The sequence below is a fragment of the Carex rostrata genome, chromosome 4 (genome assembly GCF_964058835.1).
Source record: "Carex rostrata chromosome 4, lpCarRost1.2, whole genome shotgun sequence".
Classification (NCBI taxonomy): Eukaryota; Viridiplantae; Streptophyta; class Magnoliopsida; order Poales; family Cyperaceae; genus Carex; species Carex rostrata.
The window spans coordinates 8,598,982-8,671,070 of record NC_135921.1 but is presented as its reverse complement, the minus strand read 5'-3'; the positions used below and the strand labels follow the sequence as shown (position 1 = coordinate 8,671,070).

At 34.2% G+C, this 72,089-nt stretch overlaps 3 protein-coding genes across 4 annotated transcripts; 2 read left to right on the top strand and 1 right to left on the bottom strand.

Moving 5' to 3' along the window:
* Positions 1 to 1,342: 1,342 nt before the first annotated feature.
* Positions 1,343 to 7,917, bottom strand: LOC144553076 (uncharacterized). The gene is made up of 5 exons (XM_078301150.1): positions 7,736 to 7,917; positions 5,604 to 5,860; positions 2,434 to 2,645; positions 2,082 to 2,352; positions 1,343 to 1,848 (listed from the first exon to the last, which is right to left on the bottom strand). The coding sequence occupies exons 1-5, from the start codon at positions 7,788 to 7,790 to the stop codon at positions 1,555 to 1,557; spliced, it is 1,089 nt and encodes a 362-aa protein (XP_078157276.1). The 5' UTR covers positions 7,791 to 7,917; the 3' UTR covers positions 1,343 to 1,554.
* A 22,050-nt stretch (positions 7,918 to 29,967) lies between these two features.
* Positions 29,968 to 36,524, top strand: LOC144552397 (DNA (cytosine-5)-methyltransferase CMT3-like). The gene is made up of 21 exons (XM_078300403.1): positions 29,968 to 30,641; positions 31,294 to 31,325; positions 31,413 to 31,509; positions 31,627 to 31,734; positions 31,887 to 32,006; positions 32,113 to 32,212; positions 32,335 to 32,528; positions 32,611 to 32,676; positions 33,110 to 33,346; positions 34,015 to 34,073; positions 34,148 to 34,214; positions 34,293 to 34,622; positions 34,705 to 34,773; positions 34,852 to 34,941; positions 35,021 to 35,108; positions 35,214 to 35,329; positions 35,467 to 35,571; positions 35,670 to 35,713; positions 36,006 to 36,075; positions 36,156 to 36,259; positions 36,346 to 36,524. Exons 1-21 carry the CDS (start codon positions 30,114 to 30,116, stop codon positions 36,518 to 36,520), a joined length of 2,799 nt encoding a protein of 932 aa, XP_078156529.1. The 5' UTR covers positions 29,968 to 30,113; the 3' UTR covers positions 36,521 to 36,524.
* Positions 36,525 to 51,721: 15,197 nt separating this feature from the next.
* Positions 51,722 to 67,328, top strand: LOC144553064 (protein SABRE-like). 2 transcript variants are annotated; one of them, XM_078301137.1, is made up of 23 exons: positions 51,722 to 51,938; positions 52,686 to 52,797; positions 53,295 to 53,582; positions 54,312 to 54,556; positions 54,660 to 54,876; positions 55,179 to 55,352; positions 55,450 to 55,527; positions 55,826 to 56,104; positions 56,588 to 58,615; positions 58,903 to 60,622; positions 60,919 to 61,019; positions 61,783 to 62,208; positions 62,522 to 62,640; positions 63,065 to 63,341; positions 63,538 to 63,762; positions 63,849 to 63,988; positions 64,165 to 64,237; positions 64,513 to 64,614; positions 64,891 to 65,016; positions 65,485 to 65,808; positions 65,938 to 66,102; positions 66,191 to 66,572; positions 66,946 to 67,328. In XM_078301137.1, the coding sequence occupies exons 1-23, from the start codon at positions 51,868 to 51,870 to the stop codon at positions 67,062 to 67,064; spliced, it is 7,791 nt and encodes a 2,596-aa protein (XP_078157263.1). In that variant the 5' UTR covers positions 51,722 to 51,867; the 3' UTR covers positions 67,065 to 67,328. The 2 variants fall into 2 exon arrangements, with proteins under 2 accessions (XP_078157263.1, XP_078157262.1); XM_078301136.1 differs by lacking the exons at positions 66,191 to 66,572; positions 66,946 to 67,328 and having other exon boundaries at positions 51,753 to 51,938; positions 55,184 to 55,352; positions 65,938 to 66,174.
* Positions 67,329 to 72,089: the final 4,761 nt, after the last annotated feature.

Sequence of the window (72,089 nt, the reverse complement as noted above, 5' to 3'; positions counted from 1 at the left end):
CACTAAGCAAAGGCCACTAGTATAGTGCAATGCACTAAAAACATCAAATTTGACATATTCTGGTAAATCAGCAAGTCTGAATTGATACAGAGATCAAACTGAAAAACTAATTATACCAGCATGTAGAGCATTCCAAAATACACAGAATTGACACAAATTTCAATTTATTTGGATTTTTGTACAATTAGTTATGAATTTTCAAAGTTTAGCTTTCGAAAAAACTTTAAATAGCCATAACTTTGGCCAGGAAAGTCGGATTTGCGCGTATGACTACTTTTCGGAAAGGGGGGACGAGACGGATCCGAATATCACCCGGGATAGTTCTCGGGAATCCGAAGCATCAAAATTTCAAAAAAACATCGTTTAGTGCCTCAAAAATTCAGTTTAAGTTTTCGTTCAACGATAGATACAACGATCGGTATTTTGTTTAGTCAAAAGCCTAAGAGGTTATTCAAGAATTATTTATATAATTATTTTAAAATGTATTTATTATTTATTGTGTGCGTTTGCCTATCTCCGAGCAAAAGGTATATGTCGACAATAATTCTCTAAAAAAAATAGAAGTTAACATCATTGAGACAATCTAACTATATTTCCTTGTGTATTTTTTAATAAAATAAATTATTAAGAATCAAGGCCAAGTCCTTAATTAGTGTTATTTTTAGACTTGTGATATCCAACTGACAAATCAAATCAAAGTTATAAAGAGTTACAACATCACTTTATAAATATATCAAATGTCTTATTTTTAGGCATACACTTTAAACAAGAAAAAATTTTCTTCACAAAATTATTTAAATCAAAATATTGAGATCTCTCTAAAAAAATAATAATAATAATAATAATTAGAGGACCCAGCGGTCGGAGCAGTGGGTCTGCTAGGGAGGGTGGGTCGTCCGTGGACCCAGCGGTCGGAGCAGTTTTAAAAAAAAAAATCCAATGCGGGAATAATTTTAAAATTTTCTTTTTTTTAGGGTATTAATAAAAATGGCCGCAAAAATCCCTTATGTAATTTCTTTAGTACTATAGTTATTTTTATGCTTTTCAAAAAGATTTCTTTAGTACTATAGTTATTTTTATGCTTTTCAAAAAGAAAAGAAAATACCTACGGGTCATGAAGATACCAAAAAAAGAAAAAAAAATATGAAGGTGCTTTTCAAAATTTTGAATGTAACTTTTCTTCAAAAAAAAATTTTTGAAAGTAACGCTTATTGAAAACGTGGGTAGCTGATTGCAGATTATAGAAAGCCGTGTGATGTTAAAAGAGGGCAGCTTGACCAGTATTTGCTAGGTTAAAAATCTTGATGCGTAGATTGGAACCCATACCACATGAAAAAACTAATTTGACTATGATTATAATTTCATAATTATTCCTAGTGATTTTATTTCCAAACAGTGTCTACATGTATTAAATACACTCCACGTCACCAGATTTTTTCAAAAAGTCCCCATAATTTCGTATCCAACCAGCACAATACTGTGCAAAACATTACTAAGCATCAAGCTGAACGCTGTCCGTAAGGATTAACCGGAAACCCTAATATGTGGTCTTATCTAATCCTCTTGTAAGAGGGTCCTCACAATAGTATCTCCCATCCCTTCTTTCAAAGGAAACATATGACCAGTTGAAGATAGCTCATGGTATGTAATCCATGGGTGTACTTGCGCGATATACCGAGACATATGTACCGGTACCATCCAATCATCCGCCCCATGCCATAGATGCACTGATCCTTCATTGTTTGGAAACGGGTTTTTCAAGTCTAACGGGCTGAAATCCCAGCTACCAAACCCAACAATCATGTCTCGGTCGAGGGTCTCGTGCTTTCCTTGCTGTAGTATTTGCCCCTAGAGACACAGATCAATAAAATCACGTTTTTAATACCACTAAATATTATTACCAAAAAGTAACAAATATTAAGTTTATTGCTGCAGCCTGAAGTTCTATGTTCAAATTTTTTTACCAGTGTGGTTTAATTTGGTGATTTTTTTTTTTGTAACTTGAATTAATTATGTCACTACAATTAGCATAAAAATAATAGAGAAATAATTAAAAAATTGTCGCAAGAAAAATAGTATACCGCATAGGCCGCTCTTGCGGGGCCGACCCATTTGTCCAAGAGTTGCAAATCGCTAGGCGGGAAAATGCGCGGATCACCTGAGATAACACTCGAAGAAGGAAAATATTTCTGTGTGTTCCACCAGTGCAAGATCCCAGGGAAATGGTGAGCTACCCAAACTGCCCATTTGTCTTGGGGCAGTTGCACATTCCATGCTTCCTCTGTAACATTCGTCGGAAATCCTGACCACCAGTAATTCGCTACGGGGCCAAGAAGTACTGCTCCAGCTAACCTATTGTTGTCTCAAGTTGAATTACTAAAAAGGAAATATGAAAAAACAAGAGCAAGAGGAGGCTTATTGATGATACCATACCTATGCGGTATGTACTTTAGAATACTCCAAACAGCTTCACCTCCCATGGAGTAACCAATTACATAAAACTTAGGACCTAATTGCAAATTGTCGGCCATTTCTTCTATATCGGTTGCAATGCTTTTTACTGTCTTTTTTGGGTATGGATCGCTCTCTCCGTACCCAGGTCTATCAAATCCAACCAAGTAGATACTCAGTTCTTCAAGCACTTCCTATAAAAAACATAGAGTTATTTACTCTATTTTAATTAGTTTCAAATAAACTTCTTTACAGATAAAAATACGGTATTTATGTGGCTAGTTTTTCATAATACTATACTAACTAAAGACAATTTGATCAAGAAATAGTGGAATGGTAACACACAATGCCAATTTTGTTGTCAGCAGGAATCTATCGACCATCTGTTTTTACTTTGCCCTTTAGCACTGCAGGTTTGGTTCTGATTAGATAAAAACCAAGATGTAATACACCAATAACAGAATTGAGATGATTTTCTAGTTTATGCTAAGTCCCTTGAACACACTGATGAGGTTGGTTTTCTAATAGTACTACGTGCAGTTAGTTGGTTCATGTGAAAACATAAAAATGACATTTGCTTTAATAATGCTCAAATCAAATCTGCTATAAATATTATACTAACGATTAAATCTTTGTGTCTATATTGAACAGGTAACATGAAAAAGAAGTTCAAGGATGCAGTTGGCAACTGCATTCCAGTAATTAAAGATGCTATTCCACTTAGTCAATATGTGCCTCTCTCCATGGTGGTGTACCAGCCAACAGGGGCAGAGCCAGATGCAGTGCTTCCTTAGTTAGCTGATGAAGTCCAAGAATTTGTTTTGCTCTAATAGATTAAGTAGCCTCGGCCTTTTACTAAGTAGCTTAGTATTAGCAAATCTTAAATACTTTTGAAACTTGCAGTATGTTATGATTGTGGCGATGTATGAACTATTATCCTTTCTTTCTTTTGCATTTGGTAGTTGGTCCAGGTTATCGGCAACTTAAGAACAAAAATATGGTTTGTATTTAACTCAATTTTAACAATGGAATGAGCTTTTTGCCTCTTTTAAAAAAGAATAAAAAATAAAAATAAAAATACGGTTTCTTTGTTAGAATTGTAAACACTTTTTGTTTCTTTTAGGTCAGATTTTTAGCAAGTTGGATTTTAAAGGACTTTTAATCTAGTTTATTTCTTTTACTTGCAAAAATTGAGAAAATGTTCAAGTGGGTACAGGATACGTTCTCCGAGGCGCACTTGTCATGCGAGTTGCCGTATTGGTATCTACATGTTTCATTAATAGGCTAATAGCATTTCATTATCAATGCATTCCTTTTTTTCCGTTTTAAAGTAGAGTAATTGGCATTTTTCACTGGACTTGTATGACACGCAAATTTGCTGTTTTTCTCTTTGCAGGTCTTATTCACCAACATCAGCTATTGACATTTATAATGGATTCCTATGACATGCAAATTGTTTTTCTCTTTCTAGATCTGGTTCACATGCATCGACAAGATATCTACCGAAATTTTTATTAATAACCAAAAAAAATTAGAAAATTAGAAAATACCCAACTTTTCGTAAGAATTTGAAATCTGCCTCTTTTGGACTAAATAACCGGACCAAGCCTCTCTTTCCAATTATTTAATCACCGGATTCAGAAATTGGTCCGATGACTAAATAACGGGATTTGTGTTTTTTTTTTTATTTTTTTTTAACAAAACATATTTTTTATTTATTTATTTATTTTTTGTATTGAAATATTAGAAATATTTAATATAGTTATTTGAAAATAAATGGAATACAATATAATTTGATTTATTAGAAAGACTGCGACAAATAACCCGGATCAACGTTTTTCAGACCGAATTTTTCACAGCTGTAAGAAAAATTTTAATTTGTCTTTGTGTTATTGGGGAAAAAAATTAATATGCTTTGAATGTGAGTTATTGATCGCGGTTCAAAAGTCACTTCTAGTGAATACATAAAATACTGTAATCCTTCAAATACATTTAATTTCTAAAGAAATTATATCTGTTTTGATAATTCTTTTTTAATAACAATCATTAAATTACTTAAATTTTTTGTTTTTTTTTTCACTGAACTTGTATGACATGCAAATTTGCTGTTTTTCTCTTTGTAGGTCTTATTCACCTACATCAGCTATTGACATTTACAATGGATTCCTATGACATGCAAATTGTTTTTCTCTTTCTAGATCTGGTTCACATGCATCAACAAGATACCTACCGAAATTTTTATTAATAACCAAAAAAATTATAAAATTACAAAATATCCAACTTTTCGTAAGAATTTAAAATCTATCCCTTTCGGTGACTAAATAACCGGACCAAACCTCTCTTTCCAATTATTTAATCACCTGATCCAGAAATTGGTCCGATGACTAAATAACCGGTTTTGTATTTTTTTTTCTTTTTTCTTTTACAAAACAGAATTTTTTTAAATTTATTTATTTTTTGTATTGAAATATTAGAAATATTTAATATAGTTCGTTGAAAATAAATGGAATACAATATAATTTGATTTATTAGAGAGACTGCGACAAATAATCCGGATCAACATTTTTCAGACCGGATTTTTCACAGCTGTAAGAAAAATTAATATTTTTCTTTATGTGTTATTGGAAAAAAAAATTAATATGCTTTGAATGTGAGTTATTGATCACGGTTCAAAAAATCATTTTTAGTTAATACAGAAAATATTGTAATTCTTCTAATACATTTAATTTCTAAAAAGTTGTATCTGTTTTGAGAAAATATATGTTCAAAAATCATTTTTAATTAATTTGTTGTTTTTCTCTTTGTAGGTCTTATTCACCTACATCAGCTATATATTGACATTTATAATGGATTCCTATGACACGCAAATTGTTTTTCTCTTTCTAGATCTGGTTCACATGCATCAACAAATCTACTTACCTATAGTATACATAGTATACAACAGTCAACAGTAAAACATTAGGTGTAAAATAGATGTTCTGTTTATTCTACCTTCATAACTATGTCGTTATCAGGTCTGATCTAGATACTGAGTTTCTTGAGGTCACAAGGTCCCATTAAATTTGTTTCTTTCGTGTATAGAGTAACAATATTAAATAGGTCAGCATTATTGATCAAAGAAAATACGACAAATTAAAATAAAAAGGAAGAACCTGAGATACTTTCAGAGCATCGTATCGGCAAGAAGCAAAACCATGTATAAAAATTATTTTGTTTTTGGCTGTTTCCTTTGGTACACCATACTCCTGGTATGCCACATGCCTTCCATCATTCAGTTTTATTCTCGCAGCGGTAACAGGGGGGCCATTTGTGGTGCCGCATATCTTAGGTGGCGGCGGTTTGATCGGCTCAAAGATTAATCCAGCCAATAAAACCAATAAAGGAATAGCTGCTAGTCTTTTAACCATCCCTGTTAGATAAACTATGTTTTAGAATAAAGAAAATTGATATGTGCAGACTATATATAAGAATAACAGAGAATAGAAAAGATACTATGTCACTGACAGACTGGCCCCACACTAAGTACACAACGACTCTAATACAAAGTTTGGTTGCAGAAAAGAAAGAAGATCCGAATTGATAGTTCAAGATCTTTTCGTACGGACATCACATATTTTATTCACTTAAACATTAAATGTCCTAATGGATACTTACAAGACTGAAATATCAATACCAAGCAGATTTAGACCGCACATGTAAAAATAAAATAGTGAAATAAACACCGATTTTTTTATTAATAGAAAATATAAATAAAATATATTGTGAAAGAGGATCGCTTTTGTGGAAAATCAAAATCTAGAAAAAACGGAATAGATTATCCCGTCCAGCATTGTAGTAATTTTTTTTTCATTCTCTTAGATGATACCAAAAAAAAAAAATGTTACAGTGCTAAACAGGATAATCTATCCCATTAAAAAAAAAATTCTGATTAGCGAGATTAACAGAGCACTAATCTAGACGGAATGATTTATCCCGTCTAGATACTGTAGCTAGACGGGATAAACCATCTCATTTTTTCTAGATTTCGATTTTCCAACAAAACGATACCCTTTTCCGATATTTTATTTTATTTTATTTTATTTTCAATTAATAAAAAAATCGGAAATAAACAACCTGTATATTCATTTATTTAATACCTTCCTGGTCCACTCTGATTAGACAGAGATTAAAAAATAAGTGCGAGAACAGCAACATTAATATAATATTATGGAATAAACAAGGACAATTTAAAAATTGAAATAGAATAAATAACAACAGCAAATTGCAACTGCCTACTTTAAGAATCCAACATAACAAACAAAATTTGATTGTTGTCTTAAAAAGCTAGAAACTATTGGCTGTCGTGGATTGAAAATTTTTGAAATTGAAATTTGCAAGTTCCAATTTTGAATTGAAAAACTTTGAAATTGGAACTTGCAAAAACATAACTGAAACAAGGCCACCCAGAACAATATCAAAAGAAACTTTTCTTTGAGTAAGCAGGTGAACCTAATTGAAAGATTTAGTTAACCGATAAAAAATTATTGCACTAAGACGGAAGATAATATACAGAAGAGAAAGGAAAACCCCAGCGAAATTAAAGAATTAATTGAGCATATTATTTTGTTTCTCATTTTCTTTTTCATTTTTATTTTCCAGATTTTATTTTGTTCAAGAAATGAGGTAAAGAACCGAGTCACTATCCCGTTTCAAAGGAAAAGTACTGAAAGAAGTAGTAGTTTTAAAGGAAAAGTACTGAAAGAAGTAGTAAAAGTTGACAGCAGCCATTGGTTAGCCGAAATAATGAAAAAGACGAAGGGGAAGACTTGCAAAGAAGACCCTTTGTAACGCACATCTCAACAGCGCTGCAATGTGCTGCACGCCTGCACGGTGCACGGGTCTTTAACAGTACAATTTATATTAAGAGCATTTGATGGGAAATCATACACGAATTTTGATACAACCTGGACCGTCGGATCCGTGCTGCAATCTGCGTAGGACAGCAGATGATTCCGATTTCACCCAGCAGTACCAACAAAATTGTAAAGCAGAGTGAAAAGATTTGGAGAGAGAATCTCGAAAGAACAAAAAGGATTCAATGGCGACTCTTTAGGATTACAACTTTAGATCTTGTCCCCTAAAAGTGTATGAATAAATTAACCCTCCCACATGACATGGTGAGTCCGACATGAAATTATTTTTTAATATACCAATTCTCTCGCTCGTACCAAGAGAGTATACCAGCGAAGCGATTGAGCAAGAAAGGTTGAGATCAAGAGAGAGAAAGAGAGAGGTGCCGAGATACCTGAAGAGGAGGAAGAAGGGGGTGGTTTGTTTTTGTTCTTGGTGGAATCGACCATCGTTTTTGTGTGTATTTTTTCCGGGATTGTTTGGTTTCTTCTTCGTAGCGTCTAAAAGCAATGACGGAAGTAAACAACTATAAATAGATAGAACAGTGGGAGCCTGGGAGGGGACACTCGCAAACCACTGCGTATGGTATGGGGATTTATAGTCTATAGAAACGGTGGGGTCAGGGAAACCACACTTATTTTAATGCTCAAATTTTTGAATCTGCGCTCTATAGTTAACTGGTTTCTATTGAGTCCATATCCTTGAGTTTGAGGTGACAGAATATTCCTGTTTAGATCCAGACCGTCCGATCAGAATTCGGCTAATCTGATCTGAGGAGGTGGAATATATGGGCCTGTTCGGTTGTCAATTTCCTTTGGAGATTTTAATGGATTATAAATCCTTCGGCTGTCAATTTTTTACTCAAAATATTTCCATAGGTTGTACCCATTTATTTCATTTTCAATACAATTTAGTGGGATAAAAAACCGGAGCTCATACTTCATTTCTTTTTAATTTCTTTTAAAAAAATCATAAATTTTAAAAACCACTCACCCATTTGATTTTGAATCGTGGGACTAAATCTATGTTATGGATCCATATTTTTTTTCTTTTGTAATTATATATATCTCAGAGCATAAAAATCAGATATTTTAATGTCAACTATTTAATTACCAAGAAGCGCAATATATATGCTCTCGTACAATTTATTATGTCAAAATAATAAGATGCAAGAAATACACATGCGTAATTTTTATTCTTTGGTCTGGTGCTCTAATAATTTTTATAATAATAAAGCAAGAAATCGTATGCTATATATTTATATTAAATGTTTATTTTTTTGTAAATGTTTCTAATATATATATATATATATATATATATATATATATATAGAGTTAGGCTGGGGTGCTATGGATAGCATAGAGGCCTCTATGCTACGGCTCAATATTCGAGTTTTCAAAATCCAAACGGTCGATCCGAACCGTTCATCTTATTCTCCATATTAATATCTGCTTGGAGACCAAATTTTACATTTTTCTGAATTTTTTTACTATTTATTAAGTATTTTACAAAACTGTTGATCCAACGGTGGCTGCACAAAACAGTAAAACCGTTGGATTAGCGATTTTCAAAGTGGCTTAATAAATAGTAAAAAAATTCAGAAAATTATAAAATTTGGTCTCCAAGCAGATATTAATATGGAGAATAAGATGAACGGTTCGGATCGACCGTTTGGATTTTGAAAACTCAAATATTGAGCCGTAGCATAGAGGCCTCTATGCTATCCATAGCACCCCAGCCTAACTCTATATATATATATATATAGGAGGGTTCAAATGCACCCAAATTTTTGTGCACCCAAATGCACCCTATCCTTTTTCTCTGTTTTCAAAGTCCGAATAGTCAATCCGAACCGTTAGATGCGATCTATATATTAAGATGTGCTTGGAGACCAAACTTTACATTTTTGGAATTTTTTTACTATTTATTAAGCCACTTTAAAAATCGCTGATTCAATGGTCCAGAAAATACAAAATCAGCGATTTTCAAAGTGGCTTAATAAATAGTAAAAAAATTCCAAAAAATGTAAAATTTGGTCTCCAAGCACATCTTAATATATAGATCGTATCTAACGGTTCGGATTAACTATTCGGACTTTGAAAACGAAGAAAAATGATTTGAAAGATATGGTGCATTTGGGTGCACAAAAATTTGGGTGCATTTGAACCCTCCTCATATATATATATATGCAAATGTTTGTAAATTGTTGTTTTTTTTTATTTTTGCAATTAGATATTTTAAATGTTTATTTTCTTATTTTGTTATATAATAATTATTCTATTAAAATTATTTTATTGATATCAACTTTTTTTTAGAAAGAAAATAGATTTCCTATAATTATTCTCACAGTACAACCGAACACTCATTCATTATGTTTCCATAATTATTTTCATATATAATTATGAGTGTGGGTTCCTGCAAATAAAAAAGTGAGTTCCCCAACTCGTCAAATCCCATCCTGCACAATCCCATGACAAACGAACAAGCCCTTAGTACCAAATTTTTTTAATAATACCCTCAACAACAAAAAATAAACTAAGAGACCACTGATTTGTGAAAAATCCATATTTACTCAGGCTATAACATGAAATGAAATGGCGGATCTATTCTTTGCAGGCCATCAGTTATTGTTGTGGCCCCGCAAAAACCAAAAATTGTTACAGTTAATTTTAATATATTTGATTAATAATTTTTAAAAATAAAAAAACAACTAATGATTTAAATATGTTAGAAATAATATCAAACAAAATAGATAAAACATCTTATAATTTAGATGCCCGGTTTTTTTATTAATATCCAAAAAACAAATAAAATTTAAAAAAATATACAAATCCCGAATAAATTTCAAAAAATACCCAAACCGGTTATCCAATAACCGGATTTGGGACAAATGTCCGGTTAACGGATTACCGGACTCAAAAAATAAATCCGGTTAACCGTTAACCGGAAAGTTATATATATTTAAAAAAATAAAAAATCCGGTTAATGGTTAACCGGACTCATATTTTTTTTTTAAGTTGTGTTTTTTTTTTAAATAGAATTTTTTTTATTTTTTGTATTGAAATATTAGAAATGTTGAATATATTTATTTAAAAATAGATGAAATACAATATAATTTGATTTATTAGAAAGACTGCAACAAATAACTCGGATTAATATTTTTCAGGCCGGATTTTTCGCGGCTGTAAGAAAAATTAATATATTTATTTATGTGTTATTGGAAAAAAATAAAAATGCTTAGATTATGAGTTATTGATCCCGGTTCAAAAGTCACTTCTATGTAATCCAGAAAATATTGTGATCCTTCTAGGACATTTAATTTATAAAAAGTTGTATCTATTTTAATAATTCTTTTTTAATAACAATAATTAAATAACTTAAAGTTTTTATTTTTTTTTTCAAAAATAGATACAACTTTTCATAAATTAAATGTCCTAGAAGGATCACAATATTTTCTGTATTACATAGAAGTGACTTTTAAACCGGGATCAATAACTGAGAATCTAAGCATTTTTATTTTTTTTTCCAATAACACATAAAGAAATATATTAATTTTTCTTACAACCGCGAAAAATTCGTCCTGAAAAATATTAATTCGGGTTATTTGTTGCAGTCTTTCTAATAAATCAAATTATATTGTATTCCATCTATTTTTAAAGAAATATATTCAACATCTCTAATATTTCAATACAAAAAAAAATTATGTTTTAAAAAAAAAACACAACTTTAAAAAAAAAAATATATATATATATATATGAGTCCGGTTAACCATTAACCGGATTTTTATTTTTAAAAAAAAAAAAAAATTATAACTTCCCGGTTAACGGTTAACCGGATTTATTTTTTGAGTCCGGGAATCCGTTAACCGGACATTTGTCCCAAATCCGGTTATTGGATAACCGGTTTGGGTATTTTTTGAAATTTATTCGGGATTTGTATATTTTTTTAAATTTTATTTGTTTTTTGGATATTAATAAAAAAATCGGTTTAGATTCACTATAAGGACTTTGAAACATTTTTCATGTAGGAATTTTTCCGGCTGTAAAAAAAATTAAACTATTTCTTGGTGTGTTACTAGGAAAAAAAATGATTTGAATCAAAATTATTGATCCTAGTTCAAAAGTCACTTCTAGTAAATAAAGAAATTACTGTGGTCCTACTACATTCAAATTCTAAGGCAATATATCTATTTTTAAAAAATGATTTTCCGTCATGTCAAATCAATTTTTTTTCGAAAATAGATGGAGTATCTTACAATTTGAATGTACTAGAATGATCACGATAATTTCTTTATTTATCTATAAGTGATTTTTTAACGGGGATAAATAATTCAGATCCAAAGCATTTTTATTTTTTTTCAATAACACATCAAGAAATAGTTCTTTTTTTATAGCGGGAAAAATTCTACCTGAAAAATATTTCAATGTCCTTCTAGTACATCTAAATTATAAGATATTTTATTTATTTTGTTTGATATTTTTTTCTAACATATTCAAATTATTAGTTGTTCTGTCTATTTTTTTAAAATTATTAAATAAATCAATAAGATTCACCGTAACAGTTTTTGGTTTTTAGATTTTGTGAGACCGCAGCGACAAATGACGGTCCCTAGTTTTGGGGTCCACCATTTCATATTGGCATCCAAGTAATATGGAATTTTGACAGATCAGTAATTTTTTGGGTTATTTTTTTGTTGAGAGTATTTTAATATTTATGCGGATTATAATATGTGGCAGCTGTGGAGCTGAACTTTTAAGCTATAAAAATAAAAAAATACACTAAGATGTAAAATTTTCATACTTAATTTGGAGTGCTATTTTACAGTTGTTATAATAGGTTATAAAAGATAATGTACAAATATATATTTTTTTTAAATTACTCATTCACTCTAGTCTACGTAGATTCCCAATGATCGGACGGTCCGGATCAAAACAGAAACGTTCTCTTATCTTAGGTGATCTGAATTTGTTTCTAATTAAGTCCTTATCCATTCGCTCCAGCATTAATTAAGTCCTTATCCATTCGCTCCAGCATTAATTAAGTCCTTATCCATTCGCTCCAGTATTCGTATCGCTCAACACAGTAAAGAATAATTTATTATTATTATTTTTGATTTAAACTCGTGCGATTGTATTGATTTAAAAAAGTTACGAACTAGTTGTTACATAATATGAGATAATGATTGTCTTTGAAAATATACAGTTGTTGTAACATGAGATAATGATTGTCTTTGGAAATATACAGTTGTAAACAAATAAACATACATGGGGTTGAGGATATGTGTATCATGTGAATACAAAATTGATCATCCTTGTTTAATTGTAATGATAGGAGTTTAGTAATTGTTTCCACTATGTACGTATTTGTATTATTCCTTCTGATATACCACACCGTATCGAACCCTTCCTTGTATATCGTCGAGAAGGCACTGAATCAAACTGTACCGGAAACTGAATCAATCGGACCATAACAGTCACCGCCCATAGGAGTGTGCAATCAAGAAGACACTGAATTAAATCAGACCGAGAACTGAATCAATCAGACCAGGACAATTACTTCTTAGAGGGAGAGCCGTCGGGTTGGAGCTAGAAAATTTTATTAGAGCAAGAGTGAAAGAAAAGAAGAAGCAGGAGGAAGAACACAAAATACCAGAAAAACATAACAAACTAAGCACAACAACAAACAACACACAAACATATAAACATAGTAATTATATGTACAACTACTTCCACCTACTCTTTCATTGTCAAAGAGAGGAATAAGAGATCAGGAGAAAAGAAGAAGAAAAAAACGAACCGCTTGTCTTGAAAAAAAAGAGCCTCCAGCATGAAGATCGATGACCCGTGACAAGATTTACTAAGCGAAAGCACTGAAAACGATGGCCAGATCCACTAGATGAAAACACTTGCTCATATATAAATGAATAAACGAAAGATGAAATTGGAAGAGAGAGTGTGTAGAGAAGAAGGAGAGAGCTGGGACTACGAAATGGCCATGGCGATTTTCTCACTGCTTAAGTGGCACCGCTCAGAAAACAAAGAATAAAAGTTTCTCAATTAGGAATTAATAGAAATTTTTATGAGTGAGTCTATGGTACTATGCATATTACGGGTTGTTACCGTGCTACGGCTCTATATTCGAGTTTTCAAATCCTAACGGTCGATCCAAACCGTTTATCTTGTTCTTCATATTAATATGTGTTTGGAGACCAAATTTTACATTTTTTTGAAAATTTTTTACTATTTTTTTTAGATATTTAGAAGATCACTTGATCTGAAAATTCTGGACCATCCAAAAACAGTGATTTTCAATAAATCTAAAAAAATAGTAAAAAAAATTTCAAAAAATATAAAATTTGGTCTCCGAACACATATTAATATGGAGAACAAGATGAACGGTTCGGATCGACCGTTAGGATTTGAAAACTCGAATATAGAGCCGTAGCACGGTAACAAATCGTAATATGCATAGTATCATAGACTCACTCGATTTTTATTTTGAATCATACTTTTTATCGTCTGTTTTAGAAATAAAAATATAATAATGGGGAGTGAGTCTATGGTACTATGCATATCATGGGTTGTTACCGTGCTACGGCTCTACATTCGAGTTTTCAAATCCTAACGGTCGATCTGAACCGTTCATCTTGTTCTCCATATTAATATGTGTTTGGAGACCAAATTTTACATTTTTTGAAATTTTTTTACTATTTTTTTAGATATTTAGAAAATCACTTGATCTGAAAATTCTGGATCATCCAAAAACAGTGATTTTCAATAAATCTAAAAAAATAGTAAAAAAAATTTCAAAAAATGTAAAATTTGGTCTTCAAACACATATTAATATGGAGAACAAGATGAACGGTTCGGATCGACCGTTAGAATTTGAAAACTCGAATATAGAGCCGTAACACAACAACAAATCGTAATATGCATAGTACCATAGACTCACTCTAATAATGGGATAGGATTTTTTTTCTAGAAAGATCAAAAGTTCAAAAGTCGATGCACACTATTAAAAATAATCATATTTATTCCTACAAGTTTTTTTAATAAAATAGTACGAGTGTGTACCAATTCAAATTTAAAACGACCCCATTAAATGACATCTTTTTACTTATTCAAATGTAAACAGCAGATGTCGAATTTATTAAATGGATCCAGTGTGTACCTACCCAGGTTCCTCCATTGCGGTATCACATGCTGCACACAAGGAATAGCATCACCCGTTTAATTTCTATAAGATTTGTGTTGCACCAATCACCAGAAGATTTGTAAGAAGTAGAGTTGGCTGCAGCAGCGTAGGAGACAATCTCAGAGTTGTCAGTTCATCTCCAGGCGGCTAAGGAGCAGTCATTAATGCGGATATCATCGATGTGTACGTCTATTTGAAAAATATAAACTAAAAAATGGAAATAGCACGAGGGCGGAGGATTCAGATCCACTCATCCACTGGTACTATTTCTATTTTTCTAGGAAGCGGTGACGGAGTCGGACTGTAGCTGATTGCGTTCAATTGATTCTCAATTAAATATACTTATATACATATTTTTTAAATAATTTATTCTCCGCTAATATGATTGGTTATAAATTATACACGTTGACTCCACTAATATATATATTTTTATTGAGAAAAAAGGGAGGTCAAGCTCCTATTTATTTCATTGATAATGAACTGCCGATTATAAGAGTTGGCTCCACTAATGAATCGTCACTTGCTGGAATTCATATCATCTAATAATAACATACTAATTTATTTATTTTTTTCGGACCGTTTTGTTGTAATCTGCGCGAATATTAAAGAGGTTCGTATTTTTGTCTCAAACCGAAATATTATGTTACCTCAGGCCTCAAGAGGATATGAAATCCATGTTGAAACAGATGTATACACGGTCCGTATACATCTATATACGAACCGTGTACCTACACTGCCACATCAAAGAAGAAAGGCAGCAGATTATTTCATTTATTTTTGAGTTATTTGTTTCCTGATTTTATAAGATTGTTTCTAAAATTATTATTCTCTTTCTCTATATATTCTTATCTCTCTCTCATGTAAAATATACATTAAGAAGAAAAGAAATAAAAAGAGTATGTGGGGGGTGTGGAGGACATAGGTACCAAATTGGTACTGAACTTCGTTAAATCTTGTGTCTGTCTCATACTTGAATTGTTACATGGTATCATAGTGGTCCAGATCTAGGGACCTCTAATGGAGAACGACAATTAGAAGACGGGAGGTGGGAAGGACTAAGACCACAGGGCTGAAGGAACTTCTAACCACCCAGAAGGCGATGGCTATGCATCTAGCCCGATTAGACGACCGTCTAAATAGCACTCGAGCGGATATTATCCTAACTGTTGAGCAGGCGTATGCCCGGGTCAGACAGGAGGAGATGTGGCAGAAAGTGATGTGGAGCAACGATAATATCTCGCATCCCGCAGTCATGGCAATGAAGGGTACGGACCGTCCAAGCCCATACACGGACCATGCATTAGAGGTATCACTTTCTCTTTAATCTGAAACAAAACAGGGAAAGAAGGTTGAAAGAGGATGCAATTATTGCCGCAATCCGAGGCACACCAAGGAAACATGCTTTAAGTACCCAGACTGGTGGCACGAATTGAAGGAGAAAAAGGCCGCAGGGAACAAGAAGGGACAAGGTGGACAGGCGCACCTAGCAGGATACTCGGATCGCGCACTTGGTTATACGGACCGTGCACTCGGGTATATGACACTTGCGCCTCATGTCAAAGGTACATACAGGTCTGCTGAAAAAGGTAATGCTCTTGTCACACAGAATTTAGAAAAGTATGTGATAGATTTAGGAGCAACCGACCACATGACTTATTTAGATTCAGACATTGATAAAATTGGGGAATCTAGCCGAAAAAAAAATATGAATGCAAATAGAGTTCCCTCACAGGTTATGGGATAAGGAGTTGTTAATGTGACTAAATCTTTATGTATGAAAGACACTTTGTTTGTCCCCTCACTGACCACAAAGTTTATATCAGTGGGTCGATTAGCTAAAGATTTAAATTGTGTGGTCTTAATGTATCCAAAATTTCTGCATTTTTCAAGACATCCTAACAAAGGAGATACTTGGGCGTGGTATTAAGCAAAATGGACTGTATCACCTTGAAGACTTGAGTACTGGTTCTACATGTCTAGCTGGAAGAAGCACTCAGAGAGATAATATCTTGTTGTGGCATAAGAGGTTGGGACACCCATTTGTGGGATATATGTGGAAATTTTTTCCTTCCTTATGGGCTGGTATATCAAATTATGAATTTTAGTGTGAAACTTGCATTCGAAGTAAAAGTCATAGAAACTCTTATCCTAGTGTTTGTTATAAAAATTTGGAATTTGTTGATTTAGTACATTCTGATGTGTGGGGTCCAGCCCCGGTAAATTCAATAAACGGGGAAAGGTGGTTTGTTCTTTTCATCGATGATAGTACTAGAATGACATGATTATACCTCTTGAAACATAAAAGTGAAGTTGCAAACTGTTTTTTAGATTTCTCAAACCTGATTGAAAGACAATTTGGAAAGAAAATTAAAATCCTTAAAATGACAATGGGGGGGAATTTGTGAATAATCTCTTGGGAAGTTTTTTCAAAAACAATGGTATTATACACGAAACATCTTGTGCCGGTACCCCTCAACAAAATAGTGTGGCCGAAAGAAAAAATCAGCATATTTTGGAAATTGCTAGATCCTTGTTATTTGAAAATAATGTGCCACAGATTTTCTGGAATCATGTCATATCTACTGTTGTATACCTTATGAACCGAATGTCATCTAGTACCCTAAATTTCCTTACCCCTTTACAAAAACTTTCTTCATTTGTGAGAATTCCCTCAGCGTTAAATTTGGCACCCAAAGTGTTTAGATGTACAACATATGTAAATGTTCCAAGAGAGAAAAGAACCAAGCTCGAACCTTGCGCAATTAGGTGCATGTTTGTCGGGTATGGTAATAATCAGAAAGAATATAAATGCTTTGACTTAGAAACCGACAAAACCTATGTGACAATAGATGTGTCACTTTTGGAACAAGAACCTTATTTTCGGAACCAGTTACTGCCCTCTCCAAGGGAGGAGGAAACAAACCAGACAATCTGGTGGGAGGATGAACAGGAAAACACGGACCGTGCAGAGTCTACTCCAGGGGACACTGACCGGTGTGCAGACTCTAACCCAGAGGGGTACACTGACCGGATGGAGGGGGACACGGACCGTGCACCAAAACCTGAGAGAACCAGATTGGAAGAAGTGATACAGTCGGACGCGGAACAAGAAATACCACGCTTAAGATCTCCAGAGGATGTTCCTGAGGTAAGTTCTCTTCAAACTAAACCTGAAAGATGGTACCCTCTAGGAGCCACTTGGAATATACCACCAAAACAGTATAGAGAAGAGGGTAATAAACAAGAAGGATATGCAATATCCAATTATACCAGTACTGTTGGGTTGTTTAATATGGTGAGAAATTATACTGAAGAACTGTCAAAGATTCAGGTACCAAACAATGTAGACGAAGCCTTGCGAGACCCCAAATGGGTTAAAGCAATGAAAATAGAAATGGAAGCCATAAGAACCACAAAGACATGGAAGTTAGTGAAACTACCAAGTGGAAAGAAAACTGTTGGGTGCAAGTGGGTGTTCTCGGTAAAATATGATGCTACATGTAAAGTTGAAAGGTATAAGGCAAGGTTGGTTGCGAAGGGGTACACCCAGACATATGGAATAGATTTCCAAGAAACTTTTTCTCCAGTTGCAAAACTTAACACAGTTCGAGTCTTATTGTCTTTTGCAGCAAATTAGAACTGGTCATTACATCAATTTGATGTGAAGAATGCGTTCTTGCATGGAGATCTGGAGGAAGATATCTGTATGGACATTCTACCAGGATACACACACCTAGAACGAGAGAAGTTGGTATGTAAGCTGGAGCGAAGTCTGTATGGATTGAAATAATCACCACGAGCATGGTTTGGGCATTTTTGCAAAGCCATGAAGAAGTACAACTACACTCAATGTGATTCTGACCATACTCTGTTCTACAAGCATTGTCAAGACAAGGTAACTATCATAATTATCTATGTTGATGACATGATAATTACAGGGGACGATAGTGAGGAGATAGGGTGGCTAGAGCAGATATTATCACAAGTGTTTGAGATGAAAAATCTAGGTGGTTTAAAATACTTCTTGGGAATAGAGGTGCTAAGCTCAAACAAAGGTATCTCTCTATCACAACGAAAGTATACACTTGACTTGCTTGCAGAGGTGGGGAAGCTAGATTGTAAGCCAACCGATACACATGTTGTCCAAAACCTGAAGTTTGAAGGTTTTTCAAATGACCTGGCTGTCGATCGGGAAGCTTATTAGAAACTGGTAGGTAAACTTATCTACTTATACCAGACCTGACATTGCGTATGTTGTAAGTATGGTAAGCCAATTCATGCATGACCCAAGGGAGCAATATATGGATGTTGTGACGAGAATTCTGAGATACCTCAAAAAGACTCCAGGAAAAGATATCCAATTTAGAAAAAACAGACACTTGGATATTTGGGGCTACACAGATGCTGATTGGGCTGGAGATAAAATTGACTGAAAATCTACATCTGGATACTTCACCTTTGTGGGAGGAAACCTTGTTACTTGAAGAAGTAAGAAGCAGAATGTAGTTGCCTTATCTAGTGCAGAAGTTGAGTTTAGAGGAATGTCCCAAAGTCTATGTAAACTCCTATGGCTGAGAAAACTCATGAGCGAGCTAGGCTTTAAGCCGAAAGAAGGAATGCAACTTTATTGTGATAATAAATTAACAATTGAGATAGCACACAACCCGGTTAGCATGACAGAACAAAACACATAGAGATCGATAGACATTTCATCAAGCAGAATTTGGAAGAAAGGATCATCTCATTCCCATTCGTGAGATCTGAGGAACAACTTGCAGATATGTTGACAAAGGGAGTGTCAACAAAATGCTTTGAAGAATCAATTGTCAAGTTATGTATGGTAAATATCTACCTACCAACTTGAGGGAGGCTGTTGAAACAGATGTAGACACGGTCCATATACACCTATACACGGACCGTGTACTTGCACCGCCAGACCAAAGAAGGCGGCATATTATTTCCTTTATTTCTGAGTTATTTGTTTCCTGATTTTATAATATTGTTTCTGATTCTTAGAAGATTGTTTCTAAGATTATTATTCTCTTTCTTTATATATTCTTTTCTCTCTCATGTAAAATACACATTAAGAAGAAAATAAAATAAAAAGAGTGTGTACGAATGCGGAGGACGTAGGTACCAAATTGGTACTGAACTTCGTTAAATATTGTATCTATCTCATACTTGAATTGTTACACTCCAAGCACGTGTCCGCCGGATGCAACCAAATCCACAGCGGTGCTTCATGGAATTTCTTGTGTCGTGGATTTTATTTTTTATTATCGTCAATTCGATTGTTTATTTTATCAATCCCATCAAAATTCATAAAATCTGAGTTATAAACTCAAGTCCGAGCTCTATCTTTTCTCGCAAGATGAGAGCTACCGCTTTCTTTCGGTTATTTTATTACATTTTTGTCTAACGCCATTGTTGTCCCACGCAACAGAGAGATATTCGAGATCAAACAAATTTGTTTTTTATCATCTAGGATAATAGCAAATAAAACATAAATTATCGATTTCATTTTTTTTAATAATATTTATAGTAATATATATAATATATTTTCATAAATATCTGAGAGTTTTAATATTGTGGATTATTGTGAAAACTCATATTCGTAAAATTATATCTCGTTATACCATAAATTCTCATAATTTCTGAACATGCTTAATGTACTTCATAAAAATATGCTCTGATTCCAATATTACGGAGTCGTCCGATTCACATTAAATTTGTACCCACTTAAAATTGTTTGTAAAAATCTTAATGTTTATTGGACGGTTCTAAACGGGTATCGGACCGGGACAGATTTTGTAATTTGTCCGTTAATTAATGCTTGCATTATTTATTTTCAATGAAAAGTTAAAAATGAAATGGTAAAATTATATATGAAATTGCTCTCTCCACTTCATAACCTGGAGGACTTCCTTTGAGAGAGTAACATCTAGACCGTTGACTGCAAATTTTAAGGTCTGAATTTTATCCCAGTCGAAACGGCTTGAATTGTTCAAAATGACCGTTCTAAACTGTAAAATACTCTAGAAAATAATTACTTCAAAAGGACTTCATTCATTTGAGGAGGTTTTATGTTTTGTTCCTTTAGACCTTTAAATGTGTGGATGTGCGTTATGTAATTGTAGCAAAATATTCTCCGTATATTTTTTAAAAATTATAATGATTCCGAAAAGATTTTTTGTTTCATACTACTTTTGGGAGGTATTGTAATTTGTATCTGTGTACCTGATATTTGGGAGGTATTGTAATTTGTATGTGTACCTGATATAACCAAGCATCATGTCATGCGTCTCATAAAATTGTTTAGTGTAATTTAAGATGTGGATCCAAGCCCAATTTGACTAAACAACCTTTGTACCTGCCAAGTCCTGTGTCTACATCTCTAGCCCTATTTCAGCGGTTTGTAATCAATGGATAATAATTTGTTGTTCTTTTCTAAGAAAGGCATTTTTTTTTTCTGAGAAAACCATGAATCTGTTCTGTTTCTTTATTCAATAGTTCAAATATTTTTAACTGTTCATATTTATAAGCAAGAGAGCAATCTAAATTGGAAGAGAAAAGGAAATAATAACTCTGAAGTCTGAACTATTGATAAGTAGGTTGGGATGAAAACAAAAAGTAGGTTTCTGTTTTCTGAGAGAAAAACAGTTGATTTGATTACGTAATTAATCGTATAACTATAGCACGTTTTGATTCATTCAGTTCTGACTAGTATTTTTCAGAATTCATCATGCTTGAGTTAATAAGAGAATCATTTTTTTTTTTTGAGGTAATAAGAGAATCATTTTAAATATGTGAAGAGAGATACTAAGTTGAAACCAATGAGAACAAATTATATAAACTTGAAATTCTATATTATTTTTAAAAAAATGAAGATTGAGATTTCATCTTTGAAGTAAAATCCGTGCATATATAGTTATTCAACAAATTTTTAATATTTAAAGATCAGTGATAAGTTTTTCATATTTAAATATTCATGACTAATTAAGAAATAACTTGTAACTTTCTACGGATTATACCCTTATTGTTTTCTCAAAAAAAAAAAAAAACTTGTAACTTCCTACACAAAAATTATTATCTTTAGCCACAAAAAATTATAATCTGGTTCTCGAAGTTCGATAATTAATTACACAACAGAGAATGTCAAAGGCACTTTTAGAAATGTTTAGTTACAACAACATTTTAACAAGTCTCTTTTTGCTTTTAGTTGGTACTTTGAATTCCATTTCCAATATTACACATGAATTTAGTAGGCATATTAATTCCTATTCCTATATTAGTCAGGCCCTTCATGTGTTGGTTGAGCTTTTGCTATCTTAGTAATAACTAATAAAGTCTGATGTATAGAAGAACATTTTAATTTTTAACCAACAGTAATCGTTGGTTATCTTATTTAATTATAATTAACATAACTAAACTAACAAATGGGTTATTACCAGAGATACTTAGTAACTAGTGATTAAAATTATCATATTTAAAAAAAAAAAAACGTGGCATTCGTTTCCCACATTTTTGTGCTCACTTTTCTAAAGGAAGAATCATACCTACTTTCTGGATTATGACAATTGATAACGTACATAAATTAATTTCTGAATCTAGATTTTTTTTTTTTTTACAGTTCTTTCTTATAAATTTTAATTTATGAACACTAACAATAGTCAGTATCCTACTTGAATACTAACATTAAACTTTAAAGAAACAAACAAAAGCATTTTTCACGCCTCTCTCTCTTATTTTTTTGGAACTTTGCCACCTTAACTAGTAATTAACCTTCTCGCTTTGATTTCAGACCTAGAAAGGTAAACTTCAAATTATAGTGACAATTGAATAATTCGGGTTCGGTCCGGCGAAGTCAAAAATTTATAATTTGGATATAATTTGAGAAAGATTTAGAATTATCTAAATCAGAGATATCAGCCCCACAAGAAAGCAAAGATAAAGAAAAAAACAAAAAAAAATGTTCTGGGAAAAAATCGGAAAAAGTTCAGAAATAATTCGTATAATTCGGAAAAAATCGTAAAATTCGCGAATAACTCAGTCAATGTTTGGTTAACCGAATAATTCGGCATTCGGTTCGTTATCACCATAAAAACGAATTATTTGTGAATAATTCACGAATCTTGTGACTATACTTCAAATTTCGAATTTTTTATTAATATCCAAATTTAATATTAAATTTCAAAAAATAACCGGATCAGTAACGTTTTTCGAAATCTACCCTTTCCGGAATTTTTTTTTCCGGAAACGGTAACTACTTCCGAAAAAAAAATTTCCGGAAATAGGCTAAATCCGGAAAAATTTTATCCGGAAATAGGAATTTTTTTTTTTCCGGAAAAATTTTATCCGGAAATAGGATTTTTTTTTTTAGGAAAATTTTTTTTATAGGAATTTTTTTTTTGTCAGTTTTTATTTATAATTTATTTATTTTTTGTATTTAAGTATTACAAATATTTAATATAGTTTTTCAAAAAATAGATGGAATACTATATAAATTGATTTATTCGAAGGACTGCTACAAATAATCCAGATCAACATTTTTCATGCCGGATTTTTTACGGCCGTAAAAAAAATAATATAATATAATATATGCATATGTATATGTATATACAATATAATATATGTATATACAATATAATATATGTATATACAATATAATATATGTATATATATGAAAATAAAGATATAAAACATGAGGTATAAAAAATATGAGGTATAAAAAATATTATATATACATATATATACATATATTATATTATATATACATATATATACATATATTATATTATATATACATATATATACATATATTATATTATATATACATATATATACATATATTATATTATATATACATATATATACATATATTATATTATATATACATATATATATATATATATATATATATATATTATATTATATATACATATACATATACATATGCATATATTATATTATATTATTTTTTTTTACGGCCGTAAAAAATCCGGCATGACAAATGTTGATCCGGATTATTTGTAGCAGTCCTTCGAATAAATCAAATTATATAGTATTCCATCTATTTTTTAAAAAACTATATGAAATATTTGTAATACTTAAATACAAAAAATAAATAAATTATAAATAAAAACTGAAAAAAAAAAATTCCTATTTCGGGAAAAAAAATTTCCGGAAGTAGCTACCGTTTCCGGAAATTTTTTTTCCGGAAAGGGTAGATTTCGAAAAACGTTACTGATCCGGTTATTTTTTGAAATTTAATATTAAATTTGGATATTAATAAAAAATTCGGCTTCAAATTACCAAAAACAATACCTGGACGGCGGGACCCGGTCATTGTACAATTTTTTTTTTTTGTCAGTTTGAAATAGTTTTCTCCTTTTTTTTCGAGTAAAAAGGTAGTTTTCTCCTTAAATGACTTTTGTGTCTTCTAGTTCATTATTGACAAATTTAACCGCAGTAGGTATAGTTTCTATTTTCTCTGTTTTTTCCTCTTTTTGACTCTTACTTGCTATCAATTTCACAAGTAATATTATTGACGAGCAACTATTAGTCTAATATAGGTGTCAGAAATTAAGATACTTAGCATGAGGGAGAGAATATTTCTTGTCCCCATTGACACCGGTAAGTTGAGCATTGAACGGTTAGGCTAGCTGACCTAACAAAAGTTTGCATTGATTCGGAAGATCAACGAACGGCTCTCCTTTAATGACCGGCACCAACTTGGTACGACGATTCTCATGGATTTTCTATTGACAAAAGAAAGGAGAAACATATTATTGTTTAGGAATTAATTAGCAGTGCTCTCCTCTCAATTCACTTATAATTACGCATTCTTTCCTTACGGCTTAACCAGTGAACCCTGTTGGCTTGAAGACAATTAACGGGTCCAGCCCGTTTTTGACTTTGCCATCGGCTAAAAGCCAAACCGTTGGCTTTGGATGCTTTTGCCATCGGTAGAAAAGTTAACAGTTGGAAATCTGTTTTTGTTCTATCGGCAGAAAGGCAGAACCGATGGTGATCTCTGATATTTCCTATCAGTAGCTTTTATCAAACCGTTGGCACTTGGCAATAGGCTTTGGTTACTTCAATTGAAGCAGCTGGCTTTGGACCTCTTATATCGGTCAAAGAAGTAAAACCGATGGCAATTGGTTTTATATAGTTTTGATTAAAGCAGCCGCCTAATTTTGGTGATATGCACCGATTCATTCAGAGAGCCACTTCACTGTTTTGGTGAGAGCTGTTTTTGTCTGTCTCTGTTGCCTCTTCATTTAGTCTTGTCTAGAGTTTGTTCTTTTTTTTTTTTTTAAATTTGTAAGAAAGTGTGTGAAATAGTGCTATTGAGAATTCTAATCTCCTTGTATTTATAAGATTTTTTGATTTAGTAGATTTGTACTGTGTGCTTTCATAATTTTTTTTAAAGAGTTTCCACGTAAAATCTTGTGTCATCTCTAATTTTTTGTACTTGGTTTCTTATGTAATTCTCTATTTATTTGATTATCTCTATTTTGTGTACCGTAAATAGTATTAGAGCATTTTGTGCTTAACAAACCCAGAGGTTGAGTGAGTCTGTTGGAAAGGATCAGTATTTTGTATAAGACGTGACTAATAGTCATGAATTAGTCATGTTATGATATGTGATAAAATATATTTTTTATGTAATATGGTGTGACATGACTAAATAGTGAAAGATAGTGATGTTATTCGAATGGTTATATGACGTGATTGGCTGTGGTTTTTTTTTCAGATTTTAAGTTAGTTTACAAAAAAAACTAAAATATAAGGAAAAAAAATGCAAAATAAGCTAAAATAAAGAAACAATATTAGAAAAAATTAATTGGATAACGTGTCACGTGATGTGAGCAGGGGCGGATCTACTGTAGCACAGGGGGGGGGGGTCAGCTGCCCCCGCTGGATTTTAAAAAATAGTGCTAAAAATCTGCTTTTTGGACCTCTGCCCCTCCCTGGAATTCAAATTGCCCCCCTGTAGCCTATTCTGGAATTCTAATAGACGGAATGAAGCCCATATAAACTCTGAGCTAAACAAATTAGCGGAGCCCAAATAGGCGCTGATCCCAAATAGCGAAAATTAGTTGAACCAAAATGTTTTTTTTTTTTTGAATTCAAAGGCAGAGGCTGCCAACTTGAACCAAAATATTGATTTCAAATTTCCTATAAATGTTGAATTGCTGATTTTTTTTCAAGTAATTTAGGATTTTTATTATATTGATTGGTATTTTTTTTGTTATGTTGAATTGTACCCGATAAGCTATTGGGTTTTAACCCAATAAGTTATTTGCATCCGATTGTTGTCCCGTCCTGACAAAAATCTTGCGTCCGCCCCTGGATGTGAGATCAGATAAATTGGCAAGACGTGTTATTTTCGATCAAAAAGAGGCACGTTACTCAACACGCGAATCTAACCACGTGATGAACACACATGACGTGATGTAATGTCTCTGTAATGAAACTGGCGACAACGTGACTAATTTTATTCACTGATTAATATCACTTGGTAAAACATTGTTGTTGTTGTGTCGAAAATTAGCATTTACTCTAATAACGAAGATAATGCTATATGTGTGAGATGTCGCATATTCAAAATTTGCATGAAAAAATTACACATAGATATTAAATAGTCGGATAATTTAACCTCCAACTTTTACTTAAAAAAAATGTGTTGTGCCGAAATAACATCGTATAACATTACACGGACATCTCCAGTGGTGAGAAAATGGCGATGATTTGACTGGACAGAATCGTCCTCTCGTAGCTGCGCGGTCATGCGACGAGGCAAGTCTTCACGTCTGGAAAAAAGGAAAGGTTACTCCGGTCATGTACCGATGTCATTCCTTCAAAAATAAACAGCGTATAAATCACAGCATATTTTCGTGTTCAAACTATTCTGATTTGACTTTAAATTAGATATGTAAGGTAAAACGTCAAATCATTCCACTAATATTTACTGAATTTTGAAATTAAGTACACCCACTAATATTTAGTTATCTTCGACTTTACTCATTTTAGTATTATTTTCAAATTATTTGATGTTATCTGTGCAAAAATTTGAATCGGTGCAAAAAACCTGGTCTAAGCGATGAAGAAAACAAGGAAAGTTTTGAACTGCGGGCCGGTAAGAATCTTTCTGGCCCACGGGCCGGGACAAGTCAGCACTCGTACTGTTAACTTAGTTCAGTTTCTTTGTGTATCAAATCCAATATGTCGTCCAATTTTTTATTCGTAGCATTAAAAAAAGATCAAATTTTTATTTCATATGATAATTTCGAATAATTTTGTTTTGTACCGCACGGAATAACTCGTATCATTTTATTTCCTCAGCACGAGTAAATGGTAGGGAGAGGGAGGAAGTAGTAAATATTGGTCCCGCAATGACAATTTTGTCAGTAAATTTGAAAGAAGAGTGTTATGTTTGGTGTTTTCGAAATCCAAGCCATTCTATAAATATCTCCATAATTTATTTATACACTAAAATATAATAATTGATATATATATTTAGAATATATTGATTATAAATTTTGTTTGCAGTTGCTATTTTTTCTTACTTTAAGTTCAGCATTTTCATTATTGTAATATAATAAAGTTGTCATATATCACTTAATTTGTAAGCAAATAATTTTTTTTAAAAAAACAAGAAGCAAAATAATTTTCATTATAAAAAAATGAGCATAAAAAATAACTTCGGCATAACGGTGAATTTCTCAATTTGAAAATCAGAATATTACACAAGTAACATGAGAACTAAGAAGCAATCGTAAAACCAGAAAGGAAAATTTCAAATTGATAAGTTTTGATCTTCATCATTCTTTGAGTCAAAATCAACTGATCTTGTTTGAAAATTGTATATTATGGTTTTCAAAATAAAAATAACGTCACTTTTATGTTTATGTTATTCACTTTGTTCTCGCCTGTAATGAAAATTTATTTTGCTTCCAATTTGTTTTAAGTTTATTCGATTACAAATAAATGATATTTGATAAATTTTTGGTATAAAATAACGAAAAAATATCAATTTAAGAGCAGAAGAAAAATGACAATCACAAAAGAAACTTTAATTAAAATATATTTTTTTTTGACAAGAATAATTAAAATATTTTTATATATTTTTATTTAATTCGTAAGGTGAGGCCTAACTTATGGAAATTACAAATTATACAAGCAAGTTAGGATATTTACAAAAATTCAATCTCGGCTGTGAAATCATCCTGATTTTAACTAGATATAATATTGAAGTAACAAAATATATATATCATGGAAGAAAGTTAATATGTTATTTAGGAAACAATGGGCGCTAAATAAGCTGAATTTGAGCGAGTTACTTTCAATTCGTGCTGAGTTATTAAATTAATGAGTGAGTCAATTCGAGTTAAAATGATAATAATGAGTTGTAAGCGTAATTCGAATTGACTCGCAACTCATTAATTTACAATATCATTTATGGGTTGGATTTGGATGTGGTTGAGTAGAGTTTAGTTCGGTGTGTGAGTTTGAGTAGTTATTTAGAATAAAGAGTAGGAGATCTACTATGACGAACTTTTTTGGATAACTTAAGTTGTTAACGAGCGACTTAAAAGTACACATAAATTGTACGAATCAGTCAGATCAAGTTAGAACTTATTCGGATTATAAAGGAGCGAGCGAAAAAAATATTTACCGAACAAGCTATGAGGGAGTTACAAGTTCATAATTCTTTTGCAGCCTCAGTTTATATTAACGCTGCCATTTCCATTATATAATTTTATAATTAATAGACTATTTTAGCTTTCTATATTACTTCCTTCGCTAACCATGAATTATATTCGCTATAAACGTGTAATTTAATTCTCTTACATATTCAACTTAATAAAAAATACAACATAATACAAAAATTGTCTACATCACAGCACAAAACGGTACACAAACATGCCTGATTTTTTTATTTATATAAAAAAAAATTAAAATTAAAAATAATAATAATTTTGGCATTGGATTTCGAAAAGTACCCAAACCGCAATTTTTTTTTGTAGATTCAGGGCCTAAAACCGCAAAAAAAATTTGCGGTTTTTCCAAAAACCAAAATTTATTTAAAAAAAAAAGAAAAAGAGAAAACCTGCAAATTTTTTTTGCGGTTCCAACTCTTTTCTACTTTTTTAGATTTTTTTAATTTAAATAGAAATATTTATAATTTATAGTATTGAAATATTAGAAATATTTAATATATTTATTTGAAAATAGATGGAATACTATATAATTTGATTTATTAGAAAGACTGCTACAAATAAACCGGATTAACATTTTTCATACCGGATTTTTCGCGGCTGTAAAAAAAATTAATATATTTTTTTATGTGTTATTGGAAAAAAAATAAAAATGATCGGATTTTGAGTTATTGATCCCGGTTCAAAAGTCACTTCTAGGTAATACAAAAAATATTATCATTCTTCTAGTACATTTAATTTATAAAAAAGTTGTATCTATTTTTGAACATCTGGATCACCTTCATCATTTTGATCACGGCAGCTTGCTAGTTACGGCATGACACGATTTGTCTACTATTAATAACCTGAGAAGGGTTCAAATGCCTCCATTTTGTTGTGCCTCCACCATGCCTTTATTTTTTAAAATTTTAATAACTCAAAATTTAAAAATTAAAAGTCAAAATAAAACCGTTAGATGTGATCTATATTATTTTCTCTATGTGCTTGTAAAAAATTATCGCATTTCAATTTTTTTTTTTGTGTGAATCAATAAGTTGAAAAATCAACGTCTATAAATTATCCACATCAGTACGTTTTTTATAAGCTCTCGATGACAATCAAAATAAAATTGAAATGTGATAATTTTTTACGAGCACATAGAGAAAATAACATAGATCATATCTAACGGTTTTATTTTGACTTTGAAGTTTTAAATTTTGAATTATTAATTTTTTTAAAAAATAGAGACATGACGAAGACACAAAAAATAAAGGCATTTGAACCCTCCTTTAATAAGTTATAACCTAAAATGTTGTAAAATATCGTGTGAATATCAGTTCCTGCCTATTTGATCTTTTATGTTCAGAAAAATAAGATAAGACCACCCACGACCTTCTAATTGTCCGATGGTCTCCTTCCGTGTTCGGACCAACTTAATTATAAAACCAAATAACTGGATATTATCAACCGTCGATTCTACTGAATTCTTGCATCAAGAGAGGAGACAATCCTCTTTTATTATCATCCGGACTCGAGCAATGTTTCCATTTATTCCAAATCCTCTGAGTTAACATAATATTTTAATTCATATCCCACCGTATGATCAGAACCCGAGTCTCATTAATATTCGTTCCAGAGAAGATCGACGGTCTCGATCTAAACACAAAGTTTCCGGGACCGATATGAATTCCCCCGTATTTCTGACGTTTCAATTTTCAAATCCCGCCTGAGATCCATCCTCCCCCTTCCCAATTTTTTCAGCTGCCGCCCGCTCTGTTCCCCATTTCTTTCAAATCCGACCTCGCCTTTCACATTTCTCCTCTCCACTCTTAAAGCCCAGTTTACCATACCTGACCCCGTACATATCCTTCGAAAATGGAGGCCACCCCTGTGTCTGAGAAAAGACAGCTCCGGCGAAGGAAGCCCCATCAGGAATCGCCTTCGTCCGAGCAACTGGAATCCGACCAGGAGGAGTTCAGAGGTCGGACAAAACGCAGAAAGACCGCATCGCGCTCTGTCAAGAAGGAAAAGAAAACGGCGGGACCTGAATCAGAGTCACACCACACCAATGCGGATGACGTGGCTGCTCAACCAAGCAACGGAGTAAAGGGGAAGGCAACATCTGCTTCCAAGGGGAAAGGAAATTCTGTTGCGGCCAGGGGAAAGAAGAAGAACACGAGATCTGTAGTAAAAGGGGATACAGGTGGTGTCGAAATGGAAGAGGAGAACGAGGATGTGTTGTTAGACGAAGAAGAGGAAGAAAATACGAAAGAAGAGCTGGCAACAGAGCTGACAAAGAGAGTCTTGAAGCAGAGTGAGGTAGTGCTAGACGCGCAGCTTGTAGGCAACCCAATTGACGATGCCGAGGCGAGGAAGAAGTGGCCTCATAGATACGGGAGAAAGGTATACCTGATTGTGTTCTTATATTGTCGATCTTCATTTTTTATTTGTTGAAAACATATCATGAATTGCTCCGGCACCCTAGACAGATTATGTTGATAAAAGAATGGATTTATTTTCATCAATTCTGTTTTTTTTTTTTTTTTTTTATATCCACGTCCTGAAATAGTTTGCTAACTAGAAGTAGGTATTAGTTACACTTAGGAAAATTTCTTTTCAGTATCGTGAGTCAGTTTGATTATAATGAGTGGTCCTTTCTAAGGGATTTAGCGTAGTATTTATATGTTCTCTTTAAATTGCCTTACCCATTATAATAATATCCATGTCACAGTTCTGATTCTGTTCATAAAATATTGGATTTTCAGCGGTTTAAACAGTTAACGGGGACTGGTTGCAAATTTTGAGATTAAAATAGTCGTTAGAGTTCCCTTTCTTGACCATGCTATTTTCCATACCTTTTATGATTTGAAATTTCTGAAATTGTTGTGAAGTATTGTTTAGAAAAATAAGGTAAACTGTTTGTTTCCAATTGTTGTAAAGCTTTGTCTCTATTTGTTGAGAGACATAATAAAGTGCTTTGATTCCTTGACGATTTATTTTAAATATCAGTTGCGATACGTTTTGGGGCTTTATTGTTTATTTTATTAATTTTCAGGGAACTGGATCTAACTCACTTGGTCAAGCAAGGTATACTTCTTAGTTATTAAAATATTAGTTTCCTGTAAATAGTTCTGTCAACTAGCTTATAAGGTAAAATATTGTTTACTTTATTAGACCTGAATCGCCTGAAGATATACGCGCTAGAAGGCATTATACCTTCGCTAAAGTTGATGGCGTCATGTTTGAGCTCTATGATGATGCATATGTGAAGGTTAGTTTGTGTGACCTAACTAAGTTAGTTTGTACAACTTCCTTGGTTTGTTTGTTTGTTTGTATGCCAAACTATAGGTAAAATGCTAATCTATACTCTTTTTTTTATATTATTTAGGCTGAAGATGGTAAACCAGATTATATCTGTCGTATTGTGGAATTGTTTGAAGGTGTGGATAAAAAAGCATACTTCTCTGCACAGTGGTTCTTCAGGGCTGAAGACACTGTAAGCTCAAATTCTACTTTTCCCTTCTGCGACCTATATAATGGTCTGCAACAAACTTAAGTCTGCAAAAATAATGGTTTTTCATGGAAATATGTACTTTTGATTGATACATTAGACTCTAATGTTTCCAATAAATTGTTTCCTTTTTACAGGTTATAAAGCAATGCGCAGATAAACAAGACAAACGAAGGTTGTTCTTGTCAGATGACAAAAATGATAACCCGTTGGATTGTATAGGTTCCAAGCTCAAGATAGTTCGTGTAGAACCTAATGTAAGGATATAATTGTTGGTTCAAATTGGAAGTTTTTTTCATGCTGGAAATCTAGTAGCCTTGTTGTTATTAGTTAAATTTTATGGTTCCTTTTCTTTTCTTGTAGATTGATCTGGCTGCGAAACAGAAGACAATTCCGAAGTGTGACTACTACTACGATATGTCGTATGTCGTCGCTTATTCGAGTTTTGCTAACCTTTCTCCTGGTAATTTCTAGATTTTCACAAGATGAAACTTGTTGTTTCTTGCTTTCCAAATATCTTATAAAGGGAATCAGCTCTTAACGCTATTTCTTCATACTTTTGAGAACTTTTCCATTGTAATGTAGAAATTGACGTGTTAAAGGAAGGGTCGGTTTCGATTGTTTCTTCGGAATCAGAATCAAATAAAGAGAAAGTAGATGCTGAGCCGCTTTCTTCGGAAAAGAAGTCTCTCCATCTCCTCGACCTTTACTCTGGATGCGGGGGTATGTCAACTGGGTTGTGCCTTGGTGCCGCACTCTCTGGCACCAATCTTGAAACTGTGAGATTCCTTCTTTTATAAATGCAGCAATTAATAATGTAATTTTTTTTTTTCTAATATGCATTTCCTCCCACTATTGTAGGCATGGGCTGTAGATCTCAACACCTATGCATGTGAAAGTTTGCAGAAAAATCATCCAAGAACGCAGGTACGTCAATGCACGATTATTTATAACCTTTGTGTAATTTTGCTTATTTCCATTAATTGTGTCTAGTTGAGGTCTAAAATTTTGGAGGCCTAAGTTAGTTATTCCAACTTAGGCTGGCCTAAAGGCCTAAACTGTTTATATGTGGTAGAGGTCTAAGTTATGTCATGGCTTAGCTATTAAGAAATAATATCAACTAAGAAGAAGGGAAAAAGGTTGGATAGTCACTGGCAGTGGGAAGATTGGGGGGGGGGGAACTAACTCTTAAGCCACCTGAATAGGTGGCTCAAATTTAGAGTTATGACTATTTAGGCTGGCCTAATTAATCCATGTTTTTGGAATAACTGAGGTCTAAGCTTCTTATTCCATGGTTTAGGCTTCAGCCAAACAACCATATGGAAGCTGTGTTTGTAATTTTTGTTTGGCATTGTTTTAGGTGCGAAATGAGAAGGCTGAAAACTTTTTGGCACTGCTGAAGGAGTGGGTGAAACTGGTTGATGAATATAATGTTAAAAAAGAACATACAGTAGACACATCAGGTGACCTCGAAGACAGTGACACTGATGATGATGGCGGCCCAAAGCTTCCTAAAGGAGTCTTTGAGGTTGCTAAGCTGTTAAACATCTGCTATGGTGACCCACATAATATTGGCAATGTTGGCATAAAATTTCTGGTACATGAACAATTATTTGTATTTAATCTTCTTTGTTTGTTGCATTATGGATTGCAAATCCTTGTTTCTGCAGATTAAATGACAGTTTGAACTCATTTTATGGTTTCTTTAATATCTTCATTTGGTAATTTTTGTTGTTGAAATTGAATAATAATCCACAGAAAGAAAGATACAGTAGCATAGATGTTTGTAATTTGTGATATGAGTGAGTCTATGGTACTATGCATATTACGATTTGTTACCGTGCTACGGCTCTATATTTGAGTTTTCAAATCCTAACGGTCGATCCGAACCGTTCATCTTGTTCTCCATATTAATGTGTTTGGAGACCAAATTTTACATTTTTTGAAAGTTTTTACTATTTTTTTAGATTTATTGAAAATCACTGTTTTTGGATGGTCCAGAATTTTCAGATCAAGTGATTTTCTAAATATCTAAAAAAATAGTAAAAAAATTTCAAAAAATGTAAAATTTGGTCTCCAAACACATATTAATATGGAGAACAAGATGAACGGTTCGGATCGACCGTTAGAATTTGAAAACTCGAATATAGAGCCGTAGCACGGTAACAACCCGTGATATGCATAGTACCATAGACTCACTCTTTGTGATATTATATAGGTATACTGTTTTTAGTTTTCATTCTTACAGAGCAAACTTTTTTTCAGGTGCGCTGGAAAGGCTATAGTTCTGAGCATGACACATGGGAGCCAATTGATGGCCTTTGGTATGATCTGTTCTTCGTACTAAGATTGAACAATCTGTAACTACATTTTTACGCTTTTTATGTTGTGGTTTCAGTGAAGCGAAAGAAAGAATCAGAGAATTTGTTGTGAATGGTTACAAGACGAACATTCTACCATTACCGGTAAATACTGTTGCTGTTTTTCTCTTACCTTCTTTATCCATGGTGCCTCAATAACTTCTTTTCCTAACAAATTTTCAGGGAACTGTAGATGTCATCTGTGGCGGCCCACCTTGCCAGGGTATCAGTGGGTTTAATCGCTTTCGGAACACTGAAAAGCCTTTTGAGGATGAGAAAAACTTGCAAATGCAAGTGTTTATGGATATTGTGGACTACCTTAAACCAAGATATGTTTTAATGGAGAATGTAGTTGACATCTTGAAGTTTTCGAAGGGCTTTCTGGGTCGATATGCACTGGGTCGACTTGTAGAGATGAATTACCAGGCTCGGCTTGGGTTATTGGTTGCTGGCTGTTATGGTTTACCTCAATTCAGGATGCGAGCATTTTTATTTGGCGCTTTACCTACTGAGGTATGTATTTACATCCTTTTAAGATAATTAATCTATTTAATACTGAAGTATCTGTGATCTATTTATAATTTTGATGCTGTAGGTTTTACCTCAATTTCCTCTCCCTACACACAATGTGGTTATTAGGGGTGGGGTTCCCCAAGAATTTGTGGTAATCATTCTGTCTCTATAGAGTGCTAATATAGTGTGTATGTGTTGAATACAGAATAACATATTTGTTTTGGTACAGCTCAATGTTGTTGCATTGGATGAAAATGCCGATCGGTCTGTTTTGAAGCCAGAGTTATTTCTCGGTGATGCCATCTCTGATTTGCCAGCTGTTAGTACAAATTTCTATATTCATTTCTATAGTCAAAGTTCTTTCAATGCATTTCTGTAATTTTTTTAATTATCATTAGGTCACAAATAATGAGCCGAGGGAAGAGATTTCATATGGAATAGCACCCCAGACTGAATTTCAGCGGTACATACGTTTGTCTCGCAAAGGTAATTATATTCTTTTCTTCATCTTTCTTTAACAGTAGGATCTACTTTGGTGGTAAGTGATTCCTAATATACATCTCTTTTTATTAAATGTGGCAAAAACTCTAGAGATGTTAGATCACTCATTCGGAGATGTGGATCAAGAGTCAAAGTTATTAGACCACCAGCCGCTAAAATTAAATGAAGATGACTATGCACGAGTATGCAAAATTCCAAAGAGAAAGGTACATGTTTTAGTGCTGTGTTGAGGTTATATATACTGACTTAAAACTGTTTAATGAACAACTCAGATTTGCTCATCTCAATTTAATTTGTCAATGGAAGTTTCTTCATTTAATAATTTTTTTTATTGTACTGTCAGGGTGCAAATTTCAGAGACTTAGAAGGGGTGAAGGTGGGACCAGATAATGTATGCTATTTGGATAAAGATATTAAGCGTCCTTTGTTGCCATCTGGCAAGCCTTTGGTAAGTTACACTTGCATTTGTATTTTGTTCCTTTTTTCTCCTTAGTTGTACTAATTTTATGCAAGTGAGCTAACACTTTTATTGCTTTACTATTTTAGGTCCCTGATTATGCTGTTTCACATTTAAATGGGAAATCAGTGAAGTAAGCTTTTTTCTTCATTTTTTTCACCTCATATTTTGATAGTTAAAATGGAATCAGGATGGTAGCCATGTGACATTCAATTTGTGTTCAAAATAGCTTAATTGGGGTTGGGGGTTGCTTTTAGTGGAGAATAATTTTATATGAGGGAGGGTTTCTTGAAAAATTGAGGTTTCTCATGTGCAATTTGTTTTTTATTTTCTTTTTTCATAAACTGTTAGCGTAGTCATCAAACTATAATTTTCCAGAATTTTATTCTGAGTTCGCTGATTGCTCATTTATACGCAATTTTTAGGTGTTTTGGGCGACTCTGGTGGGACGAAACTGTCCCAACGGTGGTCACACGGGCTGAACCCCACAACCAGGCAAGTTACATATTCACCTCTTCTTTTCATCCGGTTAAATATAATCCTCTATTTCATTTTCACTTTGTTATTGTTTTCAGACTGTACTCCATCCCATCCAAGATAGGGTTCTTACTATTCGGGAAAATGCTCGGTTGCAGGGTTTTCCAGACTATTATAAGTTTAGCGGGCCTTTGAAACAGCGGTAATTGCAACCTATTTTAATTTATATTCAGTATATAATTTTGAAATGTGAAGTGTATTATCTAATATCTTTGATGTATTATTTAGGTATATGCAAGTAGGGAATGCAGTGGCGGTGCCAGTTGGCCGTGCACTGGGGTTTGGCTTAGGTCAAGCCCTTCAAAAAATCATGTCTGTTGGTCCGCTCTTTCCTTTACCATCTAATTTTCTTATTGTGGGTGAGACATCTCAGTCCAATAGTTCGGGTGAGGTGGAGCAGTAATTGATTTGGAGAAAATGTTTTGATTTCTATTAGTAAAATTAGGCTAAATTAAAGAACGTATAATTTCGTTTGTTGAGTTGTGTTATGAGCAAGGTTAATTATTAGTTAGGCTAGTTTTAATATTTTACTGCTACAAGTTATATTAATTTTCTGTGCCAAAATTAATTGGTGAAAATGAAACAAGTGGAATTTGTGTCATAACCAATTGGTCTTTCTAAAAAAAAAGTGAAACAACAAATGGAGTTCTAACTCGATCGAGTGCTAGTCCTATTCATGTTAACTATGACATTAACAATCAATGTGATATAACTCGATTATTGCTTAGATGAAATGTAGTTCCTATATTAAACATAACAGATTGAATCAACCATTACAATAAATCGTTGCTTTCTAGCAAATTTAATTATGTTATTAAATTAGAAATGATAAAAAATATGAAAACTAAAACTTATTTATCAACTATTCAACATGCTTGGGATGACCTTTACATCTTGAAAAGAAGTTCCAGTTATTTGCTAGCCAATGAAAAGACAATCAATATAAGTTATTTCAAGTTCGAATGATTTCATCAAATATCATTGCTATAACTTATGAGCCACAAATGATCTTTTCAACATTTATACATTTGTATTTCTTTTTTTTTTGTTTTTTGTTTTTTTTTTGATAAAAGTGAGTAACTCCCATCGATTTTCTATTGAAAATCAAACGTTTGGGGATTGGTACCAAACCACTGGTACCACACCCCTTACAAAATCAACCTAAGATATTACATCATATAAGCCTTCCTAAAGAAAAGTCAATTAACAAAACAACTATAAAATACAAAACAAAACACCATAGTATAATCCAACAACTAAGAAGATTAGAAAGTTGACAAAAAATATAAAAGTTCTTCATCTTCATCTTGTAGGATATGTATCACTCCTGATCTTTATCTCCTCTTGGCCTCTTCCACCTAAAAGAGGCAGGACCTCTTCCTCCTGAATAGCCACCTCTAAACCCTCCTGTATCATCAATCCGTGAAAGGTAATTGGAAGAATAGAAACATCACTAGGTATACATTTGTATTTCTTAAGACATGTTTACGAATCAATAGGAAGCGTAACGGTGGCGAGGTATGCGACCTCCATATTATGACTAGATACCTTGAGAAATGTAATCATATTAGTGATCAAAGAACTGCGAGAAGTTGAAAGGGCTAAATTTTAGCAAAAACAATATTTTTTTTATTACAATACATATTTACACATACATTTTTAATGTATATATGTTACATGCAATTAATTAACTTATTATTAACTACAATGAGTATTTACATGAACAACATAGTAAGCAATCTGATTAACGAACACATTTTGGAGTCGACACAAACGTGTATAGTTAATATCACAGCTCCATGTCTTAGGACTAAGGTTATTTAAGGGAAGATTTATCTGACCGTTTGTGTATATTGTACGAGTAGATGCACTTATTGAAATTTCGAATTAGGAAAAGGTCAATTAGCTTGACTTGAAATCTATTTTGCTCATGCTCTTTGTCTATCTGCATTCTATATGATATCTTTCTAAATTTTTTTTTTAATAAAATGCGAAAATATCCCGTTTTATTACTGAAAGAATAATTGAGCAGAGTTAAAATATTTCACTATTTTCATATTTCAATTATATTTGTCATCCTTATTTTCGTTCTATAGGTCAAATAGTCGACCCAAATCATTCAACGTGATTTCCATATTAAAATGTGTCGGGAGATCAAATTTTATATATTTTTGAAAATATCTTACTATTTCTCTGGATGTGCAAAATTATTGTTTTTTAATGTTCCATAATCTTCTGATAATTTTTGTATCTATGCGAAAAATAACATTTTTTTTTTAAAATACATAAATTTTTTATTTTCAAGTACATTTTAATATGAAAGTTACATTGAATTATTAAAATTAACTGTTTAAGATTTAAAAACAAAGATAAAGATAAGAATGTAAACTATCATTAAAACCAGCAAACAACGTGGCACTTTAACCTTACTTGACAATACTCTAGTATTCATGTTTGACAAAATCTAAATTTTATTGAATACTTGTCACACCCCGGAACAGGGGGTCGCGCAGTTTTGTTTTAAAATGCGGTTTTGTTCATGCAGATCTATATATATATATATATAAAACGTTATGTTTATGTGTGTGGGCCCGATTCTATTAGTATGCGGGGGGTGGCAGGGGGGCGGCAGCCCCCTGCGAGCGTTGTCTGAGGTTACGAAGCACCGCTCAATAGAGCCCGGAGAATTTTATTTTGGAGAAGTCAAATTGCATGAAAATCCTTTAACCGACGGTCCAGATTAGTCAAATTATCATATGATTTGATTTAAAACAAGTTTGGTTCAAATCCGATTTAATTTGGCTAAGTTATACTCAAAACAGCATTTTTCAGAATCCCCATTGCGGCCCGCAATAGGGCTGTTGCGGCCCGCAACACTTCCCAAAATTTCCAGCCTTTGAAATTTTCCTCTGTCTCCATTCATTGCGGCCCGCAATGAATTTATTGCGGCCCGCAACAAATTCCAAAATTCCCAGCCTCTGCACAGCACTTCTGCCTCCATTCATTGCGACCCGCAATGAATTTATTGCGGCCCGCAATGACCTGGTTGGCTTTTTAAGCTACGAATTTTTCTGTCTACTCTCATTGCGGCCCGCAATAAGGTTATTGCGGCCCGCAATAAGGGTACTGATTTTCATTCCTTTGCCCATTTTCGTGAAATTTCACCCCGTTTTCAAACCCGATCAAATCCCCGTATAACTAAACAATTATTCCCCATTCACTAGCAATTTTAATGACATTTAAAATGCAATTTCAACATTTAAATCATAACAACCATTTAAAACATACCGTTAGGGTTTTATAACATAATACGGTTCGATAACAACCTATACATCAAAATAACCGACTACGGGTTCAACTACACATTCAAAATGGACATAAAAGGGTTTGGCATAACCTATTAGCCCGGCCTAAACTCACGTGTCGAGCCCGAGTCCCACTTCACTCGCGTTTACCTGCACATATCAATTCAAAGGGAAAAATTCCCCGAGGGGAGGGGGTGAGAAAACCTGTCATCCGTTTTCTCAGTGCGGAATTTAAAGGGCTACTGGATTTGTGAGAAATCCATCACCAGAACTAAATACACTAGCAATAGGGCATCTACTTACTTATTCACCAATAATAATAAATGCACATGTACCGGGAATAGATTCAAACGGGTTTCAATTCACAAAAATCAACATCAATCAACGAATTTCCAGAAAGATTTGGTTTCACAGATATAATATATATATAAGTCTGGTTGTGAGGTACAGATATCAACTATCGATCACCTCCGGCTTAACAGTTCTATTTTCTGGTTTCAAGTCATACAATTTCATCAATTCATCACTTAAAATATACACGGGCATATTCCGCGAATATGCAACATAATATCACTTATCTCAAAAGAAATCACTGACACTTTCACTGAGTCACTGAACCACTGAACCACAGTTCTACCTAAAATTACACTGCACTTCCCTTACCCAACCGGTACTGGGTTCACTAGGGCCATTCTCCAGATGCGCATAAGGGTCCTGGATGAAAGTCTAGTAGCTAGCTAGACTTTCCACTATGATACACTGTTCACTTCACACAATCAATCCAAGTCATACTGTGGTTCCACTCACTTATTCAAAACGACAGATCAACAATCGATAAACCGTACCAACATGAGAATCATAACAGTTATACAATTCAATTACACTAATATCACAATTAATGCAATGCGGCAACAAATGCTTTCAATCAGAGATTCAACATGCTATGCACAGTTTATTTAAATCAAGCAATCAACATAAATATAATAATATGCACCGTTATTTAGTTCTACGAATAAACCCCAAAACAGATCCCGTGAACCCCCGCACCTGGTTATGTAGGGCACGTAGAGGGTCCGCGATCTCGCGACTCGGTAAGCTCGTCAATCCCGCTAGCCGTGCTCGTTAGGATCTATCCATAGGTCAATTTATTAAATTCCGGCACTTTTACAATTTAAACCCTAATCAATTTTTGGGAAAATCCGTAATTTGGAAATTTGGTTGCACTTTGGAACACGAAATCAATCAATTTACACTTTAGAAACAACAAAGGCACGGAATAATCAATTTGGTACGATTCTACGGGTTTTCACCGAAACCCTAAAAACACGGAATCGAGAAATTTGGGAAAATCCGTAAATTGGAAATTTGGTTGCACTTTGGAACACGGAATCAATCAATTTACACTTTAGAAACAACAAAGGCACCGAATAATCAATTTGGTACGATTCTAGGGGTTTTCACCGAAACCCTAAAAACAAGGAATCACGAAATGAGAGAGAAATAGAAACGAGAATTACCAATGGAACGGATGGATGTGCGAGATTTGAGCTCCTCTTCCTAGATCTCGGTTTTCGGGCAAAATGGTCACCGGGGTGTCTCTCTCTCACTCTCTCTCTCTCTCGTTCTTTCTCTCTTGGCGGAAACAAAGGAAAAAAAAGAAAAGAGATGGGGGCAGGAAAGGAAAGGAAAGGAAAGGAAGGAGGGGAAGAGGAGGGAATGACAAGGGGCCCCCACTTGTAAGTGGTATTTTTGCAAAATAAACCCTCCACTTGTTCGATATTGTTTAAATGATTTATATAACCCCAATTGCTCCTCTCTCTTAACACAATTAATCGTATAATTATTTTTCACCATCCACGTCACTAATTTCGTATATACGTATATATATATTATTTGATTTAACCACATATTATTTTCATTAATCTGAATTTTAAAAGTTCACAGTGTTACAATACTACCTCGTCGGTGCCAGCTGTACCAAATATAGTATTTCTAGGACGTGGCTTCAAACTACAATTTAATAGGTCAAGCATTCTACTGGAAAGCTATCTCTGTATAGTATATAATCAATAATTAATAGGTCTAAGTCTAACAAATATTACTTTGTATTTAATTTTTTTATTCATTTGAGAAACAATCAAACTACTATTTAAGCTTGCCAAAAAAAAAAAAAAATCAGTGAGAATTGATGCTCTCTAATGATGATATATCAGATTGGGCGTTGCCATTTTTTACGAATGAAATTAAATGTCAAGGAAAAAAAATGATTTTCTATAAGCGATGAATTCCAAAATTGCAATAAGAAGCAAGACTGCGTCCCTCATTGCAAATAATGCCGTTGTGAAAATTGATGGGTCAAAGTTTTAGTATCGTTATAATTGTTTTAAGAGGAGGGATCGGATGACACTCTTTTTTGATGACATCGGATAACACCGTGTATTTTCAAAGTTCAAACGGTTAATCCAAACCGTTCAACTTGATAGATATGCTAAAATGTGCTTGCAGATCAAATTTTATATTTTTCTGAATTTGTTTACTATTTATTAAGATGGGTACAAAAATTCAACGGTCTGAATATAACGATTTTGTTAAATACTTAATAAATAGTAAAAAAATTCCAAAAAATATAAAATTTGATATGCAAGCACATTTTAACATATCCATCAAGTTGAACGGTTTGGATCGACCGTTTGGACTTTAAAAACTTTGAAAATGCACGATGTTTTTCGATGTCACTAAAAAAGGGTGTCATCCGATCCCTCCTCTTGTTTTAATTAAATAATAAAATAAGAGGAGAAAAACAGTGTTCATGTGACCTTTAGATGTTTTATGCTGAACAACCAATTTATTTTAACGAATTTTTTTTTTTACCCTGTAAAAAATTAAACTAATATAGCATATTGGCCACCATTACATATTATGATATTCATATGGAAATCATTCAAATCGAATCAAACGCATCAAATCGTGTAGGAAATTTTTAGGAAGATTTCTGAATTTATACAATTGTTGAAATTGGGCTCCTATTATTATAATCACTTGTATATATTTAAAAAAAATACAGATTTGAAATTTGACTAAAAAATACTTGTGAATATTTAAAGTTGAAAGACTTGACTTTCATATTTATTTTAAAAAACACCAGATTGTGTCGAAATGTTTTGAGGAAAAAGTTTGTAACTAATGCAATTAAAAAAGAGAGAAACATAATCGAACAAATTAATGCAATTAAAAGAAAGAAAGAAACATAATCGAACAAATAGAACATAAATATATTTCTCAGTTAGAATAAAAATTCACATAACTCTGACAAATAATAACATAACGTAAATATTAACAACTAAAACGTACAAAAAAACATGGCCCCACAAATAAATAGCATAAAAAAATTAATTATTAGTAAAAAAATTATAATCATGCGATAACATTCTATATAATCCAACCCAATTACAGCATATATAGTTTAACGAACAGTAAGATCATCGTTTATTAAATAATACTATTATTTTTTAGGAGCCTGATAATTGTACCTCAAACAAAATCTTCGAGCACGTCCTCCAAGTAGTTTAACAGAAAAAACTTTCAATATTATCTAATTTCCATTTCCAGTGCTAATATTCAAACATTTACAATGCTACTCGTAAGCATTTAAACCTCTGTCTGCAAGCATTAAAATTCTAAATATGTATAGTTTTAATTCCTAACTATTTTTGTTTTCAAGCCAAAAACAGAAAGATTCATTTCACCCACTTTTTTTTTTTAATTTTCTCTCTAATTATTCTCATCCATTTTCTCGACGATCTGTGATGAATTTTGCGAATCTAAAAATATGAATGTTTTATATCCGATTTTCTCTTTTAAATGAGATCCATGAAGAATAACTTTCGAGTTATATTTGTGTTGTAATTTTTTTTACCACTTTAAATCTTTGTGACTTTCAATTTTTTTTTTAAATTTTGCTTCAAAATAATTTAAACCTCTGTTTACAAGCATATAAACCTTATTAATAACACTTTAAATCTCTAGAATAAAACATATAAACCTCATGTACAAAGAATTTAAAACTCAACAATAACACTTCAAAGCATATAAACCTCAACAATAACACTGAATTTACAAAGCTCATTTACAAAGCATATAAATCTCGTGTACAAAGCCTTGAAATTTTTAATGGTTGTGGATTGAGATTCAAAAACTTGAAAATTTAAATTGCTCATAAGTTTTACTTTAAAAAAACAAATGACTTTAAAATTACTTAAAAAATATTTCTTCATGGATCTTATTTGAAAGGTAAAATCGAATAGAAAACGTTCGTATTTTTAGATTCGTAAAATTCATCATGGATCGTCGGAAAAATAAATTATAATGATTAGAGAAAAAATAAAAAAGAGTGGGTGAAAGGAATTTTTTCGTTTTGGCTTGAAGACAAAAACAGTTAGGAGTTAAAACTATACATATTTAGAATTATAATGATTTCAAATAGAGGTTTATATGCTTGCGAGTAGCATTGTATAATGTTATAAACATAGCTTTAAATGTTTGGATATTAGTGTTGGAAATAGAAGTTAGACAACATTGGAAGTTTTTTCTGTTAAACTACTTGGGAGATGCACTCGGGTATGATGACTTAGAGTACCAGAACATTTCTCTATTTTTTTTTAAGTAAAATAAATGAGAAACAAATTTAATGACGTATAAGCATATCTTTCAAATTATATTAATTCAAAGCATAATACAGAACTCTCATAAAAATTATAGAGAAATATGAATTCAACTGTATTATATTGTTTTCTTTATTAAAAATTAGCTGGCTTGATGCCACTAACAACTGTGTTATATTGTTGGATCGGGTTTTGAGCAGTATATTTTTAAAAAGGGTGAATTTTTATATACCCCCTAAAAATTCAAAATTATGTATTTCCCCTCTAAAATTCATAATACCATATTTACCATTCAAAATTTAAAAAACTCACAAATTTACCCAAATTATTAACTTTTTTATTATAACTCATTTTAAATTTATAAATTACCCATTTTACCCCTTTTAAAAATCCTTCATCCCCCACTCTTCCTCTTTTTTTTTTTTGATATCTTGGCGGTAGCACCCCCACTCTTCCTCTCTCTCTCTCTCTCTCTCTCTCTCTCAATGAACGAATACTCAGCGCCCATCATTTCTTTAACAAACATTAGATGTTCACTGTGTATTTCTGGTGATTGTGCTTAATGCCATGTTCACTGTGTATTTGTTGTGCGTTGTATGTGTATGGATATAAGATAGACTTATTACTCCCGATTTTTTATTAATAGAAAATAAATTAATAAAATATCGAAAAAGGGTATAAGTTTTGGTTTTTGTCGAAAAATAAGTAGAACGGGTCTGCTTATCCCGTCCCAACGGACAGTACTATTTTTCCCGTCCCAACGGACATTACTATTTTTCTCGTCCGGATTACATCCCCTAATTACCGACCCTTAACCTCAGCGCTAAAAAAAACAGCCGGACGGTACAACCAGACCCGTCCGGGGTAAGTAAAAATAAAGAAAAGAAAAAGCCGGACGGTGTACTCAAACCCGTCCGGGGTAAGTAAAAAAGAAAAAGAAAAATAAAAATCAAGACGGTGTACTCAAACCCGTCCGGAGTTTTAAAAAAAAAATGCAGACGGGACGGGTTTATTTATACTGTCCAGACGCCCTACTTATACAACCAACGAAGAAGCAGCTTCAGACAGACAGAAGGCAGCAGAAGACAGAAGAAGGCTCATCCGAAAGCAGAGACAGAAGGTTCAGATAGACAGAGACAAAGATGATTGTTGTCGATAGCGAAGTCAAATTTCAAACAGGTAACTCCTTAATTATATTTTTTGTTGTGTCATTTAGTAACTATTGTAGAATAATTTAATTAATACCAACCGTATTCATTAGTTACGAATATATTTCAATAGGTAAATTTTGTAGGATATCACTAAAATGTTATCAAATTTAATTTGTTTTTAGGTAGTTATTAAACTTTATATTTGTTCAATTAAATAATTTTGTTATTTTCTGCTGTGTCATTTAGTAACTATTGTAGAATAATTTAATTAATATTAGTTTTTATTATTGTAATAATAATAATAATATGTGATTTATTCATTATTGTGTAGGTTAATTTATAAAAATAATTAATCATGTTGATGTTGAGGATTTATTTTGGTGGTGAAATACGACACGGTCGTAAAGGAGTAGAGTATAGTATTAGTCCTTGATTCTCATTGAGTGTGACTCATGAATACGGTTGGTATGTTGTGAAAGGTGAAATTTATCGTCAACTTGGATATTTCGAGAATGAGTATAACCTAAAAGCACATGCACATGTTAATGTTGGTACAACAACTTGACGTTATTATGAGAAAATAGAAATAGTATGCAATCAGAGTTGGAGAGGTATTTATACCTAAAGTATGCGTGCCCAAACCCAATATACTTTTCTCGATTTATACATTGAGTTGGTTCCAATCATCGATGAAATGCAATCGCAGTTATTCGTTGATAGTATGGTACTGGAAACACATCCAGAACCTCGACAGACCCAATATAGTGATAACTATGTGGGTCCCAGTTTCTTCAAATCCTATCAGACACAAAAAACACTGAGGCAAGACCCTCGACAGACCCAACATAGTGATAACTATGCGGGTCCCAGTTTGTTCGAACCCTATAAGACACAACAAACACCAAAGCAAGACCTTTATTTGCATTCTTATCCCAATGTGAACGAGTTGTCACCGTTTGTTAAGACAAAATACAATAATCAGAATAGCCCATGGATCGATCCACCGGAGGTAGCTGATCCTAATACTAATTTTGATGATGTGTCGCAGAGTGATGAAGCTGACTCATGTGAGGATGACGCCAACTGGGATAATGAAGCTGATTCAGAAGGGGATGTCAGGGATGATACCTCGACACAATCACACCAAACACCACACGTTCAGGCTGAACGTTTTCCCATATCTGACCGCAGTGTAAGTCACCCTGTGGCAAGCTTCAATGACACCTCAGCATTTCAACCCACAGATGTCAACTTCTTCAGTAGGCCGAAACATGTCCATGATACACTTGCTATAGGTAAAGAGTTCTCTTCAAAAGAGGCTCTACGATTGAAAATAAATGATTATCACATCAGAAAGAATATTGAAGTAAAAATTACGGGGAGCAATAGATCGACCGCCCTAAACATACTTTGCAATTTAGCATCCATACCGTTGTCTCTGAGAAGGCCACAACTTGCTTTGAGAAAAAATTTCTCTATTTTCTTGAGTGTCCTCGATTTCGTCAATCCTATCGCTGCTGATATTATCTTTATCACTCGTAATGATTGTAAAATAAAAAAAGTGGTAACTCCACTGAAAGAATAATATGATCTCATAAATATTTTTAATTTATAAAACTTACATCACGTGTCAATTTCGGGGCACCGGGAATATACCCTATTTTGCCAATTTCATCTCTGTATTCTGGAATGGGATCATCAAGACCCTCTATGCACTGTTTTCCTAAGAAGATATTGAACATGCCATTCTCCTGGAACCTAGTTCGATATGGTAACATGTTGTAATGACTCCAATACCCGGTTGGAACAACCAGGTGGTTTTCTGGATTAGATGCCTCATTTACGTAATTCTGGTGCACATTAGACCAATTCACTAGTCCCACATTGGCATTGTGAACAAATCTGTGTAACCGGCATGCCTCAATCTCGGGAAGCAGCAGTGGTGGCAGGATAGGATGTGCATATCCAAACTGCCGCATCACACGATCTGGGTAGTGATGCTCAATTATCTAAAAGCGCACAAGTGGCACATGAGCTAGCCATACACCCCTTTCGTCAATAACTCGTGATGGCAGCTTACACGGTATCTGATTTAACATCGCTTTGTAAGGCTTCCATTGTACCATGTAATCTTCGAGCTTCTGCAGTTCGTTGCGGAAGTAACTAACTCCACTCCGATTGTGACCTTGGCGATAATTATGGAGACAACACCACTTATCTCTGAATGATGGACACTATTGTCGAGTTGGATTGCCCCAATTTGGACTCCAACTATGTAAGGGACGAGGACAACCGGTCGGTAAACGAGACCAACACCAATGTTGTAGAAGCACAGTTGGCCCTGACATAAGCTTTATTTTACGCTGAACCGCAACACAAAGGCTCCTGTAGAGATAAGCTAGAACAACCCCACCCTAATTGTACTATTTTGGGGAATCAATATTTTGCAGAAATTGTAAATACATTGCCGGAACCGAATCTCCCGATGAATCAGCAAAAAACATAGACCCGAACAAATCGAGTACATACGCCATTGTGTACTGGCGTACCTGCTCCTTTGTAGGCTCACCCGGTTCCGTGTTTGGCATAGCAGCAAATCGATCACGCAATTCCCTCAAATTGATTGCGAACGAACCTCTTCCGCGTCGTTTGGCCCCGATCTCTTCTTCTTTTTAAGCACAGCACTTGCGGTCCCATTTCTAAGAAGTTGATCCACTAAGATAGGCCAAGTACGGTCTGAAGGACCCATCACCGGTAACCCTATGATCGGCAGCGCCCAGAGACAAGAAACATCTTGCAGCGTAATTGTCATCTCTCCCACGGGAAGATGAAAACTGTGGGTCTCTGGTCTCCATCGCTCCACGAGACCAGCGAGGAGTGATGGGTTTATTTTTATGTGATCCATTTGAGAAACCTGATACAAACTGAGTCTAAGCAAGAATGGTTTGCAAAGGTTGTGGTACGCAATCCTAGTCCAGAGACCTCGAGGGTCCACTACTATATTTCTATAATCCTGTCAATGTTATACAATTTGATTAAAATAAAATATTGTAATTCAAATAGTTATATCATTTTATAAAAAAATATATTATATGATTCATGGAGTAACTTACATTATCATAGATTCGTGAGACCTTATGTTGGTTATGCGGCATCCATAATAAATTGCTAAAATTATTTGCTGACCATGCTGAATCAAAACCAAAATCATTATATGCAGCTGCAACATTTGAAGGGCCACACGGATCACGACTGCTTGACATTCTGCATGCATAACATTTTGAAAGAATTAATAATAATCTAAATACTAACCACTCACATTATTAAATAAATTACTAAATTAAACAATTAACTATGAACTCTAAAATTCACAAGAATAAATAAATTAAAAAATAAATAAAATACGAGATGAATAAATTATCTAATTTATCACTTCTTGCAAAATACACTTGACAAACTAATAAAATGAAATCTAATTAATTCAATTCATTTTCATAATAGATTAAGAAAATAAGTACCTATATTACCTAAATTACTTGCATTACCAAAAATCCAAAATGAATGAACTATCTACTTTATTTTGTTTGAAGAACTTTAGGCTAAAATATTGTTAAAATAATACTATGAATTATTCATATCTAATAAATTGCAACTAATAATTGAGATTAGATAGTTAATCTCAACAATAATTAAAATAATGCTATCAATACTCTCAATTTTATTCTATGGACAAATTTAAATAAATTAACTAAACAAAACTAATTATACCACATCAAATGAGTCTAAAAATAAATTAATTTTTCTAAATCCTAGACCCTAATTTATCAATTCTTTTAAAATACAATTAACAAATTAATAAAATTCAATATAATCAATAGTTTGATAACAAATTAAATTAGAAATTATTATCAATTAACTTATTTCTACACTAATTAATTTTAATTTTATATATAAAAAAATACCTGGATTGAGAGATGGGAGGGACGGGTCCGACAGGAGAGGGGTTCAACAGAGGAGAGAATTGCATAATTCGTTGATCTGGACGGGTTGCCTTGTTCCGTCCTAGGCGCGATGTAGAGATGGCGTGCCTTGTTTCTGTCTGTGTGAAGAGGCACAACGTGAGAAGAAGGAGAGACAAGGAGAAAAGAGAAGGGATCAGGGTCAGGTAAATTGCGCTGGGGGATGGGATGGGTTACCCCGTCCAAGGTTTTTTTTGTTTTAATCTCGGATGGGTCTTATTACGCCATCCTGCGTTTTTTTAATCTCGGACGGGTCTTATAACACCGTCCTGCTTTTTTTTTCTTTCTTTTTTAACCGCTAAGTTTGTTAAGGTTGTTAATTAGGATTAAACCGGACGGGAAAAATAGTACCATCCGTTGGGACGGGATAACTAGATCTGTTCTACTTATTTTTCGACAAAAACCAAAACATATCCCCTATTTCGATATTTTATTAATTTATTTTCTATTAATAAAAAAATCGGCTTATTACTCTATGACTTGGGTGTTGTGTCATATCGTCGCGAAATCAGATTTTTATGTGCTATGCTCTAATTAATTTAGAAAGACAGTCACAATATATTATTTACGCTGTGATCAAGACACATCGTGACTATATGTGTCTGTTCACGTTTACATTTAACTTTTTTTTTTTTATATAAATTTAAGTTAGTTTATTTAAGATTTACCATTCGATTAAGATTTAACTATTTGAATTACATGTGACTAGTGTGACTACGTGCCGTGTCACAATCAAATCTTTTGCACAACGTGCCATGCCAAATTTTTGAAAGATGGTCATGTCCCGCAAATAACCACAATACAAAATACGCAAATCACAACAATTATCAATACCATGTCGTACTGTGATGAAACTGTATCCAGAGGTGAACCCAATAAGGACTAGGTGGGAGCGACTGCCCCCTTCAACTTTGGATATTTATGGAGATTTATAGTTAGAATTAAAATAAGTTTTTAAATTCTGACTAATAATTAAAATTAAAATTAAAATAAAACATTAAAACTTAAAATATTATTATTTTGATATAGTCTTTGAATAAATTTAAACAAACTAATTAATTATTTAAATTTGATTTATTGTGATCACGAACAAAGATCCACCCCTCAGGCCCTCACACAGTATTGTCCTACAGAGGCGGAACTAGCATGGAGTAGGGGTAGGCAACCGCCTACCCCTGAATTTAAAAATTATCTATAAATATATATAAAATTAGGTCATTGCCTACCCCTTGCCGCGATTCTCTTCTAGTTGTGGTTTGATTCGTTCTTTTTTTATGTCAATTTTGAATTTAACAAAGATGAGTTTTATTGATTTGCAAAGAAAGTGAACGGAGGCTCTATGGAAAAGAAAGATAATTAGATTTTTTTTTTTTTTTTCTAAATAGAGTTGGTGTATTGGTCCATTAAGTATAAAAATCAGTGTTCTAAATAGCTAGCTATAGCTTTTTCGGACCCTAAAAGCTATGGTGCTATGTGCGATATATAGCTAGCTGTCGGTGTGCAATCGCTTATTTTTTTAACCGTTCCTCTATACCGCTGTAATCGCTATTTAAATCATTGATAAAATAGAAATAACTATTGGTCACAGAGAATAAAAAACATATAGAATTTTAATTCAGACCATTGTACCTTGCTATTTGACGATTTTAATATACAGTGAATCAATTTATTTTTAAACCATCACAAAAATTATCTTAATCACAAAGTATATTGAAAAACATTAATTTTTAACCTGATTTTTTTTACAAAACTATTTTGAAACAAATAAAAAATATTTTTAAAAAAGAATGCGTTGATAATTTTAATTTTTTATTAAAAAATAAATAATAAAATAAAAACTAATAATTATTTTTTTAATAATTTATTTCTATTTTTTTATGATAAAAATTTCAGCCACTGCCGTCCCGCGCCGTAACTTTTCTACGTCGCTGTGAAAGTGTGAAGTTAATGAGTTATGACTGCACTATCGTTATCTTTTCCCTTCCATTAATCACTAACGACAAAGAAAAATTAGCATGCACGAGCTTGGACCGGACCGACCATGAGATACCAAGTTTTTTTTTTTTTGAGGGGAAGCCCGTAGGCATGAGATACCAAGTTAAATCGGTTGACCTTCACCATGCGTGCTTCCACGTAATGCACTCTTTTGAATCCTTCAATCACCATGTCTCCAGTCCACCGGGTATTGTGTTTCATTTTATTGAAATATGATAGATAAATGAGAAAATCAACTGGAGATGACATCCAACGTCCGATCGGACTAAATAAAAAATGAGGGAAGAAAAAACACCCGCCCGGACTTTGCGTAAAATTGGAACTTATCTGGAACTTGAAATATACGATTCTCTACTGCGGGTTATTTTATACTATTTTTTGACCCGCAACAAGGATGTCACAGTATTATTTCAGAGGATAAAGTTTATTTGCACGATCTATTGAAACTCTTCGGCTCCTCTCTCCTTCCGATCTTCTCTCCCCTCCCTTTGTTTTTATCCTCCCCTTTTCTGTCTCCTCTAATTTTGCCCCATTTCGCTCTTTACATATGACACACTCCGTGGCTGGCTTCTTTTGCGTTGATTTGGAAATTTAATGTAAAATTTAATTCATTGGAGAAATGGGTGTTCTACTGGTGAGGTGGTTGTTCTTCTCTATGGTATCATGCTCTGTAGGATGGCTTTTGCTTGTGTAAGTACACATTTGACAATTGTTTTGATTTTAGGATTGAATTTTTCAATTTTAGGATAGAATTTTTCAATTTTGACTTTAGGAACTGATTTATCAATGTATACTGAGAATGGTATTTTTTTGTTCTGGTCAAAACTATAGAAATTGATAATTGCATATCCTTTGGGTGAAAATTGGAAGACGAGATTAAAGTGTAAAATATTAGACGTTACAAATTCCACGAGTATTACAGCACATTTCTATTATTAAAACATCAAATTGGCGCAAAGGGAAATTGTGGCGGGTTATACAGAGTCTTTTCAAGTTTTCTCTGAAACTTTCTGAAAGGGGAATTATACTTTGCATTGACTTTCTTGGATACTCGAAGATTAAGAATATTTTTTGGAAAATTGGGTATTTCACATATACTGTGAATAACAACCTACATTGTTTAAAATTTCACAGTAAACCCTGGCATTTCAATTTCAAAAATAGAAGAAAATCCAATTTATTACTGGAGTTAATTGTGTAATTTGGATGCAGTAATTTCTGAAATTAGTACAAAACAGGAAAACCTCAACATAATATGTGAGGTTCATTTGTAATGTGCTTATTTTATCAGCTCATTTTGTAATTAGCATTTTGGCTTTTGCTTAGCGACTGGGTCACTTTATTAAGAAGTAAAACAGACAAATTTGGGGGGGGGGGGGGGGGGGGGGGGGGTTGTTGGTGTATAGTAACTGAAATTGGCAATTTTTTTTTTTCCAGGATTGCTACCCAATTGGTGATACTTATAATGAGAAAACTAATGGGGATCTCCATTGGATTCAGAGTTGTTCGTTTCAATTGTTTAAAGGATGTCTCCATACAATTTCAAAAGGTTACTTTTTCATATAACCACTTTTCAATTGCACAAAGGAAGTTTTCACACAATTCAAAATGGCATTAAAATCAAAAGTAGAAAACAATATTTTTTTTATGTAAAAACAAAATACCATGGACAATAATGGACAATAATTCTTGATTCTGTAATCTTACCAGTACCTGTCCAGTTCAGTCCAGTCCATTTTACTTGTTCAGAACAACTTCAGGACATCAAGAAAAAAAAAATGAACATAGTTAACTTAAAATTCCATTTCATGATAAATAAGCACAAAAAGGAAAAAAAAAAAATAGAGGAAGACACTCAAAATGTAGACAGCTCAAAGTTTCCTGATGAATATTTTACCATACCAAATTGTTGGTAAATTGACAGCTCAAAGTGTTGAAATAAGTTATGTGCATGCTGATGCATATGAACACACTCAATTATACCCTTCAATGCAAAATCTGTGCAACAAAATTTCAACATTAATCTTTTTTAACCCTTTCTTTCAGGGAGCGATTGAATCCATTTCTATAGGAGAAATTAAGCTCAAACTTAAGGAATCCCTCCTGGATCTTGGTCTAATATTGTCATCTCGCAATCCAATATTTGAATTGATCATATCTGATATTAGCGTAGCCATGAGGCCAAAATCACCGTCACAAAATCCTGGAAAGAAGAAGAGCAAACCTCCAAGCAAAAAAAAAACAGGCTCTGGTGGAGGGAAAGGGAAGAAATTGATGATGTTGACGAAGGCCGCCAGGTTTTTGTCAGTATCTGTTTTCAATATTATTTTCAAGGTATGTTAATTTTATGTTTATGTCTCATATGAAGGAAAATAGAGAAATGGTGTCTTAACTAAAACCATGAGGATTTTTGGATAACCCTGCAAATTGAGAAATATGTGCATTGAAAAGTTTATAATAACTCTTGACCAATAGCAAAGGATTGGAACTTACACCTGCATGGCGATGCCATTCTCTCTCAAGTCTTTAAAAAGGAACCAAATGACACTTACCATTCTCCCTCATTTGTATTGACAGATGAAGTTTGATTCTGAATGGTATACTGAGAGAAATAATAGTATAGTTAATGCATGGCATCAAAAACTAAGACAAATTGTATTTTGAATCTAACACTGAATTTATAGGGGAAGTATTTACATGCCCCTGAACAACTGAATATACCTTTTTTTTTCCTGGGATAAATGAAATATATATTTCAGAAAATTTTCTCTCATAAAGAGTATTGTAAATACTCCCCCCTTATTAGTGTGACTTGTAACTATGAAGGGGTTACTTTGGGCATCTTTTGAAGAAGATCAATGGTCATAAGGTTTTATTGTTAACTTCACTTTAAGTTCTCAAATAAATAAACCAGCAATCAAATGCATCAACTATGTTAATGGTAACCGTAGCACCAAGCTAAAAAAACTGTCACCAAATAATAGGAAAATAAACTGATGTACTGTGTCTAATGAATCAGCTATGTGAATGATATTTATTTTGCTTTCCTTGTTTGGCATATAGACTCCAAAAGCTGCTGTTGGAGTGAAAGAACTAAAGATAGCCTTAACAAAATGCGAAGGGCTCGACCATTCCTACAAGTTTAGACTTCAACTGATGCCAATACTAGTTCATATGTTACCTGCTGAGGCCTTGCTTTGCCAGCCAATTAAGTTAAGCCACGTGGAGCAGATTATAAATGGTCAAACATGCTCAAATTCAGTTACCTGTGATGACTTCCTAGTCAGATGTGAATTTGGAACTTATAAGTAAGCTTCGTTCTTTCTTTATTCCATTTTGGAGGGATGCAGATTAAACTCCAAGAGCAAAATTATATTAAAACTTATATTTATTTATTATCTTACATTTTAGGGATGGAGTCAAAATCAGGGAATTGAATGTTGAATTTGGTGTCATCAATGTGAACTGTAATGAAAGTTTATTAGCTAATAAGAAGCCTGCTCCCACTACAGGCCCCAGTAGCAGTGTAGATGCTCCATCTAAGATTAATAAGTCTGATAAAAAATCTAGTGGAGCGCAATCCAAAGTCGAATCTCTTAGGAAGCAAACTGTTCATTTTCCTGAAAAGGTTATTCCTTGTTTTACTTTTTATCGTGAAAGATTACTACAGTAAAGATAAAAAAGTAGTTATCTAACAAAAGGGTAGGGATGTAAATTCCCAGCATTGTTTGTTGTCATGCCAGTCTGTTTCGGTTGTTTGACTTGTTTTATTTCATACCGTGACAGACATGCCTCAAAAATTTGGTATACACCTATAAGAGTCCTTTGTTATGTTTTCGTCTTTTATCTGGACCATTTAATACCCTAGACTGTTAACATTTTTCTTGTTGTAACTTGTAAGGTTGCTAAAATTCTTTTGTTAATTGGAAGGTTAGTTTCAACATGCCGAAGCTAGATGTGAGGTTCACGCACCAGGTCCACTGCCTTTCGGTGCATAACAGCATCACCGGCATCTCTCTTACATGCACCAAATCACCTTCCACGCATGAGTTGCAAGAAGATGGTTCACGATTAGGACTTCAATTAGATTTTAGTGAGATTCATGTATGGCTTGAGTCCAAATTATATTTTTATCTACTTCAAAAATAATATTACATTTCTATCTGATGTTTTTCCCGTGACATTCACTTTATTGTTGTAGCTTCTTAGAGATAGCGGTACCTCTGTTTTGGAAATTTCAAGGGTTGCTGCTAGTGCCTCTTTTGATATTCCAAAGAAAGTAAGTCTTTTTATTTTTATTTTTTGGTTGCATTCATGCTGTGGTTTTTGGCTTAATCAGGTGTTTTACCTTCAATTAAGCCAAAGAAAAGAAACAGGCACACAAAAGGATTAACCAAGGTTGAGACCAAACTTGTATGAATGAACATGTGTCTGGTATCAGCTGATGCATTGTAGTATGAATCTGAAATGCTTGTACTTGTTTCGACAGGTAGCGGCCTATGGGCGTTTAGAAACCAAAATAAAAAAGTAACACTACCACACTAGCACTAAAACCAATCAATTGTATTACATCTCAGGAGATGGCACCAGTTAGGGCTGAAGTAGATGTTAAGTTTGGTGGGATCCAGTGCAATCTCGTGATAAGCAGACTTGCACCATTGCTCTCCCTCCGTCCAGCCAAGAAAACAAAACCACCTGTGCCTCAAGAAGAGAGCAGTAGCAGCACTCTTTCAACTCATCAAGGAGATACAGAGGATTCAGAGCAAAAAGCTAAACCAATAATTTGGAATGCTACAGGGTCTGCGCCAGAGATAACTATTATTCTGTTTAGCACTAATGACTCGTCATTGTTTCGTGTAAAGTTTCTTATATTTGCATCACATTTACACTAGGGTAAAGCTAAGCATATATAGATGTTATATCATGTATGTATGGAGCTATGTAGACACAAGTGTCCGGCACTATATGACATGATACAACACATCATTTTCTATTCAATTTCTATTGGGAAACGAGTGTTGATGTCTTGTAGGACACGGACGCTAGAAGTGTCTGTGCTACACAAGTATGGAGGTATTTATGGGTTTCTCTGTACTTGCCTCTGTGTTCCTCACTTAAAATTAGCTATGCTTCACAATATACAATAGTATTATTTCAAATGTATGAACAACACATAATAGTGATTGAGGTACAAGAAAAATAAGCTTATTATTATTTTATTTTTTTTGAAAAGGACTATCAAGTACTAGGCTAGGCCAGAAAAATTGCATTGCAGATTATCAGTTATGCATTTCAGTTTTCGTTTCTTTGATCTTTTCTTTTCCTTTCTGATGCTGCAGGTATGCTCTCAATCTTCTCATATATTGGCAAATAATTTTGCAAAATCTGGTGCACAACTACACGGCGAGCTTGGGGAGCTAAACATAACTATGTCATACTCAGACCAACACAATATACAGGAAAATTTACTTGATTTAGAAAGAGATCAAAGATATCCTGGCTCCATATTACACATCAGCAAGATAACTCTTGAAATCGGTAAAGAAGAGACAAACTCTGGTGAGTCAGTCACCTCACTTGATATATCAGAACTTGATACGAACCTTTCCTTCCAGCCCCTGGAAGCAATTTTAGTTATGATGGTGTCCATCAAAGCTTTATTAAAGACAGTCTCTTCTTCTGGTAAACGGTCAGTGCAGAATAGAAGTGCACATGGGCCGTCTCAGATCAGTACAGGTACAAAAAGAGCGAAGAAAATTATGAAAGTAAGTCTTGACCGGTGTATGATTAAGTATTTCGGCGAAATGGGTCTGGAGGACATGACTGTAAATGACCCAAAACGCGTCAACTACGGATCTCATGGTGGCAAGTTATTGATGACGAACTGTCCTGACGGCACGCCTCGTACAGCTAGTATATTTGCTACTGGGCCCTCAAATTGCAACAAGATTATGTTTTGCACCACTTTTGAGATCCTCCAATTAGGGGTGTGCATGAACAAGGAGAAGCGCTCTACACAAATCGAACTGGAGAGTGCCCAGTCGGTATTCAGGGAGTTTCTAGATGGACAGAAACCTAGCAATGGTGTGATGTTATTTGATATGCAAAAAGCAAAGCTTGTACTACGATCTGGTGGGCTGAGTGATGGTAGTTCTTGTTCCCTTTTTACTGTAACTACTGTATCAGTTAGATGGGAACCTGACCTGCATCTTGCCCTTTTTGAAGTAGCTACCAAATTGAAAGCAGTCATGCATAAAGCCAAGACTCAAAACCCTGATCCTGAACCAAAAGAAGAACCGGTTAAAATTGAGCCTTTGAATGAGAAGGAAGCGGTCAAGAAAAAGGAGTCAATTTTTGCAATAGACGTAGAGAAGCTGAATATCACAGCTGAGGTTGCTGATGGTGTGGAGGCAACTATACATGTACAGTCAATTTTTTCAGAAAACACAAAAATTGGGGTATTGTTTGAGGGTCTCGAGTTGAGATTTAATGGTGCTAGGATTTTCAAAACTAGCCGGACACAAGTGTCTTGCATTCCAGTATCCATGTCGAGCCACACCATGCCTGATGGAAAGTTGCACCATGTGACGGTGTGTGACTGGGTTATTCAGGCAGGTGAGATGCATGTATGCTTGCCTTACCGGCTCGAGTTACGTGCAATTGATGATGCAGTAGAAGATACAATACGGTGCCTGCAACTCATCAGCACAGCTAAGACAAATTTACTTTTTCCCGAAAAGAGCTCCATTCAGAAGAAAACCAAGCCAAAAACTCGGTCGACTAAAATTAGGCATGTTCGGTTTATAGTACATGAACTTGTGGCAGAAATAGAGGAGGAACCTTTACAGGGATGGCTTGATGAGCACTACCACCTACTGAAAGGAGAGATTGCCGAGGCAACCTTGCGGCTTAACCTACTGGAAGAATCCATTACGAACCCCGATAACAACACTGAACCGAACACACCATCAATTCAAAGCTTGAAAGAAGAGATATACAAACGAACGTTTGAATCATACTACAGGGCATGCAAGGAGCTACCTGTTTCTGATGGGTCGGGTGCATTTGCTACTGGTTTCCAATCAGGGTTTAAGCTGAGTAAGAACCGGACCTCAGTTTTGTCGGTCCGTGTAAAGCAGGTCGACCTGAGCATGTCAGCAGTTGAGGGAGGTGATGAGGGAATGATGGCGTTTATTAAGACAGTTGATGAACACTGTGCTAAAAATGAGGTGCCATTTGGGAAGTTTTACGGGTGCAATCTATCGCTTAAGGCTGGTTTGCTGGTTGCTAGGTTGAGAGATTATACTCACCCGCTTCTTTTAGCCACATCTGGGAAATGTAATGGTCGAGTTGTGCTTGCTCAACAGGTCAGTCTCATTCCTTTTCTTATTATTTACTTTACATCCTTTTTGCTAAATGATTAAATCCCAGCATATTTATTCAACATTTCTTGGGACAAGTTCTTTATGTAAATCTGATACTGAAATTTAACAACCCCTAAAAATAGATAAAGATGTTTTCCTCTTGCTGTATGACTACTGCCCAAAATACTTGTTTTGGGTTCCTTGCTGATATAAGAAGTTCTTGACACTATTTTCCTTTTTGTGCGACATATAATGACTACACGGATCTTTTTCTTTTTTGTTATTTTTAGGCAACTTGTTTCCAACCTCAGATGCTACAAGATGTCTTTGTAGGGAAGTGGTGGAAAGTTCGCCTATTCCGTTCAATGACTGGCACGACACCACCGATGAAATTTTACTCCCATCTTCCAATCCATTTCCAAAAAGGTGAGGTCTCTTTTGGGGTTGGGTATGAGCCTGTATTAGCTGATGTGAGCTATGCTTTCTCAGTTGCACTGCGCAGGGCAGTTCTTGGCAAGAGGACCTCACCAATCAACACACCCCTTCCCAAAAAGGAGAAGAGTCTCCCATGGTGGGATGACATGAGGAATTACATCCACGGTATTAATTCCCTTCATTTCAGTGAGGCACACTGGCACTTGCTTGCTTCCATCGATCCATATGAGAAGATTGAGAAGATTGATATAATGTCGGGGTACATGGAGATACAACAAAGGGATGGCTATGTGAGCCTTGCTGTGAGGGATTTAGAGGTTCATTTAAGTAGCTTACATACATTGGTAAAAAATTCAAGGCTGGAACTGCCACCACGCAAAGATGTTCCTTTCTTGAGATCACCTAGTCTCTTTTTTGAAATCAACATGGAGTGGCAATGTGAGTCGCGCGATCCCATGAATCATTTCTTGTTCTCTTTCCCTGCAGAAGGAAAGACTCGTGAAAAGATCCTTGATCCTTTTCGCTCAACCTCTCTCTCACTCCAGTGGAGTTTTACACTCACACCTTCATCTGAGTCGACAGACATAGTAACCCCTTCGGATGCCTTGGTCAATTGTCCAACGGTAAATATGGCCGCTCATGACCTATCCTGGCTGTTCAAGTGGTGGAATATGATGTACTTGCCCCCTCAAAAACTAAGAATGTTCTCTCGGTGGCCTCGTTTTGGGGTCCCGAGAATCCCCAGATCAGGAAATCTAGCACTAGACAGGGTCATGACTGAAAATTTCATTCGGTTCACTTCCGCCCCTACTGTTGTCAACTATCTTCCATTAAGGGATGATGACCCTGCTTATGGCATGGCTTTTAAAGTTAATAATCTAAAATATGAAATGTGCTTTAGCCGTGGCAAGCACCAACAATACTTGTTTGACACTAAACGTGAGACCATGGACCTAATTTACCAAGGGCTAAACCTTGAGGTCCTAAAGGCAAATCTTGGAACAAACAGTGATGCCTATCATGCTGAGAAAAGCCGAGATGAAGGCTTCTTTCTTTCCTCAAGCTACATCACGATTCGGCGTCAAGCACCAAAGGCCGATCCAGTAAGGCTCTTGTCTTGGCAAGAAGCGGGTAGAAAAAATCTCAGTTCAGAGCCTGTCAAATCCAAATCTAGCCACAGTAGCGAGAGTGACCGTGAACACTCAGATCTCAGTGATGATGATGGATTTAATGTATTGGTTGCTGACAACTGTCAGCGTATCTTTGTGTATGACTTGAAGCTCTTGTGGAACTTAGAGAACAGAGAGGCAGTTTGGTCATGGGTTGCTGGCATCTCAAAAGCATTCCAGCCACTGAAATTGTCGCCTTCTCGACTGTATGCACAGAGGATACTGGCCGAGAGGAGAGCGAAAGAAAAGGAGATGGAATCGATGGAGTCTGATCCAAGTCATAATGGTGATGCTGTTGAAGGGTCTGATGTGGCAGTACCTTTCCCACAAGAGCATATGGAAAATGTGGAGTTGCTTTCATCCAATACATCTAGCAAGGTTGATGTACCATCCAGTAGTACACCAGGTGTGTATGTTTTATTCAAAATCTCTCTCTTTCTCTTTTACCCGTCAAGAAGGATTTTTTACAGTACCATTCTGGTTTTATTGGCATGGGAATGATATGCCTACTTGTATTGATTGTTGTGCATTTTTTTTGTTTCATTTTACTTTTCTTGTTCTTCATATTTGTTTTATCGTGTACCAAAATTTGAATTATTGATAATAAAATAATATCTGATACTTGTTGGAATGCATATTGCTTAAATTTTTTGTCATGTGTTATTTATTTGTTGGCTCATTAGCTTTCTTTTGAACTAACAGCAAGGCAAGGAAATACAGTGGAAACAGAAGAGCAAGAGACAAAGCACTTCATTGTGAATTTTAGCCAACCGCAATTCAATCTACATTCTGAAGAAGCTAATGTAAGTTTAATTAGTTGTCAATTAAAAAAAATAATTTATAGAGCTGCACAACCTTTAGGTGACCATAATATTCAAACATTGTTTTTCCTACTGGGTTCGGTTTTCTTAGCCATCTGGAACTTGCAGTTTTTGTAAGGTACAAAATCATGGGAATTATCTATGAACTTTTTTGAGAGCCAAATGTTCATGTTTCAACAGGTGATTTATGGAACAACCATAACATTACCATCTAATACATTTTGTGACTTGGTCTTTGGTGAGTCTGGCTAGAATGACATCAGTATATAATACCAACTCTAAAATCTATCGAATCAACTTCAAACAGTGAATCCTAACCATTCAAACCAATCTACTTCATTAGTTGTGCATTTACATGCAAAATTACAAATTTCGAACTTATTTAGTATCAAGTCAAGCAGTCAAATATGAGAGTTTTTAAGTTAATTTTAATGCATTCATTTTTCAACATTTTTGATCGCTTGACTTGATACTAAAATTACTTGAAAAAATATTTTTTTTACATGCAAATGCATCACTCATAAAGTAAATCGGTTTGAATGGTTTGGATTAGTAGTTTGAAGTCAATCCAATAAGTTTTGGAGTTGGTGTCATATGACACCGATGTCATACTAGCTGAACTTGTCGTTAATATCAGTGCAATGCTGGAATTGGAGGTTGAAAGCCTTGCAACAAATTATTAGACATTTACCATTTCAAAATACTATCCGCAGATAGCATAAATAAATCAATTTTCTTGCATCAGGCCCGGTTCCTTCTTGCTGCTGCAAGTGGAAAGGTTCTTGCTCGTTCCTTCCGTGCCATTCTTCATATTGGGTACCAGATGATTGCTGAATCTCTCACTCGTACCACAGAAAACAATACAAATAATAGCAGCAGTAGCAACAACTCCGATGTGGCCACTTCTACTACCGCTGTCACGGCCGTCGCCACCAAAGAGGTGACACCAGAGATGACATGGCGCAGAGCAGAGCTGTCAGTGATGCTGGAGCATGCACAGGCGCACGTGGCACCAACAGATGTGGATCCAGGTGCAGGACTGCAGTGGCTGCCGAAGATCAAGAAGGAGATGCCTGAGTTAAAGCGTACAGGCCCTCTTCTCGAGCGTGTCTTCATGCCTTGTCAAATGTACCTGCGTTACACCCGCCACAAAGGCGGTCCTGAATTGAAGGTATTCTCTTATTACTTTTGTTCCCAATATTTTTTTTTATTGTTTGATTGTGATTGAGTTTCATTTCTAGCCTACCCCAACTCGTTTGGGACTAAAGGCTTGGTTGTTGTTGTTATGAGAAGTTGCTCGATCTAAGTACAATTTGCACTCTAGAAAAGTAGGTAGGTACTATATCTACTTACAGTTGGGTATAGACATCTTGGATGTTAGAAGTTAATTAAATGAAATGGGCAATATAAATGTTTGACATAGTTCTTTGTGGTATTTTTTTTTCTTTCTTTGCATTTCCTTAATTTTTTCTTTTTGTGAGTAGGTCAAGCCTTTGAAAGAGCTAACTTTCAATTCACCAAGCATAGCTGCAACTATGACATCTCGTCAATTCCAAGTCATGATGGATGTCTTGACAAATCTACTCCTCGCTCGGTCTCCCAAGTAAGCAATTTAATTCATTTCGGACAACATGGAGCCATGCTTGTCGTTTTAGGAATATTGAAATGTCATGCCTAGTCCTTTAAAGCACAAGATGTCTATAATGCCTCTAAAATGGGAGACTGATATGTAAACACCTCTCCTGGTTTATTGAAAATATTCACAAATCTATACTCATTTCTGCTTTGCTTCTTTCTGTTCAGAGGGTTAAAATGAGGAAATTAGGGTATGATAAGGATATTTCTCACATCTTGCAGGGCATAAGATACTTCCCATGTCTTAGGTTGTGTGCATGATGTTCATGATACACTTATGAATTATGATTTTGTGGATTTTATATTATCTGTAGGTCTCATAAGGATGAGTATGAAATTTGTTCACCAACACCAATAATGAGTATTTTTTTAATAAAGATCATATTTTGTAGGCCTCACAACAACAGTATGGTTTATCCATCTGACGACGATGGCAATGATGAGAGTGAAGAGACGGGAGAGGAGGCTGACGAGGTGGTCCCGGACGGGGTTGAGGAGGTTGAGCTAGCAAAAATCAAACTTGAAGAGAGAGAAAGAGAAACAAAGGTGCTGATTGATGACATCAGAGTGCTCCTATCTAGAGCTGCCGATACATCAGCACATGTGCCTCCCGCACTGCAGTCAGATGACAACATTTCATGGGTTGTTACTGTCTCAACAGCTTTGTTGGTAAGGTTCTGTATGCATTTTGTACTAGTCAGGCCGTGTAGATATGTATCTGTACCAACTATGTGTAGATCATTAATTTTCTAATAATTGTGGCTAATTTTGTTTTTATTGTGCTCCAAAACTTAGTATGGGACGCTTTGCCTGTGCCTAATATTTGTTTTTGTGACTTTCTATAGTTGAATGTTGCCTTTTCCAGGTTCAAAGATTGAAGAAAGAGCTTGTGAATACAAAGAGCTTGAGAAGGGAAGCATGTTTTGATTTAAGGTTAACTATGCGAAAAGCAGCACAGTTGAGGCTCACAGAGAAAGAGAAAACTAAGAGCCCGTCTTATGCAATGAGAATTTCTATGAAGATAGATAAAGTTGTCTGGAGCATGCTCATAGATGGCAAATCATTCGCCGAGACTGAGATAAATGACATGGTAACTTACCACTATTGCATTTCTTTTTGTGCATTGTTATTTAAGTTGTGGAAAATATTTATCTCTCTTGTCTAATGTGTTGGCAGGTTTATGATTTTGATAGAGATTTCAGAGATAAAGGTATATCCAATTTCACAACTAAGTTGGTTGTGGTGAAGAATTGCCTACCTAATGCCAAATCGGACACGTTGCTATCAGCCTGGAATCCACCTCCCGAGTGGGGAAAGTAAGGCTTGAATATTTTTTGACTCTTTGTAAACCAATAATGGATTGTTATGGCTGAGTATCATTGGAATGTCTCAACACTGTCTCAAGATTTTGCAGATTTGCACTTTATATTTGGGAAGCGTCCTTTACTCTAATATATGCTTATTATTTATTATTTTCTGAACTAACCTGTAGAAATGTCATGGTTCGGATAAACTCCAAGCAAGGTGTTCCCACAGATGGCAGGTCTCCAATTGAGTCGTTTCTGGTATATTAATCTGTTACTATTACTATACTTCTAGCAGTAAATATAAGGTTAAAACTTGGTATATTAATTTTTTCCGTTTTCACATTGTTTTTGTTTCTGGTGCTTCTCTTGGCCTTATGTTGGGATCATGTCACACCTTTGTTTGATAACCACTTACAGACTACCTGAACCCATTATGGAAAATATGGTAGAAAAATCAACTTAAATCACTTACCATACCAGATGATATTTATACTATATTAAATACATGGCATTTACAAACTTATAAAATTCAGGTTGATATATATCCATTAAAGGTACATTTGACCGAGTCAATGTACCGTATGATGTGGGACTATTTCTTCCCTGGTGAAGAACAACATTCACAGAAACGACAGGTTTGAACTATTTTTATTCGAATTAACATTCACAGAAACAACATTTGACTGAGTCATTATTTCTTTATTTTTGTCTTTGCTACTTTTGCTTCATCCTATTATTTTATTTTTTGGCATTTATGCACACTGAAAACTGGCAGCGGAGGTAGCATACAAAGAATTAGGCACCGTTTGAACTCTTTTAGTTTCTGCCATAACTGCCATAACTATTTCAATTCAATTTTAGAAGACTAGTTATGTAAATTTTTTTTTTTTTTTTTTTTTAATGATTTAAAGGAGGTTTGGAAAGTTTCAACAATTGCTGGGTCAAGACGGGTCAAGAAAAGCACGTCAGTACCTGAATCCTCAGATGCGAATCAGCATTACATGGCTGAGTCTTCCACTCGTGGAGATACATCCAATGTAAGTTCCACAATTTTAGATCTTATGTTCTCAAAATAATCTCCAGGTAATGTTGGATAAAAATTTGCAGATTAGGCCAGGAGTTGGCCTTATTCATGCCATAGAAGAATTTAAATTTTACTGGTAAAGAAAGAAAACAAGTGTTTTGAATTGCTAACTTTGTGGTGCTTGCTATTTTATTGACTACATTTCTATTGCTATTTTATTGGTTCTTATTTTTTTTTTTGTCTACTAGCTTAGTAACCAAATTAAGGTTCTAATCCTGTTACCCTGTGAGCTTTTATAGAGAGTTTACCATGAATATACCCATGGTTTTGTTGTCATTGCTTTTGATGATTGTTTTGTCTGAAAGACATTTCGTTTTGCTTTTTTTGTAAAGAAATTTTCAGTTTCTCTAAATCCTATTACCTTTCTTGCGAGGCTTAATAAATTGAATTTTGAATTTAAAACTGGGATATCTTTATACAGGCCAAGAAGTCTCAGAGCCAAAAGGGAAATCTTGCTTTATTAGGCTCCAAGCCTGAGTTAAGACGGACTTCTTCATTTGACCAGTCCTCCTGGGAAGAAACCTTAGCCGAGTCTGTTGCAAATGAGATTGTCTTGCAAGCACAGAAACCGAAGATATCACCGACAAAAAGTGAATCACTTGGGATAACTGCGGATTTTAAAGATTCAAAGCGGGCCCAGACTAGCAGGGTTCCTTCCCAAGAGAAGAGGTCTGGCAAGGTTCAAGAGGAGAAGAGAACCCAGCCCCGTAAGATGACGGAGTTTGAGAGTTTCAAGATAAGCCAGGTCTTTTATTTTTCTTGTTTGCTTGTTTGAAAATCCCAAGTGCCTATTTGGTTTTCTCTATGGATATTTATTAAGAACTTAATTCAAATTTAAGTGCATCATGCCTAACATAAGCTGGTACTTGAATAGGTTGAGTTGCTTCTGACGTATGAAGGATCATTACCAATAAATAATCTCCGGCTGCTGATGGATACGTTCCACCGGGAGAATTTCATGGGTACTTGGAGCCGCCTATTTGGGCGTGTCAAAAAACACATCATAGTAGGCGTTGTTAAGTCTGTAATGGGAATCCAGGCAAGTACATTACCTTTTTTAAGCTCCTCTTGTGTCCAAAGGAGAACATACATTTAATAATCATCTTACGACATTTTTATACATGCAGGTGAAAAAATTTAAAGACAAGTCTGGAAGCAGCCATGCCCCATCAGCAGTGATCCCTGCGGAGCTGCCCTCCAGTGACAGTGATGATGAGCAGGGGGGCTATGATCAGATGATGGCGAATTGGGTGAAGCGGCAGCAGAGCGAGGGGGCTGGTGACGGCTTTGTCAGCTCAGTCAAGGGCCTCTTCACCTCTCAAAAGAAGAAGGCCAAGCAGTTCGTGCTTCGCACCATGCGTGGTGATTCTGAGCATGATTTGCACTCAGGCAAGTTGAGCGATGGGGAAGTCGAGATCTCCCCCTTCGCTCGCCAGCTCACCATACACAAGACCAGGAAGCTCATCAAGCAGCACACCAAAAAGTATTCTCGCTCTACAGCCAACCAAGGTTCAAGTTCACTTTTATTCATCTCCTTGTATATTTTGTGGAAATGGATGTTTCTTATAAGAAAATTATAACTGTTTGGACTACCTCATACATAATATGTGTCGTGCTGTGATTAGATCAGTTCGTGCGCCGTGCCAATATTCCAAAGAATGGTAACGTCACACGAATGGTTACGGCATGGGACACTTGAATCACGACATGTAACCGGCACTCATGCCATGCTGTGCTGTAATGAAACTGTGCCCCAACCACGGCACGACTTTTTTAGATCCTTACTCCGTTTTGAGAAACTGATATTTCATACATTCTTATGTGAAGTCCTTTGGCAAATTTTAATTTTATTTTCTTATATATTTTTTGTTGCCTCAATCAGAAGCTTTGTGTGATGCTGGCTCGGGCAATGAGATCGAAGATGTGATAGAGCTGCTGAGCAAAAGCACGGGTTATGAAGGTGACACTGACAATGAACCATTTTCTGAAGATAAAAGCTAGTGGATTAATTTTTGGGTTGGTACAACTGCATAGGGTTTCTATACAAATATATAGACATATTATTAGATGAAAAACTATAAATTCTTTTTGAGACTTTTTGTCCATTAGCCGGTAGGGTTTCAAGTAACTAACATTTTTGTCCTGAAAGTCGCGCCTTCCCCCCTCTGTATTTTTGTGAGCTAGTTTAGCATTTGTGTATTATTTCCTGTTGTACAAACGAATTTTGGGAAAATATATCGACCTTTAATGTGTTGTAAAATGGCATTTCAAAACCTTTGGTTGGTTCAAATATTTTAAGCTTTACAAATTAATAACCATATATTCTGAGCGTTTCTTATTTTGAAAAATGAAATCAAAATACTTCTATTATGATATCCAAAATGGATACCAAAAATAGAAGCATAAAGGTCACCGATTTCATATTGAAATCAAAATACTTCTATTATGATATCCAAAATGGATACCAAAAATAGAAGCATAAAGGTCATACAGATGTTCAAAGTTTACATGATCACCAAAAGCAATCAAAAGAGTCCACCAAATTCAACATTTAAAGAATAAGTTAATAGTAAACAGATCATTTTGAGACCATCTTCAAATTAGTCTATCCTCTAAATGTGAGGAAAGGGTAAAGTGCTGAAAGGTTTGTTGTAAAAACAAGCCATTCTTCTAAATAAATACCAGTAAGTTCTCTTAAAAGACAGAGATAAATGAGAGGAGGCAAAAGCCTTTGCAACAAAAATAAACCTGTCAGAGGCAACAGAAAATAAATTAGGAAAGAGATGTTGTAAAGCATGCTCTGAATGCCATCTATCCACCCAAAATGCAGTTGTGAGACCATTACCTATCTCCTTATTTAAACCCAAGTTAATGACCATGTAATATTTAAGAATGGACTTCCAAAAAGGGGAGCATATAGAAGGAGAAGTTCTTTTCCCATATTTACTGAAAAGAATGTCCTTCCATTTACCCTTAACTGAGTTATCATTAAATCTAATCCACCATTTAGCTAAAAGAGATTGGTTCATTAATTGCAGATCTAGAATACCCAAGCCACCTTGATCTTTGCTTTTACATACAATTTTCCAAGCCACTAAGGAATATTTCCTTCTAGTAGAATTGCCGCCATGCCATAAGAACTTTCTTCTAATTTTATCTATCTTATGTCTTATCTTGGCAGGCATTCTATAAATAGAAAGCCAATATAGTGGAATTGCAGAGAGTACAGAGTTTATAAGAGTTACTCTTCCTCCCAAAGAGAGTAAGGAACCCTTCCAACTCTGTAATCGTTTTTCGATTTTATCTATAAGGATTTGCCAATCAAGCATAGATAGTTTATAACTATTAATTGGAACACCTAGATAGGTAAGTGGAAGGGAAGCAACTTTACAACCCAAAATTGATGCTAAAGCAGGACATTCATCATCTGATAAGTTCAAATGATACATTTCACTTTTCTCAAAATTTATTTTGAGACCTGAGAGGTTTTCAAAACCTACAAGCAACTATTTTACATGTAACAAGATTGTTGGATCAGCCTTTAGGAATAAAAGAGTATCATCTGCAAAATGTAAGTTTAGAATATTACCTATGTTGGGAAAGTTTCCCAATCCTTCAATAAATCCCTCTGTCATAGCATTTATAAGGATCTTATTTAATGAATCGGTAATCAAAATAAACAGGAGAGGGGATAAGGGATCACCCTGTCTTACCCCCCCTCTTACATGAGAAATAAGGGCCTGAAGTACCATTTAAGTTTACACAAGTTCTACTTCCCTCTAGGGTCAGCTTGATCCAAGTAATGAATCTCTGACCAAAACACCTTGTTTCTAAAATTTCAAATAAAAAATCCCAACTAATATGATCAAAAGTCTTTTCAAAATCAAGTTTGAAAAGAACACCTTTTTGTTTTTTGATCTTGACTTGATGCAAGACTTTATGGGCACATACAACATTATCTATGATTAATCTACTCTTAATATAAGCTGTTTGAGAAGGACATATTAAAGAATCAATAACACAAGCTAATCTGTCTGCTAGCAGTTTAGTAACTAATTTAAAACTACAATTAATTAAACTAATTGGCCTATAATTTCTAACAGCAACTACATGTTCTTTCTTCGGAATCAAGCAGATACTTGCTAAGTTAAACTTAGAAACATCTAAATTATGATTATAAAAAGCTTGAAACAGATGAAAAAGATCCTCTTGAAGGATATCCAAAATGAATGATAAAATTGGAAAGACATGCCATCTGGACCAGGTGCCTTATTGGGGTTACATACAAAAACAACTCTATGAATTTCTTCTTAGAGTAAAAGGTGCTTCTAAAAAAACACATTACTGAATTTTATAAGGGTCTTATGGGATCCTCTACCACTAGACTTTCAATAAAAAAATAGTAAAAAAATAATAATAAAATTTGGTCTCCAAACACATATTAATATGGAGAACAAGATGAACGGTTTGGATCGACCGTTAGGATTTTGAAAAGTCGAATATTGAGCCGTTGCACGGAGGGGAGCTATGCTACACGTAGCATGCTAGCATATTCCTATATATATATATATATATATATATATAGAGTTAGGCTGGGGTGCTATGGATAGCATAGTGGCCTCCCGTGCTACGGCTTAATATTCAAGTTTTCAAAATCCAAACGGTCGATCCGAACCGTTCATATTGTTCTCCATATTAATATCTGTTTGGAGACCAAATTTTACATTTTTCTGTATTTTTTTACTATTTATTAAGTATTTTACAAAATTGTTGATCCAACGGTGGCTGCACAAAACAGTAAAACCGTTGGATTAGCGATTTTCAAAGTGGCTTAATAAATAGTAAAAAAATTCAGAAAATTATAAAATTTGGTCTCCAAGCAGATATTAATATGGAGAATAAGATGAACGGTTCGGATCGACCGTTTGGATTTTGAAAACTTGAATATTGAGCCGTAGCATAGAGGCCTCTATGCTATCCATAGCACCCCAGCCTAACTCATATATATATATATAGGAGTGATCAAGCTACAACATTTTTTGAGTTACAACAAGTTACCACAACCATTTTCTACATTTTCAAAGTCTAAATCGTCGATCCAAACCGTTAGATGTGATCTCCACAATAAAATGTGCTTGGAGACCAAATTTTACATTTTTTGGATTTTTTTTTACTATTTATTAAGATGGGTACAAAAACTAGTCAAATTCAGACCATTGAATTTTGTACCCATCTTAATAAATAGTAAAAAAATTCAAAAAAAATGTAAAATTTGGTCTCCAAGCACATTTTATTGTGGAGATCACATCTAACGGTTTGGATCAATGATTTGGACTTTGAAAATGTAGAAAATGGTTGTGGTAACTTGTTGTAACTCAAAAATGATTGTAACTTGATCCCTCGTCATATATAGTAAGGCTACAGTGCTATGGGCTGCATAGAGGGCTACGGTGCTATGGCTCAATATTCGAGTATTCAAAATCCTAACGGTTGATCCGAACAGTTCATCTTGTTCTCTATATTAATATGTGTTTGGAGACCAAATTTATATTTTTTTAGATAGGTAGAAAATCACTTGATCTAAAAAATTCTGCACTATTCATATATTTTATTTTCTACCTATCTAAAAAAATAGTAAAAAGTTTCCAAAAAAAAAATGTAAAATTTGGTCTCCAAACACATATTAATATAAGCTTGATCTAAATAGTACATAATTTTGAATACTCGAATAATAGTACATATTGAGCTGTTGCACGGTTTTAGATAGGTAGAAAATCACTTGATCTAAATAGTACATAATTTTCAGATCAAGTGATTTTCTACATATCTAAAAAAATAGTAAAAAAATTCTAAAAAATGTAAAATTTTATTTGCAAGCACATATTCATATTGAGATTATGTTGAATGGTTCAGATCGACCGTTAGGATTTTGAAAACTAAAAAATTGAGCTGTTGCACGGATGCCCTCTATGCTACTTGTTCGCTTACAAAAGTAGGCTACAAAGTCTCAGGTATAGCAAGCTATACCAGTTTAAACCTTGAATCTACTCTCGTCTAGGGTTGCAAGTGCACAACCCTATCCGTATAGTATATTAAGGTATCGATCCTCAGGGACGGTTTAATTCGATTCTAAATCACCACTTATCCAAGCTAGGTACTAGAAGTGCGAAGAGTTGGGTTTGATTTATTTATATTTCCTAATTTCAAATGAAGATTCAATTAACAGTAATGAAAGCAGTTAAAGGTTTTAGTTTTGAATCAAAGATAAAAGGCGTTCCTAGGGTTTCAGGTTTCATCCCAAACTTTGCCTTCTCTGGACCTATCATGCGACTCGCATCATCTCTGATGCGACCCGTATGATGCGACTCGCATCATCTCTGATGCGGGTCGCATGGCCCTCGAGCAGAGCTGACATGTGTTCGTATCTAAGTTGATTTCTTGTGCGAGGCTTCAACCTGTGGCTCTCGCCTACTGGTATCTAACCTAAATTGATTGTCTGGTTAACTAGAGGTATCTACAACCTTTCGATAATAGAAATTTCACCTCTCGGCTACTATTGATCTTAGATCTACCTCAAATGCTCAATCACAATTACAAGATACATCAAGGCCAAATTACTAGAAGAGATGCTATAGACATCTAACAGTAGACAATCAAGAATCAATCAAGAAATCACAATCAAGCAAACAATGAATACTCAAACAACAATCACACAAGTTCAAACTTAGATCAAAACATCATTCAACTCAAAGACAAGGTTTAGAGACTACATCCTAACCCTAAGAACTAGAGATCTACTCAAGCATAGCAAAAGAAAGCATAAAAGAGAGAGAGAATAGGCAGATCATGATGAAGCTCAAAGATCCAAGGTGGATTGGAGAGGATCTTGCAATCTTCTCTTCTTCTCCAAGCGATCTCCAATCTCTCTCTTCTCTCTTGATCTTTTCTCTCTCCTTGAGGCTTTGAATCTTTAAATTTCGGAACTCCCTCTCTGGTAGCAGGGGTGGCCTATTTATAGGCTTTTTA

What these genes read in the sequence shown, in the direction of transcription:
- LOC144553076 (XM_078301150.1), bottom strand. Translation starts at nt 7,790, where the DNA reads ATGGTCGATTCCACCAAGAACAAAAACAAACCACCCCCTTCTTCCTCC. An exon ending in CCCTTCTTCCTCCTCTTCAG is followed by an intron (nt 5,861 to 7,735) that starts GTATCTCGGCAC and finishes TTTATCTAACAG; the next exon opens with GGATGGTTAAAAGACTAGCA. An exon ending in CCGCAAGAGCGGCCTATGCG is followed by an intron (nt 1,849 to 2,081) that starts GTATACTATTTT and finishes CTGTGTCTCTAG; the next exon opens with GGGCAAATACTACAGCAAGG.
- LOC144552397 (XM_078300403.1), top strand. Translation starts at nt 30,114, where the DNA reads ATGGAGGCCACCCCTGTGTCTGAGAAAAGACAGCTCCGGCGAAGGAAG. An exon ending in CTCATAGATACGGGAGAAAG is followed by an intron (nt 30,642 to 31,293) that starts GTATACCTGATT and finishes ATTAATTTTCAG; the next exon opens with GGAACTGGATCTAACTCACT. An exon ending in GGGTTCCCCAAGAATTTGTG is followed by an intron (nt 34,774 to 34,851) that starts GTAATCATTCTG and finishes GTTTTGGTACAG; the next exon opens with CTCAATGTTGTTGCATTGGA.
- LOC144553064 (XM_078301137.1), top strand. Translation starts at nt 51,868, where the DNA reads ATGGGTGTTCTACTGGTGAGGTGGTTGTTCTTCTCTATGGTATCATGC. An exon ending in CTTTTGATATTCCAAAGAAA is followed by an intron (nt 55,528 to 55,825) that starts GTAAGTCTTTTT and finishes ATTACATCTCAG; the next exon opens with GAGATGGCACCAGTTAGGGC. An exon ending in CTGTCTCAACAGCTTTGTTG is followed by an intron (nt 63,342 to 63,537) that starts GTAAGGTTCTGT and finishes TGCCTTTTCCAG; the next exon opens with GTTCAAAGATTGAAGAAAGA.